Source organism: Mytilus edulis, chromosome 6, assembly GCF_963676685.1.
Source record: "Mytilus edulis chromosome 6, xbMytEdul2.2, whole genome shotgun sequence".
Classification (NCBI taxonomy): domain Eukaryota; kingdom Metazoa; phylum Mollusca; class Bivalvia; order Mytilida; family Mytilidae; genus Mytilus; species Mytilus edulis.
Genome location: NC_092349.1, coordinates 27,655,245 through 27,727,333, shown reverse-complemented (window position 1 = coordinate 27,727,333; position 72,089 = coordinate 27,655,245).

Sequence of the window (72,089 nt, the reverse complement as noted above, 5' to 3'; positions counted from 1 at the left end):
AGGTACGCTATTCAATAAATTACTTCTCTATTGACGGACAAAATGAAGGTACGCTATTGAGTAAGCTACTTCTCTTTTGACGGACAAAATGAAGGTACGCTATTCAATAAGTTACTTCTCTTATGACGGACAAAATGAATGTACGCTATTCAATAAGTTACTTCTCTTTTGACGGACAAAATGAAGGTACACTATTCAATAAGTTACTTCTCTTATGACGGACACAATGAAGGTACACTATTCAATAAGTTACTTCTCTTTTGACGGACAAAATGAAGGTACACTATTCAATAAGTTACTTCTCTTATGACGGACAAAATGAAGGTACGCTATTCAATAAGTTACTTCTCTTTTGACGGACAAAATGAAGGTACACTATTCAATAAGTTACTTCTCTTATGACGGACAAAATGAAGGTACGCTATTCAATAAGTTACTTCTCTTTTGATGGACACAATGAAGGTACGCTATTTAATAAGTTACTTCTCTTATGACGGACAAAATGAAGGTACGCTTGTCAATAAGTTACTTCTCTTATGACGGACAAAATGAAGGTACGCTATTCAATAAGTTACTTCTCTTATGATGGACACAATGAAGGTACGCTATTCAGTAAGTTACTTCTCTTTTGACGGACAAAATGAAGGTACACTATTCAGTAAGTAACTTCTCTTATGACGGACAAAATGAAGGTACGCTATTCAGTAAGTTACTTCTCTTTTGACAGACAAAATGAAGGTACGCTATTTAATAAACTACTTCTCTTATGACGGACACAATGAAGGTAGATTGTTTAATAAGTTGTTTTTCTTTCGACGGACAAAATGAAGGTACACTATCTAATAAATTACTTCTCTTTTGACGGACACAATGAAGGTAGATTATTTAATAAGTTGCTTTTCTTTTGACGGACAAAATGAAGGTACGCTATTCAGTAATAATATTAACGGTACCAATTTTCCTGCACCAGATGCGCATTTCGACAATACATGTCTCTTCAGTGATGCTCGTGGCCAAAATATTTGAAATCCAAAGCTTATATAGATGAAGAGCTATAATCCAAAAGGTCCAAAAAGTATAGCCAAATCCGTGAAAGGAATCAGAGCTTTGCATGAGGGAGATACATTCCTTAATTTATAATAATTTCTAACATTTTGTAACAGCAAACTTTAATAACACAAAAAAAACGTATTTTCATGCCAGTACCGAGGTAAATTGCTTCTCTTATGACGGACACAATGAAGGTAGATTATTTAATAAGTTGCTTCTCTTTTGACGGACAAACTGAAGGTACACTATTTGATAATAAACTCATCATCATCTTTGACACATTCCTCATTTCCATTCTCAATTTTATCATCATAGATACCAGGATTAAATTTTGTATTTACGCCAGACGAGTATTTCGTCTACAAAAAACTCATCAGTGACACTCGAATCCAAAAAAGTTAAAAAGGCGTAATAAAGTACGAAGTTGAAGAGCATTGAAGACCACAATTCCTAAAAGTTTTGCCAAATACAGCTAAGGTAATCTATTACAGACGTGCTGACTATTGTATGGTGATGCCTTCGGGGAACTAAAAATCCACCAGCAGTGGCATCGACCCAGTGGTTGTAAATCAACTATAAATTACTTCTCTTTTGACGGTCACAATGAAGGTACACTATTTGATAAGTTGCTTCTCTTTTGACGGTCACAATGAAGGTACACTATTTGATAAGTTGCTTCTCTTTTGACGGTCACAATGAAGGTACACTATTTGATAAGTTGCTTCTCTTTTGACGGTCACAATGAAGGTACACTATTTGATAAGTTGCTTCTCCTTTGATTGAAAAAATGAAGGTACACTTAGGAGATAACTGTATTAATATTTAAAGCTCCGATGGCATCAATTGGTGATTTGATATCGTCGGAGCTTAAAATATAATATTGCTATCTCCATTTTAATGAAACTGACAGAAAAACAACGTTAATTCATACATTTAAAATCTGTCATACGTTGTCTGCGCTTGCATGCACATTTTTATAATATGACAATTTTCTACTTTATCCAATCAAAATGAACTTATAAAAATTAGGTCGTAAGTTTTCTCGTTTTAATTTTTTTTACATTAAATTTGTCATTTCGGGGCCTTTTATAGCTGACTATGTGGTATGAGCTTTGCTCATTGCTGAAGGCCGTACGGTTACCTATAGTTGTTAATTTTTGTGTCCTTTTGGTCTCTTGTTGAGAGTTGTCTCATTGGCAATCATACCACATCTTCTTTTTTTATAGTTACAACCGATGTTGTTTTAGAATATTAAATAAGTTTCTTCTCTTTTGACGGACATAATGCAGGTACACTTAGGAGATAACTGTATTGTATTTTAAGCTCCGACGGCATCAATTAGTGATTTGTTGCCTTCGGAGGTTGAAATACAATATTGTTATAACCATTCGAATGAAACGGACAGAAAACAACGTTAAATCATACATTCAAAATCTGTCATACGTCGTCTGCGCTTGCGCGCATAATTTTATAACATCAATTGTGAATAAATGCCATGAGAATAGTGACGTTATCCTATCATAAAGGAACTTTACAAACAATGTTGCATTAGAATATTTAATAAATTGCTTCTTTTTTAGGGGTATATTGAAGGTACACAATAAAAAAAAAAGTTGCTTCTCTTTTGACGGACATCACGAAAGTACGTCATTTAATAAGTTCTTTCTCTTTTGACGGACATCACGAAGGTACGTCATTTAATAAGTTCTTTCTCTTTTGACGGACATCACGAAGGTACGTCATTTAATAAGTTCTTTCTCTTTTGACGGACATCACGAAGGTACGTCATTTAATAAGTTCTTTCTCTTTTCACGGACATGAATTTTCATTGTCAATGAAGAACAATACAAACTATGATTTTCTTTTCATGCTGTTATTATTATAGTAATGTTCCACATCTATTAGCTACAGGTGTTGTTTTGTTATGCTTCAATCTTTTGATAGAGCTAGTTATTTTTTCAATAAATATATTTATTACTTTTATCAATTAACGTGTTTTTTATTAGATATGTGTAATTTATTAGTGTTCACAATCTATTAGTTACAACTCGTGTAAAAAATCCAATTACAGTGTCAAACGGTATTTGGCAACAAACCAAAAATAACTACCTGTACTGCGGTTTTTTTAAATGAGAGATGATGCATGAAATTAAGCATTTGCAGCCTATACACCAGTGAAGTAGCTTCTTTGTTCAATCTTTACCTAGCAAAGTACTGAATTTTAATTTCTAAAGACAAATATAAAAACACAACTAAACGCGTTAAACAAAACTTTCGATGGGTGTATTCATATACACATTTCACAAAACACAAACCATACAAGTATGACTCAATACAAACCATACAAGTATGACTCAATGCAAACCATACAAGTATGACTCAATACCAACCATACAAGTATGACTCAATGCAAACCATACAAGTATGACTCAATACAAACCATACAAGTATGACTCAATACAAACCACACAAGTATGACTCAATACAAACCATACAAGTATGACTCAATACAAATCATACAAGTATGACTCAATGCAAACCATACAAGTATGACTCAATACCAACCATACAAGTATGACTCAATACAAACCATACAAGTATGACTCAATACAAACCATACAAGTATGACTCAATACAAACCATACAAGTATGACTCAATACCAACCATACAAGTATGACTCAATACCAACCATACAAGTATGACTCAATACAAACCATACAAGCAATACAAACCATACAAGTATGACTCAATACAAACCATACAAGTATGACTCAATACAAACCACACAAGTATGTCTCAATACAAACCATACAAGTATGACTCAATACAAATCATACAAGTATGACTCAATGCAAACCATACAAGTATGACTCAATACAAACCACACAAGTATGACTCAATACAAACCATACAAGTATGACTCAATACAAACCACACAAGTATGACTCAATACAAACCACACAAGTATGTCTCAATACAAACCATACAAGTATGACTCAATACAAACCATACAAGTATGACTCAATACAAATCATACAAGTATGACTCAATGCAAACCATACAAGTATGACTCAATACAAACCACACAAGTATGACTCAATACCAACCATACAAGTATGACTCAATACAAACCCCACAAGTATGACTCAATACAAACCATACAAGTATGACTCAATACAAACCACACAAGTATGACTCAATACAAACCATACAAGTATGACTCAATACAAACCATAAAAATATGACTCAATACAAACCACACAAGTATGACTCAATACAAACCATACAAGTATGACTCAATACAAACCATACAAGTATGACTCAATGCCAACCATACAAGTATGACTCAATGCAAACCATACAAGTATAACTCAATACAAACCATACAAGTATGACTCAATACAAACCACACAAGTATGACTCAATACAAACCATACAAGTATGACTCAATACAAACCATACAAGTATGACTCAATACCAACCATACAAGTATGACTCAATACAAACCATACAAGCAATACAAACCATACAAGTATGACTCAATACAAACCATACAAGTATGACTCAATGCAAACCATACAAGTATGACTCAATGCAAACCATACAAGTATGACTGAATACAAACCATACAAGTATGACTCAATACCAACCATACAAGTATGACTCAATACAAACCACACAAGTATGACTCAATACAAACCACACAAGTATGACTCAATACAAACCATACGAGTATGACTCAATACCAACCATACAAGTATGACTCAATACCAACCATACAAGTATGACTCAATACAAACCACACAATTATGACTCAATACAAATCATACAAGTATGACTCAATGCAAACCATACAAGTATGACTCAATACCAACCATACAAGTATGACTCAATACCAACCATACAAGTATGACTCAATACAAACCATACAAGTATGACTCAATACAAACCATACAAGTATGACTCAATACAAACCATACAAGTATGACTCAATACAAACCATACAAGTATGACTCAATACAAACCCCACAAGTATGACTCAATACAAACCATACGAGTATGACTCAATACAAACCACACGAGTATGACTCAATACAAACCACACAAGTATGACTCAATACAAACCATACAAGTATGACTCAATACCAACCATACAAGTATGACTCAATACAAACCATACAAGTATGACTCAATACAAATCATACAAGTATGACTCAATGCAAACCATACAAGTATGACTCAATACAAACCATACAAGTATGACTCAATACAAACCACACGAGTATGACTCAATACAAACCACACAAGTATGACTCAATACAAACCATACAAGTATGACTCAATACAAACCATACAAGTATGACTCAATACAAATCATACAAGTATGACTCAATGCAAACCATACAAGTATGACTCAATACCAACCATACAAGTATGACTCAATACAAACCATACAAGTATGACTCAATACAAACCACACGAGTATGACTCAATACAAACCATACAAGTATGTCTCAATACAAACCATACAAGTATGACTCAATATAAACCATACGAGTATGACTCAATACAAACCATACAAGTATGACTCAATACAAACCACACAAGTATGACTCAATACAAACCACACAAGTATGACTCAATGCAAACCATACAAGTATGATTCAATACAAACCATACAAGTATGACTCAATACAAACCATACAAGTATGACTCAATACAAACCATACCAGTATGACTCTATACAAACCATACAAGTATGACTCAAGACTAAATACAAACAATACAAGTTTGACTCAGTACAAACCATAAAAGCATGATTGAATACAAATCATACAAGTTTGATTATGTTGTACGACATTAAAAAATAAAATGCACAACAACTAAACAAGTGTTAAGCTTGTCTAATATTACTGTTTAATTATTGTATTATCTTTTTTCAGAAACAATTTACACTATATTAAGGAACATTGAAGTTAATCAAAAACCTGAAGATTGACAATTCAAGAAGGGCAATTGAAGATGGACAATTTTAATGCCAACTTCAATGAAATTCAAGGCAGAGTTATGAACACTTCGGTATGATATTTAAAAAAAATATGTCCTTTAACAAAAATTATGTTACCATAGATTATTTTGAAAAAAATTATAGATATGAAAATTGTAAATTGGATTGTTCTTCCATAAATTTGATGAATAATATAAATGGCACAAATATGCACTTGTATGTTTGATAGACATAAATAAATAAGAATGGATATTTTCAAAGTGTATAATCTTGATTTCGATAAGACTTTTAATCAGAACAGACAGAGTTATACTTCTTCAAAATAAGACTTCAGTGGGGAGCATCGCACGGAATTTTAGCTGGCTGGCCATGGGTCTTATGATGTACAGGGAAAAAATATCATCGGTGAGAATGTCTCACAGGCGGGCCGCGGGACGTGCAATCTCTCGACGAAAGTGTAATTGTAAACCTCTTAACACAACTTAATGATACATGCACACAGAATTTCAATACGCTTATTTTTGTGTTTCCTATTTTATCATGGTGTCTGTCATTGATGGAATATATTGTTGTTCTGCAGTTTGCTTGTTGTGTCGACTATTATATTATTTGTTTGTGCGTTTCTCTGTGATGAATGTTCTTACGTGTGTTTGTGCTGTATTTCTGTCACGTGGTATTGTCATTTTATCGATTTTTTTAACATTGTCATAAAGCGGGAGGTTGGCTAGCTATTAACCCAGGTTCAACCCACCAATGTGTTCTTAAAATGTCCTGTACCAAGTCAGGAATATGGCAGTTGTTATCAAATAGTTCGTTTCTATGCTTGTTGGCGTTTGTTCAGTGTTCCTGTTGTTCATTGGTTTTCATCCTATAGTTGATGTGTTTCCCTCGGTTTTAGTTTGTAACCCGGATTAGTTTTCTCTCAATCGATTTTTGACTTTAGAACACCGGTAAACTACTGTTGCCTTTATTTATTGACTACATGATAGAGTCTTATTTTCAGCATTGATCAAACAAATCATAAATCTACAAACGGGTTTATTTATGGATATGATTATGGTATTATTGTGAAAAAAAGATAGATCTTAAACCATTTAGGTTTCCTCATTTATATTGTTTGATAAGTATTTTAAACCACTGAATCGATGCCTCTGCTGTTGGACGTTTATTTGAGCAGCCAAGTAGTCTACACTTCTGTGCTGACATGGAATATTAATGATATTGGTTTATTTTGTAAATGGATTTTTTTTTAAATTATGAATTATTCGAAATACTAAGGATTTTCTACTTCAAGACACAGATAACCTTACCCGTATTTGGCATAACTTTTAGGAATTTAGGGTCCTCAAAGCTTTTCAACTTTCTTCTTTATTTTGCATTTCAGTTTTTTAAATTGTAGCTTCACTGATGAGTCTTGTATTTTTTACTGTATTTTAACCTCAACTATTGTATATCTGTATTTATATTGTATGTTTCTCTATAAACTTGTATTTAGTTGTTTAGAGAATTAAGTATCTATCTATATATATAAAAATTATAAGTCTGGTACCTTTGAAAAGTATTAAAGACAAAAATATCAACACTTAATGCAAGGTAGTATACAGATTTGTTTTAGGATCAGCAAACTGATAATTTTTATAAAAAAAAAAACAAAAATAAAACAAGAAAGTGTGTGTCAAAAAACGTATACCTTAACACATTATCATTTTAAAAATTTACAACTTGTACACAACATATACAATACATTATTATATGACATAAACAACCAAAACCAAGAAAGGAAACAAACAGCACTCGTCACGTTATTGTTTTTTTATCGGTAATTTGTACATTTGTCCTTTGATGTGTACTCGCTGATAATGTCAGTATCAGTGGACTGGCTGTGATATAAAAATTATTGGGTTAGTACGCAATTGACATGCGCGAATGCAACGCGTAAGGATCTACTTTCTCCTTTCATTCACAAAATTGCGCGTAATTTTTTTCGCAGAAACGCACGAGATTTTTGGCGAATAAAACACTTGTAGAATTGTTTGAAACTTTCACAAAGTTTAGAGTTTAGCCTTTTTGAACGATTGTTGTGAAAATGTGAACAAAAAATGCAAGAAAAAGCCGATAGACTTAAAAAAAAAATGCGTTATTGATATGAAGTACATGACACATATCGTCCATGATGTTCCAATCCGAGTTTTTATTCATACAATACCAATACCGTGCTGTTCCAAGTAGTTTTCTATTTCTGTTTCTTGAGAAGTATTGTTTTACCTGTTCAGTCACTATAAAGTGTTACAATTCATATTTAAACGCAACACATAAATAGTGACCAAAAAGGTACCGCTATCGCATGAGAGAAGCTAGAAAAAAATTGTTAATTTAAAGACAGATATTCATAGAACAAAGAACAAAAACTTGTTCTTTTGAGGATCTAGGATAAATTTTAAAAAGGGGGATAACCGGGGGCACCAAACTATACATGAATATTTATAGACCGTTGGTTTTCCCTTTTGAATGGTTTTACACTAGTAATTTTGGGGCCCTTTATAGCTTGTTGTTCGGTGTGAGCCAAAGCTCCGTGTTGAAGGCCGTACATTGACCTATAATGATTTACTTTTATAAATTGTTATTTAGATGAAGAGTTGATTGTCTCATTGGCACTCACACCACATCTTCCTTTATATCTATGTATAAAGGTCTGCTTTGACCAGAATTGTAGTCTTTATCAGGGGTGACTAACCCGGGTCGCCTTCCCCTAAATTCACATCAGAAATTAAAGGTAACCACAGGACCTTTTAACTCCAAGTTTCATATTTCTGGTCCGTGTTGAAAATAGATAAACAAGACTTTGAAAAAGGGGGGGGGGGTCATGGATATGGCCTTTATCGGGACTCCGGGATAATGTGTTTTTAAGCTCGTTGTTTCGGGATGTCGAGATTTACTTTATTTCATTTCGGGACCTCGTGATTTCGTGTTTTTAAACCCGGATTTCGGGACCAGGACCCCGCATATCCCCCTCTATGTTGATGCTTTGTGAAAAATAAAGAAATTTGACTTACCGGTTTGCTACCATTATATTTGCCATTGTTAGAGTCATGTCCGAAGCAGAATATTAAAGAAACACATGCAATAATTCCTTTTGAATACTTTGTGCAAGAGAACGCCATGTTTACTGCACTGTAACAAAATTTCAAATGACGTAATGCAGCTTGTGACGTCAAGTGTGATTCGCCGTGATCCGACGTTGTGATTTTTATTTTTTTTTAAATTACCGATAAACAGAATAAAGGACTTTTTGTTTTTGATACTGACTTTATCACAGAAAATATCAGGCTCGCCCTTCGGGCTCACCTGATATTTTACTGTGATAAAGTCAGTATCAAAAACAAAAAGTCCTTTATTCTATATGTCCAGTCCGGCAATGATGGACTTTTTTCTGAAACGTATACGGCAACCGAAATATTGAACATGCATTCTTAACTCTCATAAAGATGCCATTAACCAGTTGTTCTTCGAAAGATATGTAAAACCAAATTATGTAAGCAACCTTCTAAGTAAACATAAATATGAGCATTGTTATAAACTTATAATTATGACATAAATATGAAGAACGCGTTTGCACAAAACATTACATATCAACTAGGTCAACCCAGTAATATTTAGCAAGGATTTCAGTTTAAATAGTGAAATATCAATAAAACCAATCTCCAAGAAAAATTCTAAATTGAACGTTATTAATCAATCGGCAAAATATAAAGGTCAAACACATCAAATGAATGGAAAGCAAGTGTCATATTCCTGACTTGGTACAGGCATTTTCTTGTGTAGAAAATGGAAAATAAACCTGGTTTTAACGCTAGTTAATCCTCTCACTACTAGTATTATAACAGTTGCGTTGTATTCTGTTATATTGACAACAATGCGTGATCAAATTAAACAGATATAACAGGTGAAAATGTCAAAAATGGGGTACAGCAGTCAACATTGTGATATAATTTTAAAAACCATCAAGACAAATGTCTCAAAAGAGAAGAAAATAATGAAACAAAGACACACAATTGACAAGATATTTAACAAAATTCAAAGACAAGAATTCAAAAATTACCATAACACAATAAAACACTGGCGGGATGTATTAATACCGAGCCACACCAAAACGATATCACCATACTTAGTTATACCATAACACAATAAAACACTGGCGGGATGTATTAATACCGAGCCACACCAAAACGATATCACCATACTTAGTTATACCATAACACAATAAAATACAGGCGGGATGTATTAATACCGAGCCACACCAAAACGATATCACCATACTTAGTTATACCATAACACAATAAAACACTGGCGGGATGTATTAATACCGAGCCACACCAAAACGATATCACCATACTTAGTTATACCATAACACAATAAAACACTGGCGGGATGTATTAATACCGAGCCACACCAAAACGATATCACCATACTTAGTTATACCATAACACAATAAAACACTGGCGGGATGTATTAATACCGAGCCACACCAAAACGATATCACCATACTTAGTTATACCATAACACATTAAAACACTGGCGGGATGTATTAATACCGAGCCACACCAAAATGATATCACCATACTTAGTTATACCATAACACAATAAAACACTGGCGGGATGTATTAATACCGAGCCACACCAAAACGATATCACCATACTTAGTTATACCATAACACAATAAAACACTGGCGGGATGTTTTAATACCGAGCCACACCAAAACGATATCACCATACTTAGTTATACCATAACACAATAAAACATTGGCGGGATGTATTAATACCGAGCCACACTAAAACGATTTTACCATACTTAGTTATACCATAACACAATAAAACACTGGCGGGATGTATTAATACCGAGCCACACCAAAACGATATCACCATACTTAGTTATACCATAACACAATAAAACACTGGCGGGATGTATTAATACCGAGCCACACCAAAACGATATCACCATACTTAGTTATACCATAACACAATAAAACACTGGCGGGATGTATTAATACCGAGCCACACCAAAACGATATCACCATACTTAGTTATACCATAACACAATAAAACACTGGCGGGATGTATTAATACCGAGCCACACCAAAATGATATCACCATACTTAGTTATACCATAACACAATAAAACACTGGCGGGATGTATTAATACCGAGCCACACCAAAACGATATCACCATACTTAGTTATACCATAACACAATAAAACACTGGCGGGATGTTTTAATACCGAGATACACCAAAACGATATCACCATACTTAGTTATACCATAACACAATAAAACATTGGCGGGATGTATTAATACCGAGCCACACTAAAACGATTTTACCATACTTAGTTATACCATAACACAATAAAACACTGGCGGGATGTATTAATACCGAGCCACACTAAAACGATTTTACCATACTTAGTTATACCATAACACAATAAAACACTGGCGGGATGTATTAATACCGAGCCACACCAAAACGATATCACCATACTTAGTTATACCATAACACAATAAAACACTGGCGGGATGTATTAATACCGACCCACACCAAAACGATATCACCATACTTAGTTATACCATAACACAATAAAACACTTGCGGGATGTATTAATACCGAGCCACACCAAAACGATATCACCATACTTATTTATACCATAACACAATGAAACACTGGCGGGATGTATTAATACCGAGCCACACCAAAACGATATTACCATACTTAGTTATACCATAACACAATAAAACACTGGCGGGATGTATTGATACCGAGCCACACCAAAACGATATTACCATACTTAGTTATACCATAACACAATAAAACACTGGCGGAGTGTATTAATACCGAGCCACACCAAAACGATATCACCATACTTAGTTATACAATAACACAATAAAACAATGGCGGGATGTATTAATACCGAGCCACACCAAAACGATATTACCATACTTAGTTATACCATAACACAATAAAACATTGGCGGGATGTATTAATACCGAGCCACACTAAAACGATATCACCATACTTAGTTATACCATAACACAATAAAACACTGGCGGGATGTATTAATACCGAGCCACACCAAAACGATATCAGCATACTTAGTTATACCATAACACAATAAAACATTGGCGGGATGTATTAATACCGAGCCACACCAAAACGATATCACCATACTTAGTTATACCATAACACAATAAAACACTGGCGGGATGTATTAATACCGAGCCACACCAAAACGATATCACCATACTTAGTTATACCATAACACAATAAAACACTGGCGGGATGTATTAATACCGAGCCACACCAAAACGATATCACCATACTTAGTTATACCATAACACAATAAAACATTGGCGGGATGTATTAATACCGAGCCACACCAAAACGATATCACCATACTTAGTTATACCATAACACAATAAAACATTGGCGGGATGTATTAATACCGAGCCACACTAAAACGATTTTACCATACTTAGTTATACCATAACACAATAAAACACTGGCGGGATGTATTAATACCGAGCCACACTAAAACGATTTTACCATACTTAGTTATACCATAACACAATAAAACACTGGCGGGATGTATTAATACCGAGCCACACCAAAACGATATCACCATACTTAGTTATACCATAACACAATAAAACACTGGCGGGATGTATTAATACCGAGCCACACCAAAACGATATCACCATACTTAGTTATACCATAACACAATAAAACACTGGCGGGATGTATTAATACCGAGCCACACCAAAACGATATCACCATACTTAGTTATACCATAACACAATAAAACACTGGCGGGATGTATTGATACCGAGCCACACCAAAATGATATCACCATACTTAGTTATACCATAACACAATAAAACACTGGCGGGATGTATTAATACCGAGCCACACCAAAACGATATCACCATACTTAGTTATACCATAACACAATAAAACACTGGCGGGATGTTTTAATACCGAGCCACACCAAAACGATATCACCATACTTAGTTATACCATAACACAATAAAACATTGGCGGGATGTATTAATACCGAGCCACACTAAAACGATTTTACCATACTTAGTTATACCATAACACAATAAAACACTGGCGGGATGTATTAATACCGAGCCACACTAAAACGATTTTACCATACTTAGTTATACCATAACACAATAAAACACTGGCGGGATGTATTAATACCGAGCCACACCAAAACGATATCACCATACTTAGTTATACCATAACACAATAAAACACTGGCGGGATGTATTAATACCGACCCACACCAAAACGATATCACCATACTTAGTTATACCATAACACAATAAAACACTTGCGGGATGTATTAATACCGAGCCACACCAAAACGATATCACCATACTTATTTATACCATAACACAATGAAACACTGGCGGGATGTATTAATACCGAGCCACACCAAAACGATATTACCATACTTAGTTATACCATAACACAATAAAACACTGGCGGGATGTATTGATACCGAGCCACACCAAAACGATATTACCATACTTAGTTATACCATAACACAATAAAACACTGGCGGAGTGTATTAATACCGAGCCACACCAAAACGATATCACCATACTTAGTTATACAATAACACAATAAAACAATGGCGGGATGTATTAATACCGAGCCACACCAAAACGATATTACCATACTTAGTTATGCCATAACACAATAAAACATTGGCGGGATGTATTAATACCGAGCCACACTAAAACGATATCACCATACTTAGTTATACCATAACACAATAAAACACTGGCGGGATGTATTAATACCGAGCCACACCAAAACGATATCAGCATACTTAGTTATACCATAACACAATAAAACATTGGCGGGATGTATTAATACCGAGCCACACCAAAACGATATCACCATACTTAGTTATACCATAACACAATAAAACACTGGCGGGATGTATTAATACCGAGCCACACCAAAACGATATCACCATACTTAGTTATACCATAACACAATAAAACATTGGCGGGATGTATTAATACCGAGCCACACTAAAACGATTTTACCATACTTAGTTATACCATAACACAATAAAACACTGGCGGGATGTATTAATACCGAGCCACACTAAAACGATTTTACCATACTTAGTTATACCATAACACAATAAAACACTGGCGGGATGTATTAATACCGAGCCACACCAAAACGATATAACCATACTTAGTTATACCATAACACAATAAAACACTGGCGGGATGTATTAATACCGACCCACACCAAAACGATATCACCATACTTAGTTATACCATAACACAATAAAACACTTGCGGGATGTATTAATACCGAGCCACACCAAAACGATATCACCATACTTATTTATACCATAACACAATGAAACACTGGCGGGATGTATTAATACCGAGCCACACCAAAACGATATTACCATACTTAGTTATACCATAACACAATAAAACACTGGCGGGATGTATTGATACCGAGCCACACCAAAACGATATTACCATACTTAGTTATACCATAACACAATAAAACACTGGCGGAGTGTATTAATACCGAGCCACACCAAAACGATATCACCATACTTAGTTATACAATAACACAATAAAACAATGGCGGGATGTATTAATACCGAGCCACACAAAAACGATATTACCATACTTAGTTATACCATAACACAATAAAACATTGGCGGGATGTATTAATACCGAGCCACACTAAAACGATATCACCATACTTAGTTATACCATAACACAATAAAACACTGGCGGGATGTATTAATACCGAGCCACACCAAAACGATATCAGCATACTTAGTTATACCATAACACAATAAAACATTGGCGGGATGTATTAATACCGAGCCACACCAAAACGATATCACCATACTTAGTTATACCATAGCACAATAAAACACTGGCGGGATGTATTAATACCGAGCCACACCAAAACGATATCACCATACTTAGTTATACCATAACACAATAAAACACTGGCGGGATGTATTAATACCGAGCCACACCAAAACGATATCACCATACTTAGTTATACCATAACACAATAAAACATTGGCGGGATGTATTAATACCGAGCCACACCAAAACGATATCACCATACTTAGTTATACCATAACACAATAAAACATTGGCGGGATGTATTAATACCGAGCCACACTAAAACGATTTTACCATACTTAGTTATACCATAACACAATAAAACACTGGCGGGATGTATTGATACCGAGCCACACCAAAACGATATTACCATACTTAGTTATACCATAACACTATAAAACACTGGCGGGATGTATTAATACCGAGCCACACCAAAACGATATAACCATACTTAGTTATACCATAACACAATAAAACACTGGCGGGATGTATTAATACCGAGCCACACCAAAACGATATTACCATACTTAGTTATACTAAAATCATGATTGTTATGTAGAGCTACACCAAAACGATATTACCATCCTTAGTTATACTAAAATCATGATTGTTATGTTTAATTATTATCCTGACATCAGCTATGATATTTGTTTATTGCAGGTTATCGATAAGACGAAGATAGGCGAGACGTGTCCACTGCTATATAGTTTTATATCTATGCTAATGCATTTAGATGACCTTCAAGGCTTTAATGCGTCCATAGATGAAACTGTAATATTTGACTATGATAACATGGATAATAACGGCGAGTTCCTAGAATTAATTGAAAATATCTCGTCAATGCCCAATGTGACGAATATGACGTATCTAGAAGGAGATATTCTTGTTATCTGTCCTTTTACTAATATATTTTCCACTACGTTAAGTAAGGTTATCTATATTAGTGTAATAGGCGCAGGTGTTGCCTCTATACTGATTGGAAATTGTCTAGTTATAATCCTTCCTTTTATGAACCAGCACTTTCAGGTACCAGTTTTTATAACCATTCGTTCGTTTGCATTCGTATCTTTGTTTAGAGGATTGATCTTATTTATTGAAAGTATGTCAAATTGTCCTCAGATCATTAACATTAATGTCCCAAACTTCCGATGTGTTATACACAAATTTAGTGCATTTATTGAAAATGTTATTTCACTTCATTTATGCCTTTTGGCTTGTCAACGTCTTCTATTCACGGTGTGTCCCCTTAAAGCTCGACTGTACAATACAAAGAGAAATATACGTATTGCGTTGTTAATCGTATATTTTGTTTGTGTTTTATTAGAAGTCGTATCGAGTTTCTTAGACCTTCGATCTTGTGGACAAAAGGAGGAATTTAAAACACTTCAGGAGTTTGTTTTATCACACATTGATTTGATATTTTTCAATATTTTATTCAGTGTTTTTCTTATGTCTGCAATGGTCGCATCAGTCGTAAGAAGAGCAATATCTAAAAATCTTCTACAGGCTGCAGGGCAGCAAGCACAGTCCCGAATTGCCTCTGTCTTTGTCATCACTTATATATTACTTTTTATTCCAATTCAATATGCACCAATTGGTCTAATGAATGTGTGTACTGGTGATCAGTACAGAGTGATGATTGATACATTTAAAACGTTTTTACAAGTCATTGTTTATTCTTTGAATCCATATATTTTTTGTTTAAGAATAAGGCCTGCAAGAAGTACATTGTCAAAATTGTTTTGTAAATGTTGATGCATAGTTACACAGTGAAGAAAGGGATCAATTATTTATATAGTATACCAAATACTTATATATCTGTGTTTGTATATGTTTTTATGTGTGCATGTTTGTTTCTGTGGTAACAGAATACGCGTCACTGTTTTAAATATCCTGTGGTGTTTGTCGTTGATGGAATATGTTCTTTGTTATTCTGCTGTTTGCATGGTTGTTGTCATTATATATATTATTTGTTTGTGTGTTTCTTTGTGATGAATGTTCCTGCGTGTGTTTGTGCCATATTTCTTTCACGTAGTGTTGTCATTTTAGCGATATAATTGTTTTTAACATGGTCAATTCAGGCCATAATCTAGCCGGCGAAATGACGATTTAAGTCGGCAAAGAATTTTGAAAATCGCTAAAACTCGCCGGCTGACTGACTTCATGGCGAAGTCAAATCGCTATCAAAATCGGTAAAAGGGAGACAACTTGAATTCTACAAGTCTCACAGGTAAACAAAAATGGCGGATGACAAGGAAAATCGAAATTTTCGACACGACCCAGGACTAATACTGTCGACGTTTAAATGAAATAAATACAACGGCGACTTTGAACATCCTTGGATTTAACATTCAAAACTATTTAAACGAGAAATAGAGCGTCTGTTTGAGTTATCATTTTTTGATGATTTTCATCTGAGGATGTTGCGTAATCACTCAGCTGATTTTTTTCTTTTTATTTATCACGAGGCGATCAATTTTACTATTCGATAGGTTAAGGGTGGGAATGAACGGAAGATGTTTTATATTCTTTGATTAAAAATTGAAATATAAAAGCTAGAAAGACATCTAATGGATGAATTTATTGCAAACGTACAACACATGGCCAGCTTGTGATCAGCAGTGGGTTTTTCACGACCAATTTGTTAATATGAAGGAAAAATCTTTATAAAAAAAATGATAAAAATTAGCTCTTTTTAGATTAATTAAAAAGTGATTGATAAACATTTTCATTTATATATAGGCTTACAATCTTTCACATGACTCTCAACTTACAGCTGCCATGATGTCCTGGACAGTCAATATTTTACAAAATTATGACATGTGATGATAAACATTAAATTGACCAGTCATTAGAAAGTCATCACATAAACTTGGATTCATATTTTTCTGGACTTTATAACAAAAAATTGAAGCAGATGCACATGGGATTAATGCATGATTTATATATCACTAGGCAAGCAACACTCTTAATTTCAAGTTGACAGCACAAAAGGTTGAATGAATAAATAACAACTACATTGTCTAAACCTTTTTATTAAGAGTTTTCAAATCATACATTTTATACAATATCATAATAATATAAAACACTGCAAGTATAATTTTTATTGCACAAATAAAACAATTTTCCCTTCAAGATGTACACGAAAACAGTATTCAAACGGAACGGTAATGGAATTTCACTTCTCAAAGAAATTGACCACTTCTCCCAACTCTCTCATGGAATCGAAGGAGAAGTCACTTCTCCCTTTCAAAAATCCTAGATTAGGCCCTGGACTCATAAAGCGGGAGGATTGGCACGCCAATATACCAGGTTCAACCCACCATTTTTTTTTCTTAAAATGTCCTGTACCAAGTCAGGTACATATGGCTGTGGTTATCAAATAGTTCATTTCTATGTATGTCGGTGTTTGTTTTTGTTGCACTTCAGTGTTGCTGTTATTCCTTTGTTTTCCTCTTATAGTTGATGTGTTCCCTCGGTTTTAATTTGTAAGTAGAATTTATTTTCTCTCCACCGATTTATGACTATTGAACACCGGTATACTACTGTTGCCTTTATTTTTACAAAGTTCTTCAAAGTTATGAAGCTTGCAATTTGTGCATCCGGTGTTTTTCATAGCAATTTTTAGCACTCGTCACAACTTTACCGATTCTGTTCCTTCATCTAAGATAGCGGACATGATTTGAAAAATAATTTATATATATATATCAGTTTGACTGATGCAAGGATACAATGCATTATGAACATAACACAGTTTCGTGCCTTTTCGCCTTTGGATTGTGATCGGTACTTTAAGTTTACATAAGTGATACAACCATTATGCGTTTGGCTTTACTTAATATACATGACTTTGTGTTATTCAATTGTGAATATGATGCTGTACAAGTTGTTTCTTATCTTGTTATTAGTATTTATTATAATTCTGTTCTATAAAGGCATACTAAAATTTGAATAAATTAGTCTTATATATAAACAAGAAGTTGTGGTATGAAACAATGCAACAACTCTCAACAAGAGACCAAATGACACAGAAATTAACAATTAATTGTTCATTATACACACGGGGCGTTATCGATATTTAAAACTGACAACCTTACTAGACAGCTATTATAAATCCAGAAGTTAACACCTTACAAATACTGTAACTATATATATATATATATACAACGCAACTATAGTTAAAGAGTACAACAGTTCAGGTACATGTGTCATTACAACTTTAAACAAGTTATAAGTTAAAAGCATATACGTTGCCCTAATGGGAAACTTCACACAAGCATGAATACTGATTCTCCATTTCTGATTGAACAAACAAATAAATGTTCCGTTTAATTATTAAACTCGAATATACCCAGTTGTGTAAACAGCACTAAATTTATATATATAGTTATCAAAGGTACTAAGATTATAATTTAATAAGCCAGATGCGTCTACATGAGACTCATCAGTGACGCTCATATAAATAAAGTAAAAAAACCAAACAAGTACAAAGTTAAAGAGTATTGCTAACCAAAAATTTCAAATAAGTTGTGCCAAATACGGCTAAGGTAATCTATTCCTGTGATAAGAAAATCCTTAGTTTTTCGAAAAATTCAAAATTTTGTAACAAGAAATTTATAATAATGACCATATAATTGATGTTTATGTCAAAACCGAAGTGCTGACTACTGGCCAGGGGTGGTGATACCCTCGGGGGAGAAACGTCCACCAGCAGTGGCATTGACCCAATGGTGTAAATAGTTATCAAAGGTACCAGGATTATAATTGAATACGCCAGACGCGCGTTTGGTCTACATAAGAATCATCAGTGACGCTCAGATCAAAAAAGTTATAAAGCCATACAAGTACAAAGTTGAAGAGCATTGAGGACCAAAAATTCCAAATAAGTTGTGCCAAATACGGCTAAGGTAATCTATTCCTGGGATAAGAAAATCCTTACTTTTTTCGAAAAATTCTAAATTTTGTTACAGGAAATTTATAATAATGACCATATAATTGATATAAATGTTACATGCATTTTCTAAATTTTGGCATTTTGTAAAATGACTGAATTTTCAGGCAGTTTATAAAATGCCTTACATTGACAGGCATTATACAAAATGACTAAAAATACCTAATTTGTGAAATTGAAACAACAGTTATCAAGTTGTTTGTCAAGTTTCAGGCAATTTGTAGAAAAAAGATATCATTGAAATGCATATCACAAACAGTTGACAAAGAAACAACATCTTTGAAATATGATAACCATGATAAGTAATGATTCCAGAATTAATTTAATCTTCAAAAACCAGCTTGGAAGGTTTGTATGTCATAAGATATGTCATTTTAGTGAAACTAAATTAATTATGTACTCACTCTGTATTCGGTTACTAGCAGTACGTGTATTATCATTTTGTCAAAACGGCAGAAAGACAAATAATTTGTTCAATAGAACCAAATATTCAAACGAATATTTAGAAAATCTAGATTTAAAACAGTGAATAAACTCATTATAGATACCAGGATTAAATGTTGTATTAACGCCATATGCACGTTTCGTCTACAAAAGACTCATCAGTGACGCTCGAATCCAAAAACGTTGAAGAGGCCAAATAAACTACGAATTTGAAGAGCATTGAGGATCAAAAATCCTAAAAGTTTTGCCAAATACAGCTAAGATAATCTATTCCAAAAAAAGAAAAGCCTAAGTATTTAAAAAAAGAATCAAAAGTTTTGATAAGTTAATTTATAAATATGACTATGTCAATGATAATTCATGCTGACTACTGGGCGTGTGATAACCTCGGGGAAAATTAAAACTCCAACAGTAGTGGCATCGATCCATTGGATGTAAATAAACTCATCAAGTGAAACATATGAAGCAGAGAAATGATTTGTCTGATTGATGTTTAAAATTGAGAAGGGAAATGGGGATTGTGTCAAAGCGACAACAACCGAACAAAATATCTAAGGCCTTTTAGAGATTTGAGAACAATTAAAGTTATAATTTATATTTGTTATTTCTGCAATGGATTGATCTTAGTAAAGAACAGGAATTTCAACAGCCGCTTGCAATTAAAATGAATGTATTTTAGACAGGGACAGAACATTCAAACTGTAGAACGGTCATTGTGTTCTTAACTTAAGGGTGTTGCACTTTACAAACATGTGGCAATATATGCAATATCCAAATTCAGACATAATGATACTTTATACACCCACATCCAAAATATCTCCCTCTATAGCAACGGCTTCGACATACACAGTCTGTTTTTGGTTGTGATACAAATATATAGGTATATGAGTTTCATTAAAAAGAACATATTATGCGACATACTGCCGCAAGGAAATTCCTGGGTTTTTGCAATCTTCTAAATAAACGAGACAGCAGTTAACTGTAGTTTAAATCTCAAAAAGCGACGAAGAGGAGACAAATAACGATGCATTGACGTGGTTAAAAATGACAAATAAAGTACGAAGTTGACGAGCATTGTGTCAATATCATTGCCTTCCCCTGGACAATAGGATAATGTGATACCACATGTTTCATAAGGTGCCTCACCTGCCACTATTAATGTTATTGCCCTCCTCTAGAAAAATGCAGAATGTAAGACCATATGTTCCACAAGTTCCCGGAGATTGTATACCACATGCTATATAAGGTCTTTCACCTGCCACTATCAAGATTATGTATCCACCTAGACAAACGAAGAGTTGATACCTTATGATTTTAGGTTCGTCACCTGACTTTATCAAGTTTATGTCTTCCCCTAGACAAACGAGATGTATACCACATGTTCTATAAGGTCCTTCACCTGTCACTATCAAGATCCCCTTAGACAAACGGAGAGTTGATATCTTATTTTTCTTAAGTCCCTAACCTGCCACTATCAAGATTATACCTTCCCCAATACTAACGGAGATTTAATACCACATGTTCCATAAGGTCCCTCAACTGCGACTTCCAAGAATAGGTATCCCCTGGACAAACGGTGATTTGATACCAAATGTTTCATGAGGTCCCTCATCTGCCACTATCAAGATTATGGCCTACCCCTAGACAAATGGAGATTTGATACCACATGTTTTATAAGGTCTCTCACCCGCCACGCCACTATCGAGATTATTTCCTCCACCTAGACAGATGCAGAATTTGATACCACATGTTTTATAAAATTCCTCAGCAGCCACTATCGAGATATTTTCCTTCCCCTGAACAAATGGATATTTCATATCACATGTTTGATAAGGTCCCCCTGTTTGATTTACACGGATTTGTATTTTTTCTGTTAAATTTCTATTTACAGAATATTGACTTTTTCATGAAAATACTTCTAGAGCACATAGTTTTATTGCAGTGAAGAACATATCATAGATAGACTTACAAGAAATATTGACTTTATAAATACGCTAAAAAGATGATAAAATAATTGGACATGTTTTAATAATTAGCAGCATTCCTTAAATATATAGTATTTTATGTTTTAAGACGTGTATAATAAACATAGACGACATTAGTTGTGCAAAACATTCAGCAAAATCAAAATCTTCAATGGGAAGTAATTATATAACTTTTTTTGATATTTCCCATAGGTCATCATACTACATCTCCCTACTTTTATACAAACATTGACAATATTATGAAATCAAAAAGATAATAATTACTTGTGTAGTATGGAGACAGAATGATATTTTATCTACTGAGAGAAAATACTATTAAACTCACTTTATTAAGTGGTTTATAGAAAACAACATTTGTGCATAGATGAACAAGACAGGACCATTCATAAAAACAACAGACTAAAGACAATCAACCAAGGTCAAACATAGCGACACCTATAACTAATATCAGGTGATTTAAATGAATGCATTTATTGAATTCTGGATGCAGAAAGAATACATTTACTCATATAGTTTGAGTTTACATGTAGTCTAAAATTGCTACCTGATACATCTTTTCGCTCGTTCACTGTTACTCCTCACTTCTTTTTTCTGCAAATAAAATTGAAAAAGAACGTGTCCACTTTTCTATGTTCCGTGGACCTTGAATTAGGATAACAACTTTTATTTGGCATAACGACTGCAAAGATCACATCATAGAGAACATGTGTTTTAAGTGTCAAATTGTTTGGACTTTAACTTCATCAAAATATACCTTGACAAACAAATTTAACCTGAATTGGAACAGACGGAAAAACAAACAGATAGATGAACGAACGGAAAGACGCACGAACAAACGGACGCACAAAGCAGAAAACACAACCACCTCCTTCTAAAAAAGAATCGTTTTTGCTGAGTTATCTCCCCTTCTAATGATAATTACCATAGAAAATAAAAAATGCTGATTTTGAGCTTTCGTTAAGTTAGATTTTATGAGACACTTTTTTTTTCTATGTATATTTAAGGCTTAGTGCTATAAATTGGAACTTAAACGTTTTCTGTTGCAATTATATTGAGGTTAAAACTTAGTTTGACTGGACTATAACCAGTCCAACATGCTACAATTTCCTTTATTTTTATTTATTTTTAATGGTATGAATGTTCAAACAATTTATTATTTTTCGTGTCTGTAAATAGTCTTGATCGGGGAAGATATATTTGTTTTATCTGATGGTCAATGATGGTTGCTAAGCTATCTTAAACAAATCAATTTACGCCACACTTTCTCTTTGCATGCACTGCATACAAAGGAAGGAGATTGTTTTAATATATATATTAATACATGTCGTACTCTGTGTTTCAGTCGGATTTATCTCAATTTTAAATCGGGAAGATTTATCGTTTACATTATTATTTTCCGTGCTTACAAAAAAATGATTTTTAGACTTATGTGTGCAAGCAAAATGTCCGAAGCTGATGGTGTAATTGTTTTCCAACTTTTACGTTTGCACCAGGGCGACGTTAAATGCGAAAACGTTCACTTTTTAGAGTGACATTCGTTACTTCAAACAAAAATCGCTTTTATCTTTTAAAGTTGTAATGCAGTGAAAAACCGGATTCTAAAAGAAAACTATCATACAATAAAACAAAGGACAAGGTATGATAAGAGGCGTTTTTGGCCCCCTTCCCAAATAAGTTTATATATACATCATTGATAGCCTTAGTATAGAAACTATTCAAAACTATGATTTTTTTATGTTCCGGTGAAAGGAAGGTTGCCTAGCAACGGTTTAAATAAATAACAAAATTATCACATATGCATTGCTTTCTCATTACACATTATCATAATTCAAAATAATATTGTTTGTTTAACACTAACTTGAGTTTGCAAATGAAAAGTCACTTCAATTTCAGTTTTAAAAAATGCTTAGCAACAACCTAGCAACAAAAATTTTGCCTAGCAACGGTTCAAAAATTTGTAATTTCGGCCATATGAGGTATAAATATAGCAATTTTTAATGATTTAGCTACTGTAAATGATTTTTCTTTCATATATATGATGGCCGAGTCATCATTATTTTTTTCCCAAGAAAATGAAATTGACCATAGCAACCTTAAAATTTAGATAGATAGAGATTAAATTGAACTACAAAAAAAAACCTTTTTAATTGTACAAATTAGAGTAAAATTAGGTTAGATTGGTTAATACATGCAAGAATAACTAGCAGTAAGATATGAAAGCAAGTCAATTGTATATCATGCTGATAAAAAGATTAGCAACCAAAATAGTGCTTAGCAACGGTTAAATAATGTTGGTTTTTTTTTCTGTAAACCGAAGTAGGTTTTGACATTATTATTATATCTTGTTGATGTAAACATTAAATCATATATGCTGTTACCAAAAACAGGGTTCAGATCTAAAAAAAAATGTTTAACCCCGCCGCATTTTTGCGCATGTCCCAAGTCAGGAGCCTCTGGCCTTTGTTAGTGTTGTATGATTTTTAATTTTAGTTTCTTGTGTATAATTCGGAGTTTAGTATGACGTCAATTATTACTGAACTAATATATATATTTGTTTGGGGGCCAGCTGAAAGATGCCTCAGGGTGCGGAAGTTTCTCGCAGCATTGAAGACCCATTGGTGGCATTCAGTTGTTATCTGCTCTATGGTCGGGTTGTTGTCTCTTTGACACATTCCCCATTTTATTCTAAATTTTAGTATTAAATAAAAGGTAGCCATCAAGGAAATGGTCGGTTTATTAAAAAAAAAGGATAAATACAAATCATATTGTCACATAATAATTAGTAAGTATAAACACTAACAAGTTAATATATAAAATAAACAAGAATGTGTCCCCAGTATAGTATACCGTGAAAATGGGGCAACATTGCTAATGTTGCATTAAAACTAGAAATATCATATCATGATATCATAGGGAACATGTGTACTAAATTTCAAGTTGAATGGACTTCAACTTCATCAAAAACTACCTCGCCAACATGAAGCGGAACAGATGGACGAACGGACGGACGGGCGGACGGATTAACAGACGAACGAACAGACGGACGCACAGACCAGAAAACATAATGCCCATAACTGGGGCATAAAAAACCTTGAAATTATAAAAGAAGTGGCACACTTATAATTCATAAATAATAGTTGAAGTTATGAATATAGCATTTTACATTTACATGTTGTTTACCGGTACATTAAAAAACGCAAATGGATTAAAACTACTATTGAAGATTCAGTATCAGATTTATACAGTATGTATAGCAAATATGCATACAATGTCATTGTTTGTCACTTAAAGAATTGTACACTGTGAGCTTTTTAACACTAAACACAATATTTTAAAGACTGAAATGCTGAAAAAAAGTTCAAAGTTTTCAATGAGGTCAGGGTTTAAGACGTTAAAAACTCATTCAGATATGTAGACGAAAGAGGCATGACCATCTTCAAGCTTCTCTGAAAATTCATTATTTCTACGATATATATATCCTGAAACTAGCACATTGATCGCCGGTATATAGTATCATGTGCAATCATACCACATCTCCTTATCTTATCCAAAATGAAATGCTTTTTTTAATGAAACAGTTGTTGGTAAGTAGTATTTCATGAAACCCCAAAACATTCGAATTTGATTAGAAACGTAGACATACTTCATTAAAAGGTCTCGGTGGCCGAGTGGTCTAAGAAGTTACTTCTGTAATCACTAGCCAGTCAACACTGAGGTTGTGAGTTCGATCCCCGCTCGTGCGGGTGCACTCGTTTTCAACCTTAATTTCTCCTTTTAATGTTGATCTATTTATTATTTTCATTCTGAATGTCTTCACTTGCAGGACTGAATGTCCAGCTAAAAGGTTTCAACTTTCAAGATTTACAGCCGATTTCATTGAGTGTGAAGCCAAAGGTAAAAAGCTTTGGTAAGCTTGCTTGTTAGCTGAACCGTGAAGTCATTATTATGTCAGGTTAACTACCCTCCTTTCGAAGTAGCATAGTCCATCAGACAGATAGATTGGTAATCTGCTGGACTAGTATATTCTAAAAGGAGGGTATAACCAGACCTATCAATGACTTTATGGTTCATCTAACAAGCAAGCTAACTAAAAATATTACCTTTGACTTCAAACTCAATGAAATCGGCTGTAGTATTCACCAAGTTCAACCTTTCCGGTATTGAATAAATATTTGAAGTTACTAAAAAATCTTATTTATTGCATTAGGGACATTAAACTGTAGTACTAGTAGTGCAAGTTGTGCCTTCAATAGCAAGTGAAAGGGAAAACAAGTTCAACTACCGTTTTTGGTGAATATTCAACAACTACCCTAATTGTTTTTTAAGTAGCAAGAAAAATTGACTAAGTCCAAAAATCTGATATTTTTAGAATATTTGAAGAATAATAAAAATCCGATGGCAATACATGCATCAATCATGTGTACAATAAACCTATTAGGTATTAAAGCTGTATCTCAAAAACTGTAGGAGGATAACCGACTCTTTATATATATAGCTTGTACCAAAAATACCGGACATTTAAAGAAAATTTTATAAAAAAATCAAAACCCTGTAGACATATTCACCTCTATTAGAAATAAAAAGCTTTTAAGGTCAAAAACTGAAGGAGATAGCTAGACGTGTATGTCCGGACAAAAACATACGGTACGGCGGATGGGTGGACGGACAGATCTAAATTAACGAACATGCTCGACATTTTGTCCCGTGAGGGGAGGGGGAATGTGAAATAGAATTAAGAGGACAAAGTGTACATGTACATTAAACAGCTAGGTAAGAAGTACCAGTGTACTCCAGGAATCGGTATAGGTTTGGCATGAAATTTTGTCACTTACATAGAACTCCAGACAAAACAAAATACACATTCGAAATGGCAAACAAATACGCATGTTTTATTCGCGCATACTTCATAAGTTTGTTTGCAATGGGTCTTATCCAATTTGTATTTATGCAAGTAAAATATGTTAAAAGTAATTTCGCTATAGCATGTTTTATTTGATAATCCATATAGGATCTGAGTCAATTGAATGCTACATGTGTACTTTTATTTTATGATTACATCTTGTCAAAAGAGTGCTCTGACCTATATAAGAAAACTCATTAGTGTACCGAAAGATATATGAATAGGCTGTAAATACATAAACATAATTTACAGTATAGTATAAGTGTAGTTAACTTAATTTCAGTATCATCTGCTCTTTACCGATCTTTACCTGGAATTATGTTTATAATTACATTGAATACTTTGGATTTAATACTGACTGCACATGCATAACGTAATTAGTTTAGGACTGTACGCAGGTTTTTGTCTATTAAAGTGATTTGAATGTTTTTAATTCTCTGTTCAATCTGAGACTACGATAACACACGTGTTATAGTAGTCTCAGGTTCAATAAACTACTAAATGATGGACAAGAGCTTATGTGAAGTCCTAAAACTTGTGTTAACAAACTTGTGCACGAAATGGATATGATGTATCATAAATCTATTTTTCTGTAGAAGGTTAAATAGAAAACTTCACAGTGCAAAATATATACGTTTTGATGAAATGATTTTCTTCAGAACTACAAAAAGAGTTTGAATATATTGAGAATTTATTATGAAATTCATTTGTAATATTTCGTTGAATATTTGAAAATTATAATGAATAAAAATTAATTCACCATATTTCAAGGGACACAACTCTGTATTTGGCTGCACAGTGTTAGACTATTTTGATCATTATGGGTCTAATTTCACGTACAACATATTTCTTTAAGAGAGTGACATGTCTTGATGACTGGATACGACATAAAACAATCCGTATGGATCCCGGAATAATTTCGTACCCGTGCCGTTCACTTTGACGTATTATAATGACTTGTCAAAATATGTAAACAATCGGATTATTTTTCAATTTTTTAGACATGAGCGCCAACGTAGACCACCATGGTATTTTATTATGTGAAAGATACATAAGAGTACAGTTGATGGTTGGAAATTTCAAGATGGTCTACGTTGGCGCTGATGTCAAATTTTGTCTCCGAACATGACGAAATTGTAGATTTTTTACACTTTTCGTCGTTTGGGGCTTTTCAAGGTCTCAGTTTGAACATATTTGAGTACATAACACCTAAAAATAAGGTTCTACATGGACGATCAGATACTGCAGTTCATTACACAGGCGTGATAGGTTTCAAATTCATGGTTTAAAAATTCTGGAAAAAGGGGGGCCAGAAACGGCCCTTATCATACCTTGTCCTTTGTCCTATGTGAATATACGATACCAATAAAGAGTCATGAGTGCACTTTTTAAGTTATGAGTGCACTCATGAGGTCCTGGTCAGTGTTTAGACTTACCCCTTCAATCGAAATCCTTGACAACCTTTTAAAAAAGAAAAATGAGTTCCAAAGTTGCATTTAAATAATGTTTGTCAAAGTTAAAGACATAGCATATCAGAAACACTTTATCCGGTTTAATTACCTCAGTACATGTGTGTTTAATAGATGAAAAAGCCCTATTTTTCTTAATATATATTTCTCGTGTATTACTTATCTAATGAATTCAAAAGACCTGTTAAACTAAGTGCAACAGGAAGTTGCAATTATTAATTTTATTTAGAATTTAATACTCTCTTACCAGAATGGGTATAGTAATAGTTCAGACTATTTTCAATGGCAAATAAATGGTTAAGTACACACCAGTAACAGTCGAGTATGGCTAAGACTTGGGTCGAGTAAGGTAGAGTAAAAAATTCAGACAAATTCAGACTGATCGATTAAAAATTAATTCAGAAAATGCTGCTGTGTTGCAACACATGTGTATATTATCTCATATTATGTCTGTTCAGTGATTCCAGAGGCCAGAACACAACACACAATTTGAAAATCTGAAAAAATTGAGGACCGAATGTTAATGTTAGTACCTTATTAGTGACAACTGTGCAAGTGATATTCCCGAGGACTTATATTCAAATAACACTAAGGTTCCGAACTGACGGCCCGGCGGTAATGAAAAAATTGACGGTATCAATTGTTCAGCTCCAGATGTGCATTCGTTCCTAAATGCTGAACGTGAAAAAAGGAATGACTTTGATGACAGCAATTATAAGATTTAATGCGATTGTTGGTATTGAAAAGTACAGCGGAAACTATTTCATGCCTTCTCGAAATGAGAAAGAATAATAAATAAATATGTCCTGTAAAAGTGGCTATCCTGGCTGAAGTCTAAATTTAGAACTACATCTGGAAAATGAGGATCAGTTGGAAAAGGACTATTTTTCCTTTAAAAAAACAAATATTCTTACAGGCATAAGAAATTCAGTTTTATGCTACAAAAACTTCGTCAGTCTCTACTGGCATTATGTCTGTATGCTTAAGTGAAAGCAAAAAAGACACAATATTAAATGTAGTGAAGTTGATAAGGACATAAACTGTTCAATATGGGACGATTATCCGTGGGATGCATTGACATGGACATAGTGTTATATAAGTAATGGTGGTCTCCCCCTCCCCAAGACTAGAAAACAAAAGTTATACGATGTTTTGAAAGTCTGTCACTATATTAGTACTCTATATTTGTCTTAATGTAGGTTATCTGCAATTATTACATTGTAATAGGATAAATGATCAAATCTATACTATTGCAGTTTGTATTTGAAAACCTGTGACATGCAGTTAAAAACAGGCTATCAAGTAAAGCTGAGCCCTATAACCTAACATCTTCATTAATTCAAACAATTTATTCTATTTAATTTTTCACTTGCCTTTCACAACTTTATCTAAATGATTTAAAGAATCGTTCAAAAAAAGTCTCCTCGATGGAAATATTTTTTAAAAGGGATTTATTCGAGAAATTTCATATAGATTTCATGTAAGAATGTTAGTTTTCAATCTTTAAGCTTTCGATGTTTTAGTCTTTTAAAGTAAATATAATTCTTGAAGTTCATGATAAGTGGAGTCAAATGTGTCCGTTTGTTTTAGATTCTCCTACATCATTCTCATAACCAAATGAAAAAAAAACTGTAACGATTGAATACTTTTACAATATATGATTAAAACGCACAAGTAACATCCAATACAGTTGTAAAAGTTGTTTCCTATACCTGTATAACCAAGTTCTATCCTAATAGTGTTTTTTTTTTTTATCTATTTGAGTACGTCTGTGTAGTTTTTCAATTAATATTGTCATCAAATATCTTCAAGTTGTTATTTACAAAACGACAGTAGTAATGGCCATTTTTTAAGCTGTTCTGAAAGATAGATTGACCAAAGACAAGATACATGAGAAAATAAATAAGCGTTGGTTCGCTGCATTCTGATAATTGATACACTCTGAACGAATGCATTTCTTTACAAAGACCGATATGGCCTGATACACAACAGATTTAAAATCATAAAACAATTCACATACGAACACAACACGACTAAGACTTAATATTGTTGTCTTTGTTTTAACAAAGAACTGTACTTAACGAATCGTCAATTTGTATTTAAATTCTTCCGTCTTCCTATCACATTTCATTTGTTTTCATTGTTATGTTAGCGGTTTAAACACAAATATGTCCCAAATTTTCAAGGTGTACTTTACTTTAAAACAAAATTTTATATAAATTTGTCTGTTATATTTAATCTGACAAAGAAATGGTGAGCTTAAAACAAAGTTTTTCAAGATGAGTTAGCGCACATAAGTTCTAAGGTAAGTTTAAATTTTTATTATAGTTTAGATAATAATGAAACATTTCTTAATGATGGAATACTCACTGTAAATTACACTTATAAGCAGGCTTTAGAGATTTTCTATAGTGTCTTGTTTCTTAATGTGTTAAATTAGCAATGCAGTGAATATAACACTTATTATGTTATTCAAATAATTTGTAATCGGTATTTATTTTTAATATTTGGAAATAACTTGTGCTGCCAAGAAAATCGTAATAGCTGCCAGACGTAAAGTTGTGTACAAAAGACTCGCGCTTCGTGTACAAAATACTTATAGAAACATCAATTCAAGTATGAAATCAATAGCTTATATAAACCAACACTTCGAAAGGTTATGTTAAATAAAGCTGAGGTAATAATTTAGTGGATGTTAGCAAGGAAAAATGAAGTAAAAGGTTTTACGTGACTTCTAATTCAGTTTATACAATATTTGAAAGACACTATTTCTTATCAAAACCTATCATTCATATAACATGAACAATGATTGATCATGGTAATATTCTTGTTCAGGTGGATGTAAAGACAACCTTACATCGTTGCGTTGACAAAGTTGTTTGTTACAGACCAAGCTTTAATGCATTTCATATTATACCTCTATCTATGGATAAAAATCACCTTTATTCAATCAGAACCAATGTACTCGGATGGTTGTTTGTTGATATATTTTCCTTTTCCATTCTCAATTTCATAATTTACAAACATCGACTTTTTTGAAAAATCAATAAAAGCGAAATCATATAACAAAAGAATTATAATGTTTAATGACGAGTAATAGATAATTTGAAACAGCATAAAAGTGAGAAAAAAAAACCTTTTGAAAAGAATAAAACTTTCAAAAGAAAAAGTCGTTATTTATGTTTTTTATTCAATTTAATCTAACTAGATATTAATAATGATGTAATAGATATTATTAAAAGCTACTATGATAACCAATTATAACATAATTCAGATATTACTATGTTTCTTATTCCTTCAAGGACAATCGCCAATTTTTCCCGCGGCAGATTGCACGTTGGCAAAATAACTATTCGAGAAAAAGCGCGATAGCAAAAATGTTATCAGAAATGTTTTAAATATGGTGCATATTTGTACGACAAAATATAAGTTGTTCGTGACGACATATCCTTTTTGACGTTGTATTATATAAGATAAACCTTGAGATGACCCACTTATCACTTATCATGGATAAATTTTTGATGTATTCATGTCATGCATTATTTCGAGCAAAGTTGTACGGTTTCCATATGATCCGAGACCACAATTGCCGTCCCTAGATTTTCGTTGCTCACAAATATAGTCCCTAGTGTTGACAATGGGTTACTTGCCATTAATTTTTATACCCCTTTCAAATTTATTTCTCCATGTTTAATGCCTTCGGAAGCTGTTAAAAGATTTCAAGACGCCCTAAACATAAAATTTTCCATATTTTGAGTTAGAACCGATGAAGTTTTCTCTAATTTTGATATGATTTGTCCCAAAAGTAGTACAACACACTTTAAAAATTTCATTGAGAAAGCGCAGGTGTTTTTCTTTTTAATTTTCTTTTATGTTCTAAAAGAAATGTAGTACGAAATAATTGTGGTCTCGGACCTAAGAGGTGAAATCTGTAAATATAGAATCTGTACTTTGGCAACTTTCCTATATGATTTGGTGGTGTCAATTTGCCAAAAAGCATGAAACTAGAGGATTTAAACTTTTATTTTATAGAATTTCTGCAAAAATGGCCAATGTTGGCATTTTATGGTCAAAATAGGCATTTTATAGCTTTTTCAATATTGATGCATACATGGCATCCTGACTTTCTCTCTGACAGGTTTTCATGTGTCAATATTTGTGTTTCTATGCCTTTATCTAGGTCTTTTACTTATTTATGAACTCTGAATCTACAGAAAAGAAGATTATCTCAGACTATATGTGCAAATGTGTTGTATAAATGACCCTTGTCTAACGCCCTGTTTGGATGAAGTCAAAAGTGGGGAGCTTGGTACATAAAATTCGAAGTCCGTAGTGCAGGCCTCACTAAATGTGTAACAAAAGCACTTTACAATGTCTATTGTACCTGTTCCATTTTGCATAATATCTTTCTTTTCTTCTGTAAGATAGCAAGTGGTTTAAATATAAGCCTGTTGAGTCTAAAATTGCATTTAAGTTTTTTTTACTAAAAAGGCAAAAAATCTTTGTAGCAGACCATACTGTCTGCAAGAAAAGTTAATCGCAAGAGCCTTTTTTGTGCTCAGATTTGTTGTATCATGTCACATGAGTATAGTAATGATAAAAAAGACAATTTTTTTTTTTATTTATGTAGCCTCAATATGCATTTTTAAATGTAAATATGTAAAGCCCCAAATGTTGTTAGTTGAAATTTTTCAATTGACCCTAATTTTTGTCCAGTCTTACTTGGCTTAAGACCCTTTTAAACTAATATGATATGCTATTTGTAACTTTTCTTTTTATTTAAAGTACATTCAATACATATGTAAGGATTATTTATAACCAAAAAGCTTCACAAATTTAATATTGCTGGAATATATTACATCTTCATGTAACGCCCCCCTTTCATTGAAAAACTCAATTTTTAGGCCCAGGCTCATATAAATTTGACTTTTAAATAATTATGCTAAGTCTGATAAATCAAATGAGTACTCTATTGCTTTAAGTACATAATAAATTATATATTAAGGCATTTGAAAAATGTTTATTTTGCAATATTTTAATTTGTAAAGCCCCAAATCTTGATAGTTGAAACTTTGCAATTTTAACGTCAAAATTTAACGCGCAAAGATGAGTATAGAATTCAACATATTGTCTATAATATATATCCTATTGTTATGAAACTTTGTAGGCAGTGTTATAATTGATTAAACTTGGTCATACCAAGTTTTTTTAAGATTTGTCAACTCTTTCTATCCTATTAGGTCCGAGACCACAATTGTCGTCCCTTGATTTTCGTTGTTCACGAATATTGTCCCTAGTGTTGACAGTGGGTTACTTGCCATTAATTTTTATACCCTTTTCAAATTTATTTCTCCATGTTTAATGCCTCAAATTGCCAGAAGGGGGATAAAATTACACTGTCAAAAAAATTAGGTCCCGATTTTTAAGGAAAGTAGTGATTTGATCTAGTTGAAAAAAGGTTAAAAATTAGCACTTCGGAAGCTGTCAAAAGATTTCAAGACGCCCTAAACATAAAATTGTCCATATTTTGAGTTAGAGCCGATGACGTTTTCTACAAATTTGATATAATTTGTCCCAAAATTAGTACCACACACTTTAACAAGAGGCTCTCAAGAGCCTGAATCGCTCACCTTAATTCTTTTGGTTAAATCTCTCATCAATGATTATTTTGGCTTTTCAATTTATTTAAATGTTTTTTGGATCGTCCTATTTTCTTCAGTTTGGCTGAAATTGATACAGCAGTTTCAAAGGAGAAGATTTTTTAAAGTAAGTCAACATGATGAACAAATTTTTTTGGATCGTCGTATTTTCTTCAAAAGCCAAAAAAAATAATCATTTTCTCCTATGTTCTATTTTAGCCATAGGAGCTATGTTTCTTGACATACAAGGAAATAAAATATAAAATTTATACTTGATACTCTGAAACTCATTTAGCCTAAGTTTGGCTGAAATTGATACAGCAGTTTCAAAGGAGAAGATTTTTTAAAGTAAGTCAACATGATGAACAAATTGTGAAAAAAGTTTTTAAAGGGCAATAACTCCTTAAGGGGTCAATTGACACTTTTGGTCAAATTGACTTAATTGATGATCTTACTTTGCTGAACATTATTGCTGTTTACAGTTTATTTCTATCTATAATAATATTCAAGATAATAACCAAAAACAGCAAAATTTCCTTAAAATTACCAATTCAGGGGCAGCAAACCAACAACAGGTTGTCTGATTCATCTGAAAATTTCAGGGCAGATAGATCTTGACCTGATAAACAATATTATCCCATGTCAGATTTGCTCTAAATGCTTTGATTTTTGAGTTATAAGCCAAAAACTGCATTTGACCCCTATGTTCTATTTTTAGCAATGGCGACCATGTTTGTTGATAGATCACAACTTCGGATACAATTTACAAACTAGATACCCTAAGGAACATTCAGTTAAAGTTTGGAAGTATTTGGCCCAGTAGTTTCAGAGGAGAAGATTTTTGTAAAAGATAACTAAGATTTACGAAAAATGGTTAAAAATTGACTATAAAGGGCAATAACTCCTAAAGGGGTCAACTGGCCATTTCCGTCATGTTGACTTATTTGTAAATCTTACTTTGCTGAACATTATTCCTGTTTACAGTTTATCTCTATCTATAATAATATTCAAGATAATAACCAAAAACAGCAAAATTTCCTTAAAATTACCAATTCAGGGGCAGCAACCCAACAACAGGTTGTCTGATTCATCTGAAAATTTCAGGGCAGATAGATCTTGACCTGATAAACAATATTACTCACGTCAGATTTGCTCTAAATGCTTTGGTTTTTGAGTTATAAGCCAAAAACTGCATTTGACCCCTATGTTCTATTTTTAGCAATGGCGACCATGTTTGTTGATAGATCATAACTTCGGATACAATTTACAAACTAGATACCCTAAGGAACATTCAATTAAAGTTTGGAAGTATTTGGCCCAGTAGTTTCAGAGGAGAAGATTTTTGTAAAAGATTACTAAGATTTACGAAAAATGGTTAAAAATTGACTATAAAGGGCAATAACTCCTAAAGGGGTCAACTGACCATTTCCGTCATGTTGACTTATTTGTAAATTTTACTTTGCTGAACATTATTCCTGTTTACAGTTTATCTCTATCTATAATAATATTCAAGATAATAACCAAAAAAAGCAAAATTTCCTTAAAATTACCAATTCAGGGGCAGCAACCAAATAACGGGTTGTCTGATTCATCTGAAAATTTCAGGGCAGATAGATCTTGACCTGATAAACAATATTACCCACGTCAGATTTGCTCTAAATGCTTTGGTTTTTGAGTTATAAGCCAAAAACTGCATTTGACCCCTATGTTCTATTTTTAGCAATGGCGACCATGTTTGTTGATAGATCATAACTTCGGATACAATTTACAAACTAGATACCCTAAGGAACATTCAATTAAAGTTTGGAAGTATTTGGCCCAGTAGTTTCAGAGGAGAAGATTTTTGTAAAAGATTACTAAGATTTACGAAAAATGGTTAAAAATTGACTATAAAGGGCAATAACTCCTAAAGGGGTCAACTGACCATTTCCGTCATGTTGACTTATTTGTAAATCTTACTTTGCTGAACATTATTCCTGTTTACAGTTTATCTCTATCTATAATAATATTCAAGATATTAACCAAAAACAGCAAAATTTCCTTAAAATTACCAATTCAGGGGCAGCAACCCAACAACAGGTTGTCTGATTCATCTGAAAATTTCAGGGCAGATAGATCTTGACCTGATAAACAATATTACTCACGTCAGATTTGCTCTAAATGCTTTGGTTTTTGAGTTATAAGCCAAAAACTGCATTTGACCCCTATGTTCTATTTTTAGCAATGGCGACCATGTTTTTTAATAGATCAAAACTTCGGATACAATTTATAAATTAGATACCCTAAGGAACATTCAGTTAAAGTTTGAAAGTATTTGGCCCAGTAGTTTCAGAGGAGAAGATTCTTGAAATAGTTTACGACGACAGACGACGACAGACGACGGACGACAGACGACAGACGACGGACGACGACGGACGCCAAGTGATGGCATAAGCTCACTTGTCCCTTCGGGACAGGTGAGCTAAAAATTTCATTGAGAAAGCGCAGGTGGGTTTGTTTTAATTTTCAATTATGTTCTAAAAGAAATGTAGTACGAAATAATTGTGGTCTCGGACCTAAGAGCTGAAATCTGTAAATATAGAATATGTACTTTGGCAACTTCCCTAAATGATTTGGTGGTGTCAATTTGCCGAATAGCATGAAACTAAAGGATTTAAACTTTTATTTTATAGAATTTCTGCAAAAATGGCCAATGTTGGCATTTTACAGCTTTTTCAATATTGATGCATACATGGCACCCTGTCTTTTTATCTTACAGGTTTTCATGTGTCAATATTTGTGTTTCTATGCCTTTATCTAGTTCTTCTACTTATTTATAAACTCTGAATCTATTGAAAAGAAGATTATCTCAGACAATATGTGCAAAATGTGTTGTCTAACGCCCTGTTTGGGTGAAGTCAAAAGTGGGGAGCTTGGTACATAAAAGTGGAAGTCCATAGTAAAGACCTCACTAAATTTGTATCAAAAGCTCTTTACAATGTCTATTGTACCTTTTCCATTTTGCATGATATTTTTCTTTTCTTCTGTAGGATAGCAAGTGGTTTAAATATGAGCCTGTTGAGTTAAAATTGCATTCAAGTTTTTTTTACTAAAAAGGCAAAAAATCTTTGTAGCAGACCATACTGTCTGCAAGAAAAGTTAATTGCAAGAGCCTTTTTTGTGCTCAGATTTGTTGTATCATGTCACATGAGTATAGAAATGATAAAAAAGACACAATTTTTTTCATTTATGTAGCCTCAATATGCATTTTTTAATGTAAATATGTGGCACGGCCTAAATTGACCCTAATTTTTTGTCCAGTCTTACTTGGCTTAAGATCCTTTTAAACAAATATGATATGCTATTTGTAACTTTTCTTTCCATTTAAAGTACATTCAATACATATGTAAGGACTATTTATAACCAAAAAGCTTCACAAATTTAAAATTGTTGGAAAATATTACATCTTCATGTAAGGCCCCCCTTTCATGGAAAAAACTCAATTTTTAGGCCCAGTCTCATATAAATTTGACTTTTAAATTATTATGCTTAGTCTGTTAAATCAAATGAGTACTCTATGCTTTACGTACATAATAAATTATATATTAAGGCATTTGAAAAATATTTTTTTGCAATATTTTAATTTGTAAAGCCCCAAATGTTTATAGTTGAAATTTTTCAATTTTAACGTCAAAATTTAACACGCAAAGATGTGTATTGAATTTAAAGACCAAACAGCCTATTCATTTCTATCAGTGATTTTTCCTTCAAATTTGGTGTGAAGGTGTTGCATGATTTGAGGAACAAAATAAGATAAAAAAATTTTTTATATCAAACCTACAAGCATAATTCTTGTTTCACGTTAAACAGTAGATTTGTATCTTTCAAATACAGGTTCAAGAGTTTGAGGCTCATATTGATTTGATCTTTAAAAATATGATTTATTTCATTCTCGCCAAAAATTAAACGTAAAACTGAAAAACGTTTCCCGTATTAAAAAATATCTACCAGTGATTTCTTCAGAAAAATTTAAAAAAGAATAGTGCCATATGAACTCTTCAAAATAAAGCAAAAAAAAGTGTATGTCACCGACCTTTCAAAAAAGTTATGAGTAATTTTCATGTTTTTTTCTCGTTTGTTTTGAAGAAAAGAGTTGTCTTTCTTCAGAACATTGCATCTGACGTCATAGTACAAACTTTCCTTGCTGGCGCACTATTTAAAAAAAAAATCGCAAATTGGACGTTTGAAACCCACATTTAAATTACCAAGAATAACAACTATATTCACCTACTTTTTTATCCGGTAATACTAGAGATTAAGCATGTATCAGTTTCAGATCTTTATGATGTTGTTGCCGCACAATATAAACCTTCAGAAACACCATACGCCGGAATGAAAATTGTTTGAAATAACTTTTCACTCCGCTTTTGTATTAAAAGTCTGTTTTTGTCCTCTTTCCCACATAAGCAAAATTATTGAAAATAAAAATAGAAATGAAAGATGGCACTGCTTAACTTACAGAGCATTTTAATATACCATACTAGATGTACTTGTTTCTTTTTCGCGTCAATTTCAGAAATTTGACGTAACGAACTCATTCGGTACTGTTGAAATTCGGACATACAAAAGCATGGACGGAGTTCTTTATACCATTATTTTTCCCGACTAAGACGAACGTTTAGAAATTATTGCATCGAGTTTGTGAATTCGTTATTTTAGAATATTTAAGATATAAGGAAATTAAAATTATAGGTAGAATATATGAATGAAAGTTTTGATTCTAAAACGTTATACACCTATCTTAAAATACAATCCTTGTATTACTATATCATGTGTTTTCAATAAACGAGACAGTAAATATAAAATACAAAAAGTTTTTGATTCAAAAATTAATTTAGAAATAATTTTCCGTTGAAAACTACAAAGTAAGATTTCTCCAACAGGATGAAATATAATCAATCTAAATTGCTCATTTTGAAAATTAAAACAAAGAAAAGATTGCTGCCGGCATTGAAAATCGAAATTTGTTTTCAATCTTTCCGGTCACAGTTGTAGCTAAATGAAAGGGAGCGATTTTATGTAAGATATTATTCTTGGAGCAATTGTTTTTGTCATAAGTTAAATTAACAACAATTCAGTTTTAAACACCGAAAATTTGATTTTAATTCATATTCGCTGAGTATTAGTTTTATTAATATTGTTTGCCTTACAGCTAATTTCCTAATGCATGTAGGGGAACACTTTGGTTGGCTTCTTTGCTTTGTTTGTATAAATGTTTACTCAAGCTCTGTAATTAAGATTGACATCTTTATATATAGGTATGTAAACCTGTATATATGCTATTTAATTGAAATGGACGTTATCAAAATATAATTATACAAAATATACAAACAAAGCAAGCAGGCAAACCAAAGTGTTGATCTACATACAGTAAGAAATTAGCCGTAAGCTTCAGTGAGATTATACAATATGTTTATCATTTCTCCTTAAGACAATTTGAAATGAAACAAATGACAAACAAAAATGACCCTTTGTCATCATGTTATTTTACTATAAGATTTTGTCAAATAAGCAGTATAAATAAATTTTAATTCATTGCAAGATCGGACATTATTTTACGAGAATCATCTAGACATCAGTTACATGCACATGTTGCCAGTATGTCAAAACTTTTAGGAATAATTGATTATCGGCCTAACCTTGTGAATACTTTATTTTTTTATTTTTTTCAAAATTGACACTAAAATTAGTAGGATCATTGCATACGGAACATGTTTACTAAGTTTTAAGTTGACAGGACTTCAACTTCGTCAAAAACTACCTTGACCAAAAACTGTAACCAAAAACTTTAACCTAAAGCGGGACAGACGGACGAACAAACGGACGCACAGACCAGAAAACATAATGCCAATAAATCGGACATAAAAAAAACTTTCACCTAACCTGTAGACAGTCGGCGCAAACGAAAGACAAAATCTACGCAAGCGAAGAAGAATAAAAATGAAATGCAGATCGACGCAAAAATAAGATAAAATCTACGCATGTGAAAGAAATTTATACTTGTCGTCTCTCCATGTTTAATGAATCAAATTGCAAGAAAGGGGATGAAATTACACTGTCAAAAAATTTGGGTCCCGATTTTTAAGGAAAGTGGTGATTTGGTCTAGTTGAAAAAGGTTAAAAATTAGCATTTCGGAATTTGTCAAAAGATTTCAAGACGCCCTAAACATAAAAGTGTCCATATTTTAAGTTAGAGCCGATGAAGTTTTCTACAAATTTGATTTAATTTGTCCCAAAAGTAATACAACACACTTTAAAAATTTCATTAAGAAGGCTCAAGTGGGTTTTTTTAAATTTTCATTTATGTTCTAAAAGAAATGTAGTACGAAATAATTGTGGTATCGGACCTAAGAGGTGAAATCTGTAAATATAGAATCTGTACTTTGGCAACTTCCCTAAAAATTTGGTGGTGTCAATTTGCCAAATAGCATGAAACTAAAGGATTTAAACTTTTATTTTATAGAATTTCTGCAAAAATGGCCAATAGCTTTTTCAATATTGACGCATACATGGCACCCTGACTATCTATCTGACAGGTTTTCATGTGTCAATATTTGTATTTCTATGCCTTTATCTAGTTCTTTTACTTATTTATGAACTCTGAATCTACAGAAAAGAAGATTATCTCAGACAATATGTACAAAATGTGTTGTATAAATGACCCTTGTCTAACGCCCTGTTTGGATAAAGTCAAAAGTGGGGAGCTTGGTACATAAAATTTGAAGTCCATAGTAAAGACCTCACTAAATTTGTATCAAAAGCACTTTACAATGTCTATTGTACCTGTTCCATTTTGCATAATATCTTTCTTTTCTTTAGGATAGCAAGTGGTTAAAATATAAGCCTGTTGAGTCTAAAATTGCATTCAAGTTTTTTTTACTAAAAAGGCAAAAAAATTTTGTAGCAGACCATACTGTCTGCAAGAAAAATTAATTTCAAGAGCCTTTTTGTGTTGAGATTTGTTGTATCATGTCACATGAGTATAAAAATGATTAAAAAGACATATTTTTTTTTTTATTTCTTATAGCCTCAATATGCATTTTTTAATGTTAATATGTTGCACGACCTAAATTGACCCTAATTTTTGTCCAGTCTTACTTGGCTTAAGATCCTTTTAAACTAATATGATATGCTATTTATAACTTTTCTTTCCATTTAAAGTACATTCAATACATATTTCAGGATTATTTATAACCAAAAAGCTTCACCAATTTAAAATTGCCGGAAAGTATGACATCTTCATGTAAGGCCCCCCTTTCATTGAAAAAACTCAATTTTTAGGCCCAGGCTCATATAAATTTGACTTTTAAATAATTATGCTTAGTCTGATAAATCAAATGAGTACTCTATTGCTTTAAGTACATAATGAATTATATATTAAGGGATTTGATTTAATTTTAATTTGTAAAGCCCCAAATGTTGATAGTTGAAATTTTTTTTTTTAACGTCAAAATTTAACACGCAAAGTTGAGTATAGAATTTAACATATTGTCTATAATATATACAGGTATCCTATTGTTATGAAACTTTGTCAGCAGTGTTATATTTGATTAAACTTGGTCATTCCAAGTTTTTTTTTAAGATTTGTCAACTCTTTGTATCTTTTTAGGTCCGAGCCCACAATTGTCGTCCCTTGATTTTCGTTGTTCACGAATATTGTCCCTAGTGTTGACAGTGGGTTACTTGCCATTAATTTTTATACCCCTTTCAAATTGATTTCTCCATGTTTAATGCCTCAAATTGCAAGAAGGGGGATGAAATTACACTGTCAAAATATATGGGTCCCGATTTTTAAGGAAAGTAGTGATTTGGTCTAGTTGAAAAAGGTCAAAAATTAGCACTTCGGAAGCTGTCAAAAGATTACAAGACGTCCTAAACATAAAATGTACATATTTTGAGTTAGAGCCGATGAAATTTTCTATAATTTTGATATGATTTGTCCCAAAAGTAGTACAGCACACTTTAAAAATTTCATTGAGAAAGCGCAGGTGGTTTTTCTTTTAATTTTTATTGATGTTCTAAAAGAAATGCACTACGAAATAATTGTGGTCTCGGACCATATATTGGGTTTGTTTTGATAAATTTTTAACATAATCACTGCACTACAAAAGTCAAAAAGTCTGAAAAGACCAGTTTTTGTCTAAATTTGCATGAATTTTTACTTGACATTCTTAATTTGTCTAAACAATATTTAAAAATTCTTGACATATTATTAATTTGTCTTATAAGGTTTTTGATTTTTCTTGACAAGTGTCTTGACAGTATGAACTGTGTCTTAACATTTCTTGACACTTCCTGTATCATCTGATACTAGTCTGTATTAGTCTCGACCAGTTCTTGACTGTCTTAAATTTGTCTCGATCTGTCTTGACATATTTTTGACATTCTTAATAATGTCTTAATATGTCTTGACATATTCTTGACATTCTAAATAATGTCTTAATATGTCTCGACACATTCTTGACAGTCTTAAATATGTCTTGACACTTTCTCAACAGTATAAATTTCGCCTGAAATGTGTACAGACTTATTCTGCACTGTTTATGACATTCTTTTGCTTTTATATACTCCTTTTTATTATGGCTAAACTAAACATTGAAGAATCAAGGATTAATTTGGTATAGTAAAATACCCTTTTAGTTCACCTAAGTTGGAATCGCTGAATAATCCCCCATGTAGTTTAATTTTGATTGTTTTCACTTCGAATATAAGTAAAAAAAACTGACAAAAAGCATTTAGTTTTTTGCAATTCGGAAAACTGCCAGTCAAATATGCTTTACTAAAATAGGTGTCTTGTAGGCAGTTTATAATGTGACCATGTGTCTCTTTTGGACTCCACAATTCATCTTTTAGGTTTGTGTGGCTAAAAAAAAGAAGGGGGGGGGGGGTTACGTGTAGGTCAAAAAATTTGTTCTCATCTTGATTAAAAAAACTTATTCATTTTTTAGAACAATCTAAAACATTTTTTATTCAAATTTGAGTGTTGAATTTTATAATTTTTCATCAAAATGATGATTTTCATCATTTTCATCTATTAAATAAATTTTGAAATCGTAATGGCATGGTTGGTCAACTGATAAGCTGTATGGCTGATTACAGGTAAATCAGTAATTTCTATTTAACAGTTGTGTGTATTCTGGGGTATGAATACCTTAATTTTATGGGGAACATCCTGTCAATGTGTAATACTTAATATATATTCCAACAGATGACATTACACAAATTTTTCATCTGTTAATGAATGATTTGTATATCATCATAATTTGCTATTTATATAAACCACATTTTTGTACAATAATTATTTACCATATTAACATTGAATATTATGAATGTAGAATAAAATATGTCTACTGTATGATTGGTTTAAAAATCATTTAATTATAATTAGGAATCAAAATTTGTAATTTTTAAAAAACCCATATTTAAATTGTTGTATATCAACACCCACATTTAAATTATTTTATACATCAGATTTTATAGCCACATTTGCATTTGTAAAAATATGTTGATACCCAAATTTTCAATTATTTTACATGGCCAACTTTCATTTTTTGTTGTAAGAAGTGCAACTTGAAACAACAGTATATTATGTAAAGAGAAATAAAGATTAAAGTTATATCATGAATATTGGTCATGATTTGTAAAACTCAGAACTGTCAAGTAAATTTAAGACACAATTCAAAATGTACAGAATATGTCAAGCCATACTGAGAAAAAATAAGAATGTCAAGAATATATCGAGAAATTTTAAGACAGTTTTCAAATGTCAAGAATTTGGCAAGAAATTTTAAGACCATATTCAGAATGTCAAGAATATGTCAAGTAAATTTCATACAAATTTGATATAAATGAGAATTTGTCAAGAAAAAGTAAGACACAAGTCATACTTTTGGAGAATGTCGAGTAAAAGTTCATGCAAATCAAGACAAAAACTGGTCTTTTCAGACTTTTAGACTTTCGTAGTGCTGGTTCTCCGTTAAAGCGCCCATTTTATGACTTTATTTTGTCCCTCCGTAAGAAAGCAAACCCAACGACTTCCAGTTATATACCCGTAGCTTGTTATACTTATATTTGAGAATTTTAGAATTCTTTATTATCTATACTTTTAATTTTTATAAAGTTTAGTACATATTGCACAACGATCGTGATCGTATTGGCCGTCCATAATGATTTCTTCGAAAAGCTGAAATTTCCATTGATGGATAAAAGACCAAGCAGGACAAAATATTTAGTACAGTATAGAGTGTAATATGAGTTAAATTTGATCATAAGGTTACCATAAATAATGTTGTTTATAACAATGGTCATTTATTCCAAGTTACATCAGTCTGAAAAACGAAGCAAAGTTGAAAACTGCAAAGATTTGTTAAGCGTGTAATCTCCGTGGAATGGCCAATTCTTAAAAAAACATCAATTATGAAAACAAATTTCACATTCAACAGATCCATATGGATGTCAACATTAAATTTTAGTTAAACTCCGATCTTTAGATATACATATTATGGTTCATAAATGACGAAATCGTCGAAATGTAACCTCCGTGGAATGTAATATCCGTTGACATTTTGGTAAAGAGTGCTTTCTATCACGTCCGCACTTTTATCGAGTATGGCGTGCCAAATAAACATATTAGATAGTTATAATGGATGGCGGATATATCACTTACAGATCAATAATATCTTGTAATCCAGACGACATAAGAAGACAACATGTAACATTTTTTATAAATCTATTGTTTGGTCCATAATTGTTTGAGTGTAACAAAGTTGCTTCTTTCTCAAATGTAGACGAAGAAAAAAAAACCGAACCGGATGTTTTTAAATCAATCGTAACGCATGTAAATAATTTATACCTGTTCTCAATATTCAAGATATGAAGCTTTATGATTAATATAAATTTGATACCGAATTCAATACGATTTAACAAGTATGCAATTGCAAGAAGCCATTAAAATTGCTCTTTCTTTTTTCGTGTTGCACAAGCAGAGAAGCTGTTAGCTTTCATCGAAATTATGACGTCGATTGAAAGGGCCCGATATAAATTCCGTTACATTAAGAATTAAAAGGAGTAAGATATAGATTAAACAAAACTATCCGTCACAATGCTATATATATATTACGGTCTGTATTAGGGGAGGAGATCTACATTTCTGCATTCTGTATTTCTTTTGGCCATTTTTCTCTATTCAGTTAGAAATATATGCCCTTCTCGGTAAAATTCTTGGGTTCAATTCCTGCATTTCAAAAATTCCGTATATAAAATTTTGACAATATATATTGTCTTGTCTGTATCAACAACATAAGTATGACGACTCTTCTCCGTATAGCCCCTCTTTTTTATTTTGTCATTGGACTGCATAAATGATAGGCCTACCACGTTTGAAATAAGTATAAAACTTGGAGAAAAAAAAGTATTTCAAATTCTTCGAAATAAGTTGGATAGCTTGGATCATAAACAAAAGTAAAGATGATATGAGGTATATTTTATCATATTTTCCTTGTGATTCGAGGTACTGGTAATGAGGAGCTGAACGTTCAGTTTGATAACAGTGACAGTACCGGTAGCTAACCGACATTAAGAGAAATATGAAATCGGATAAAATAAAAAATTGATCACCAAAACGATTTTATCATTGATTACTCATCTGTCCAACAAAATATAGAAAGAAACATTGCTTATCAATCAATTTTTTGGTGAATAATGAAATATAATTAATATGTGTTGGTACTAAAAAAATGTCTTCCGTCCTCGAGCATCAGTATGAAAATTTAAGACGTACGAATTATGACAATGTTTTGGTTCTATAAATCCTTACAATTCCAATCAATGGTCAATTTATATATTTTGGAATTAGAAAGATACCTATGGTTTTATACTCTATCAATCAATGTTACATTCGACTGATTTGAATATTTTTTGTGTGTCATTTTCGGCATATAGCTCATCAACTCTATCTATTCTTTCATATCTTTGGATTTCAAATACTTGTCGCTGGGCGTAAAAGATGAAGATAAATCAAAAAAAGCGCACGCTTCGGACGCAGGGAATTTATAACTTGTTTTTTTTTCGGCCACTATTGCAGATAATTTTGTTGCTTATCGGATTATCGTGGTCTGACATCTGTCACGAACTATTTTTTTTTCCAGGTGAATAAAATTAAATAATTGCTGACGCAATGCACGTGAATGATGTAAGGTTAAATTTGCCTACAATAGGAAATGAAATGAAAGTTAACTCATGAAAGATCGTGATTTTGGCGAAAAACAATGATGCTTATATGAATGTATAAAATTTGCATCGCTTATTTCATTTGACCAGTAGCGTTTACAACCAATTTGAAAGATCAACGTTTCTTTCGAAATGATCTACTAGAATATTGTCAATAATGAATTTAATATGCAGAAAACGTAAAGTTTCATTAATCTTTAAATCATTTATTTCTGTTATTTTCAATTCACCATATTCTTAAGTTTCAAAATTATTTTTTAATCTATAAACCACCTCCTATATCTTGAATTGTTTCAAATAACGAACGAAAAAGTATATGATATTCAAACGGAATACGATGCACAGTTCTATTAGTATAAGAGGATCTACAAAAAGAAACTGTGGTCGTTACTGGTTGTCTACAAATCAAAGTTGCGAGATTAATAGGCTACAACTAACCACCAAAGAGGATGAATAAAATATATATGAATAATGATTTAATATTCTATATTTTGCTGGATAATTTTTTTGTCGTGTCTCTCTCATCATTGTTTTTTTTATATATATTTTTATTGAACCTTTTTAAATTCTTTATCAACGACAACGCTTGTAACATCTTATTTATTTTTTGAATATTCTTCTCCCGGTCATAAATCTGCATGAAATATTTGTCACTATACGTTCAGAAAACATCAATCAAAAAATCATATCTCCTCTAATAAACCTTTTCAAATAAGTGATTCGTTTAAATTCTAGTCAGATAGTATCAGTTACACAGTGTGTTAGTGACCTTATACAATAAATACGGGGTCAGTAAATTCCATAAGGGATTTGAGCGAAAATAGAACCTCATATGGAATTTACTGACCCTGTATATATCGTATTAGGTCACTAAACACTGTGTCACGAATTTATCTTGCCGACTATCTTTATTAGTAGAATTAATAGACACTTCTCGTCTCTCTTATTTTTTTCAAATTTGCAATACACAGAACAAAAAGGTATTAAGGAATATCAAAGGAAGTAACCTATCAAAGATACAAGATCATACAAGGGTTGTGCTTCGGCTTCAAATTTTTTTTTTCAAAACAGTTCAAAGCAAGAAATTCATGCGTTATACGCCATACTTGTGCATTTTGAAAATAAAACAGTTGATTTATATATATGTTTTCGATATCAATATGACCACATCAATTATAATTCATGGTAACACAGATTGGTAAATAGTATGATGACGAAAAGGAGGTGGATTCAGTGGCAAATTATATGCGTATTCGTGTTGAAAGCATGTTTATACGATTTTATTATTTGTCTTGGTTTGTAAAGATTGATATGCTGAGTCGATTGTTTATCGTACAAGTTTGCACAGAAAAGAAGATTTATCACCTTAATTTGTGTTAATGAGATAAAAAAAACTTATATATATATATGTATAATAATAATGCAGACATGACTGAATATCATACCTAAATTTCAGCTAACAAGAAAAAAGAAATAAAAGTTTACGTGAATAAATATTTTTTTTTTAGCATTTTGGCATTGAAAATCACGACGTCAAAGGAAATAAAATGACGTTAAATGTTTTTTTTTATTGTTTTTTCATCTAAACTGTCTCGATCATTACAAATTAACGGTAAAACATTACATGCTAAAATTTATAGGGTGGATAGAATACACTATGAAGATGTTCTATGTTCTGTATAAACAAGTTTTGCTGCAATTTATATTTTATCATTTTTTACTCTGACGTTGGGCGCTTTAACGGAGAACTAGTGTTTATGCATAGTCTTTATATAAGCAATAACAGCCACATGTACCGGTAACTGTGCAATCGAAATGCATATTATTACTGGCACACGTAACTTTTCACACCTAGACCTTGTTGGTAATATTATATTCAACAAGTTAACACCCTTAAATAATACTGTTGTACATACATGTTCGAAATTGTAACACCACCTGAGAAATGTTATACAATTATATGTTGTATTAAAACGTAATTGTATTATCCCTCACTGGCAGAAGGTTTTGTTTTGTTACATACAACCTTCCGCCAGTGAGGGATAATACAACTGCGTTTTAAATGAGAATTATTTCGTTCACAAGACCATTCCAAACATTAATTTAAAATAGGCTGAACTGATAATTTTGATTGCCAATCTAATTTGGGGCTCAACATTTATCTGAAACAGAGAAAACTAAAGAAATAAACTTATAAAGGTAAATATTTTGTTATGAAAATGCATTTAGTGTCGTGTGTATTATACTGTAAATTATCATGTCAGTGGAGATGTATGCTAAAAGTGTCCCGGGTTGAGAAATTGGGAAACAATAAATGCTGGGAATTGAAAAGCCTCAATTAAGATTGAACATTAAACGAAAAATAAAAATCAATTGTGATAGATAACAGCCACTGAAATACAAGTTTCAGTTTTTCGGCAAAAACATTTTTGCTTCTGACAGGATTAACATATTAATATTAGTGCGAAACCCTACCCCTGAATTTAGACAGTGTTAAAAAGAATACAATAAAGTGTTGAATTTACGCATTTCTTCCAATCATTGAATAATGTTTTAACGTACAATCTGGCATGATATTTATACTGCTTTCAATTAATATGCATATTCAAAACAAATTATTGCTTCATACAGTCATTATGAATGGTGTAATGGTGAATGGCATATGGTGCAATGATATAAGGTGTAAAGTGTTATGGTGTATGGTGTAATGGGAATGGTTTAATGGTGTAATGTACTATTTGAAAAGATGTGAATGAATAGTGTACGACATTTAAAACTATGCAAAATATTGATAAGAACTGATGTGTAATTTCATACATTAGTTTACATTATTGTGATCAAAATTCATTTTTTTTAAATAAATAAATAATTGTGTAGTTGCATGCTTTGTTTGAAAGGTAAGGTGTGTGGTGCAGAGGTGTAATGTGTATGATGTAATGGCATAGGGTTTATGGTGTAGTTGTTTATGGAGAATGATGTAATGGTGTATGGTCTAATTGTGAAATGTACACCATCCAAGGACTGTATTACTAAAGCAATACAATTAAACTTTGTAATTTTCTATGACTGATGAGCTATAATAATAATAATAATAATGAAAATTTATAAAGCGCCCTATATACAAAAATAAAAATTACTCTAAGGCGCTGTACATTCACACAGTAATTAAAACAAATCAATGACAAAAACATAAAACATGCATTCAAATGCTGAAATGAAAAATGCCTACCATAAAATAAAAGGTCAATACGAAAATACCTGTTTAAACAAAGAATTAAAAATTAACAATACAGGCTAAAAGTATGCAAACAAGCAAAGACTCTAAAACGAAATACAAATAGTAAAACGCCAATAAAAGAGAAAAGAATTCAATCTAATTAAAAGGCAATGCGATATAAATTAGTTTTTAGCTGAGATTTAAAACACTCTAGGGACTTGCATTGTCTTAAACTGTTCGGGAAATTGTTCTATAGAAATACCGCTGTCCAATCAAATTGTCTTTCACCGTACGTCTTCGTCCTCACTTTTTGAACGGTGAGTAGTTTTGTGGAGCTTGAACGCAAAGATCGGTTTGGCACGTGTAGATTGACTAGTTCCAGAATTTACACAGGGCCAATGTCATTCAAAGCGCAGTACACATAAGTCAGTATTTTGTATTGTGGTCTATATTGGACGGGTAACCAATGTAAATCAGCAAGTATCGGTGTAATATGTTCATGTTTTCTTGTCCTGGTGATAAGACAAGCTGCTGCATTTTGTACTTTTTGTAATCTGTCCAATGTAGTCTTGTTGATACCGTTCAGCAGAATATTCCCATAATCATGTCTGGATGTTACTAGACTGTTCACTAGTGTCTTGCAAGCAGTTGTTGTTATGAAGCTGCGAATGCGTCCAATATTACTGATGTGAAAATGACAGGAATTTTCTATGGCAGAAACTTGCCTTTCCATCGTAAGATATTGATAAAAAAAATACACATAAGTTTTCACGCAGGATACACTACTTATAACAGTATTGCCGGCTTTGAGTTGGAGATTTGGTACACTAGCTTTCAGATGTTTCGGTGTGAATATGATAAGTTCGGTTTTATCTTGATTCAGTTTTAACATATTTGTTGACATCCATGAACTAATGTCGGAAAGACATAGTTCAAGTTTGAAAAATAGTTCTCCCAGTTGTCTAGCGGTTTGATAACAATTTACACTTGTGAATCATCCGCATAGCAGTGATATGTCATGCCATGGCGACTGCATATTTCACCTATTGGCTTTCGAGACAGTCCAATTTCGGGCCAAACACGGAAGGCTCTGATAGAAAGGTATGCGTCTGGGTCGCTGAGATTATCTAGGTGGAAATTGAAATCTCCGGTGAAAAGAACGTTATGCGCAGGTACTTGAATAATATTTTGATGAAAGTATAATTCCAAATCCTAAAAGAAAACAGTATTGCAAAAAACCATTTGAATGGTTGGGGTCTGTATATAACACACTGACGAATATTAAAATTTCCAGAATGTACAGAGAACTTCATATGCTCAAAGTGAGTAAAATGTTTTTCATGGATGTTCAATCGTTTTATGCAAATACCCCCTTTGAACAGAAGTGCTATTCCACCGCCTCAACGATCACTACGACTGTGATGTATTATGCTGTATCCAGATGGTACCGGGGATTGAATAACACCTTCATCAACGTTAGAACCATACCATGATTCCGTGATAGCCAGCATATCTAAATCATGAGAAGTCACAAAATCACAAATGGCTAGAGCCTTGTTTTTAACAGATCTGCAGTTTAGAGTGACAACCAGCATGTTACTTTTGGAATATGTTCTGATATTGGAAATCGTATTCAATGATGCAAGAGTTATTGGGCGATCAGAGTTTCTTCCCGTGTATATCCCAACAGGTCTGTGACCTACACATGTCATGATAATACTTGTTGACTTTATATCAGTAGGTGTGCTTACTATTATACGATGAGAGTCACAGTTGTTCAGATTTACGATGTTATTAAAGTTTATGCCAATTTTGCTATTTTTATTCACCTTGAAATATATATTACCGGTCAGAGCTGTAATTTGTCGTATCACACGCGTTTCTGCCCGTGTACCTCGTCTGGTCCGACGTGACGATGTGGTTAATAACGATCGTCCTTGACAGCTAAATGGCTGAGTAATCACCGATGCTATTGTATTCAACAATGAAATAATTAATTATCAAACTGAATCACTATGATAAATGTTTATCAAAATCCACAGTTTGTGTTATTAATGCACATAAATTTCATTAATACATTCACTGTAATGGGAGCATCCACTAATCGCTAACCACAGTTGAATAATTGAATTGCATTGCCAAGAAATCAAATTATAACTCAATTATTGTCAACTTACCAATTGTGAACTTATCATTTCTGAGTTCCAAGTGATTTAGATGAAATCATAACTTCGTAAATTTCACGCATGTCTTCTTGAAATTGTTGGCCATTATGGAAATCTGTATTTTTATAAGCAACACGACGAGGTCCAAGGTTTGCTGTTCCGATATGGAACACTGGAACTGTCTTATAGTGTAAATATTTAATGTGTTTTGTCGCTTTGCCTTTACGTCGTGTCATTTCTTCTTTATGTTATGTGCAGATGCCTTTATTTCCTGACACGGCATCTCTGTGTTATGTCAAATTAGTAATTTGTTTGGTCAAACAATTGTATGATATGTCATTGCTAAACTTTGTTGTGTAAAATATGCATTACATTATGCTGTAACTACTATATATTCGGTGTATACTTCGAAACTTTATGATCAACCACCTTTACATTCTCTCATATTTTATCTATGTTGTGTCTATTTTTCCTTTACGTAAGTCAGTTAATAATTGCGTCCTGTCTCAAGTGTGTCAACTGTTCTAAACGTTTTGTTTTCATACACCTTTGTTCTATGTAAATATCATGATATTATAGTATTTTGGCGTTATGTTGTGTTTATACATATGTATCTCCAGTGAAAAACATAATACATCATGGTATAATTCATATGTGTTTTGCCGTACAGTTGATACTCTCTGTGATAATTTATTCCGTCATGTGCAAATGCCTTTACATTATGTGCAAACAACATTAAACACAAAATTAAAAGTTTGACCTTGCTAACAAACTGTGGATTTTTATATATTGATTGGTGTAAAAATGCTATATACATATAATGTATTATGGGGAAATATTTTGCTCTACTTTAAGAGTGTGCGTTGTGCATAAAATTAAGAAAGGAAATGGGGATTGTGTCAAAGCGACAACAACCCTTCTATAGAGCAGACAACAGCCGAAGGCAATCAATGGGTCTTCAATGTTGCGAGAAACTCCCGCACCCGTGTCCTTCAGCTGACCCCTTAAGAAATATGTATAAATTGCGGCGGGGTTAAACATGTTGATGAGATCTCAACCCTTGCCCTATACCTTTAGCCAATATAGAAAAGTAAACGCATAACAAGACGCACATTAAAATTCAGGTCAACAGAAGTCCGAATCCGATGTCAAAGAAAATAAATAACATGACAATAGTTCATAAATAACAACAGACTATACTAGTAGTTAACTGACATGCCAGCTCCAGACCTCAATTAAACTTATAGAAAGATTATGTCTTCATCATATGAATATCAAGCGCAATCCCTCCCATTAGGGGTTTAGTATCATACTATCATAGAATATATGAAAAGAACATAACCCGTGTCATGCCAACAACTGTTTTTTTTTTAAATAATTATGTGTTAAGTTCCGATGCAAAGACCCTATAAGTGAATCCATGCTATGAAATATTTTTCACTTTACTTGTTGAACATTTTAACAAATATACAGACACGACTTTAGTTTCCTAGAGATGCAACAGAAAGGAACAATACGATATAAAAAGGAAGATGTGGTACGAATGTCAATGTGGCAAATCTTCAAAATAGACCAGGATGATTTGTTATTACCCTCCCAGTATCGTTTTCATGTATCGAGAAACGTGTACTAGATTAATGCTACAAATGTAATGACGTCTCCCACGATTCAGGTAGCAGCTAAGGAATCTTACAAAATGTTAAAGATTTTTTTTTTTTCATTTCCTTCAACAGTTGCGAATATTATTCTGAATAACCTTCCTAAGACTCAATATTTCCTCCGTCCCTGACAAGGCATGTTGAGACGGGTGGGTGTCCTGAAAAGGGGTGGTCAGGTGACCCGCCCCTCTTATCTATCAACTTTTTTAAAAACCATCAGGGATTTTGGAAAAATTTGATCTGATTTTGGATCAGACAGGTAGAAGGGTGTAACAAAATGCTGCATTTTCTCTAAAAAAAAAATATTTTTTTACATTAAAAACTGCCTTATCCTGTAATCCACAAAAATGATGCATACACATATTTCTTCTGAATGAAAGGGTTATCAGCCTTGTTTCACCTTCACTGGCCATACTCGAAATTAAATCCCGCAACTTGAAACTCCAGATAATGACTTTCATATATCCGTATTTGGTCCGGTAACTTTTCGAACCGTGTCATCAAGAACGATACAAAAAAAATTGTTATTGTTTTCTTCTATTACTTTTTTTTATAAGTGATGTGCATATCGTTTATTTTGTTGTCTATAAGAATAAATAAATAATTTCGTTGCTAAAATGGTCATCATAACATAATTTTTCCTTTGAATTTCTTAAAAAAACTGACTATCTGTAAAAAGATGTGGTATGAATGCCAATGAGACAATTCTCCACGAGAGACCACATGACAAAGAAATAATAAAAATAGATCCCTTTATAACCTTTAACAAAAAGCCCATATCGCATAGTCAGCTAATCTATTTATGTTTTTACCCAATTTAATTTGTTCGCCAGTTTTAAAAATATGGTTACAGTTAAGTAATTCGCTTTTATCCTTCAATTAGCGAGTTATTGTATACAAATGACAGGTAAACAACATTTTTGGGGTTTGTTCGTACATGTACAAATAAATTTTCCTGCTACCCGCTTTCATGTTGATCAATCGGTAAAATGGATATTTCTTTCTGGGTAATAGTTCATTTTGGGGTTTTCGTCGAGTCCGCGTTTCAATAATTGTAAAAATCAGAGACAATGGTTAAGATTTCAAAAACGTATGCTCAAATACCAGGTGTAAATTGTAAACAATATATGTACATTGTCAGAAATATAAAATGTATTAGTTCTCTCTGCGAAACAGGAGAAAATTCGGCAAGCTTCGCTTTTCGTCCTGTTTTTAAAGCTCGTACAAATAAATTTCACGTTTACCGAAAAAGTACATTGATAATCAATACATTATTCCACATTGTTGATATGAATTTATCTTTTTGTTCAATTTTCAACGATATTCGTAGAAATTAGAAACATCAACTTATTTTCGGAACGGAGAGTCATAAATTCAATGAATATTATTGCGGGATATACGGTATAAATGGTAAGCTTCGATGCTTCGATTCTAAATGCACAATAAATGTCCATAAAAGGGATTTGCTGCACATCAATTTTCTAAAAAATATAAAATTTCATACAAATATATTCTATTAGATCTAAATGTTATCATTCTAAAATTTATGTTTTGACAGTTTCCGTTAAATATTGCCATTTTTAGATACATCAGTCCCCCTTTTCTCGGCTACTGTTAAAGCGAGACGTTTTTTTTTTATTAATAGCTAGCCAGGCATGAAGTTCATATGATTTAATCCAAAGTATCCTCAAAGTGCGGAAACAATCTTGAAGTGATGCAATCTTCTTCGCATTGAAATCGACGTAACATACATATTTAGTAAAAATTCTATAAAAAAATCACCTATATAACGAAAAGAAAACTGTGACAGACTTTAACACGAAAGGGACGGCTTAAATTCTTCTGTAATTTGCCTGCTACTGATTATAAATTAAGAAGTTCACCTGTCATGTTTTGTATTGTTGGAATTTCGGAACCCTCTTGTTCTTCCGTTTAAAGCACCATGAAACAATTGCCAGCTAATTCCCAGTTTTCAAAAATCTTTAAATGTGCAGTATGTCATTGATACGATTTGAGTTGTCAAAATGAATCAAGATAAAATAAGGATAATTAGAAATTTGTACAAAATATAAAACCCTTTTTATGTTTTATTTCTGTTTGAGAACATCTTTATGTTAAAGATATGAATCAAAGTACTGAAGTACTGAACATAGGATGACCGCAAGTTCTTGTGGACTGTCACAAGCACTTGTCTCAGGAAACCACATCACATCTCTTTACTTGAAAGTGACGTTAAAGTACAGATATATAATTTTTCTGAGACTAGTCCGTGCGTGGATGATAAATTGAACCTCATCGTAGTAGTAATACAAATCAGTAAACTCTGTTTTTTGTTATACATTATTTTAATATTTGTAAATTACAGTTACATGTTTATATAATTTCTATCAATTTGTATATCATTCTATTGCACTATATTAATTATAGTGCTGTGCAAGTGCATGGTGGACACTCTTCTGTAATAATTCGATTTTTCTAATAGATTGAATTTGAGTGGGTATTCACATTTTCCAGCAAAACATTCAATGTCCCACGCAAAGAGAGGGATTAAAGCGAATAACTCTGCATGGGAGATTACAAACGTTCTTGAAATATTCTTCCGCATGCGGTAACACACTTTTTCTGTACATGTGTATAAATATTAAAGATTTTTTACTTTATTTATGTTTCTAACGAGTTTAACGACATTTCATATTATTAATTTATGTTCAAAAAAATATATTTTTAGAAGTATCAATTTAAAATGTATTAAGAACAAGTGATAGAATGTAATGTTGCACTCGATAATGTCCGCGTATTTATTATTATCATGTTTATAGATCTGTTACACTCTCAAAACGAAGGTTACGTAATGGAAATTTAGGCGACATCAATACACACGAATGCCCTCCCGGTCATCCAAAATAAAATGAATAGAGAAGTTGTTCATTAAGATATCATTAGATAAACAAACACACGGACCTATCTGTTTTTCTCTTTTTGATTTCTCATTCAATGACCAGTGGTGGAACCAGAATTTTTGAAAATGATGGAGCTGCGTTTGTTGGATCTATCAGCAGTTTGATTAAGAGGGGGCTCGGGACTCAGTTTTGCCAAAACTCCCTGCTTATTCAAAAACAAATACAAGATAAGAGGTGGCGAGCAAATATCTTCGTCCTCGGTCAATATTATCTGAACAGACGCATATATAATGTGCTGACCTTGTCAAAAGTCTATAATTCATAAATGTAATTCGGCGCCTTCCAAACCATATGTTATGATTATGTATGCAAGATATGGCGACCAATGAAATGATCCGCGAGGCGCTGATGAATGAGAACATTACATAAATAAGGCCGTTAGTGCTCTCGTTTGAATTGTTTTACATAATCTTTTCAGGGCCTTTATTGTTGACTATGCGGTATGGGCTTTGCTCATTGTTGAAGGCCGTACGGTGACCTAAAATTGTTAATTTCTGTGTCATTTTGGTCTCTTGTGGAGAGTTGTCTCATTGTCAATCATGCCACGTCTTCTTTTTTTATATCAACTTATTTTCTGTAAAGAAATGAGGTTGCATTTTGTTTTTTACATGTAGCTTTTTTTTGCTTCGACTAACAGGGCAGAGCTTTTAGTTTCAGTCAAAATACACGCCATCTTGAAGTTACTACGTGTCACATATAAATTCTGTTTGTTTGCTTCATGATGTGGCTGATATTCAGCAACAACTATTGGCTTTAAATGAGATAAAGAATTACAGACTGTTCTCTTCTGAGGATATATATCAAGCCATCAAATGCCGGAAAATTAACTATGTGTATTACATTTCAGATCAATTTTATGAATTCATGGTCGTTTTATTATGCATATATTACACACTGAAATTGAAAATTAAAATATCTATCATTAATACGTCTTTATTTGAATTGCTAATCTGCAATATGCACGATTTGTTTGCTAAAAAATGTTTCTGTACAATGTTTTCAAAAATGCATTAAATGTATTTGATGACTTTTGTCTATCTAGGCACACCTCCAGAGAGAAACACCTCGAACATCGTGTCTATATATTTGTAAATATTTTAATTTTCAACAAGTAAAGTGAACAAAATATAAAAAAGAATGGATGTAGTAGAACAACATAATTTCCCCTAAAAACTAAATATTTATATAACATTTTTATATCAATCAATATATAAAAATACCACATTTCCAATACCAAATCAACAACCCGATGCACACATATTACCTTTAGTTCACATTCAGCATCCAATGGATATTACCTTGAAAAAGAATACAGCGAAGTAGTTCAGAGCTTTTTAGAAAGCTAAAACTTATAATTTTCTTAATTTTCAAAGTGTTTATCACTGATGCGTTTTGTTTTAATTTGTGTCAAAAAAGCGTTTACCAGAACGTAATAGGTCTTTGCACATAACGTAATTGGTGTTTGGACATAACGTGATAGGTGTTTGCACATAACGTAATAGATGTTTGGACATAATGTAATAGGCATTTGCACATAGCGTAATTGGTGTTTGCACATAATGTAAGCGGTATTTGAACATAATATAATAGTGTTTGCACATAACGATGTAGTTTTTATACATAACTTAATAGGTATTTGCACATAATGCAATAGGTGTTTACACATAAGCTAAACTATGTTTGCACATAGGGTAAACGATGTTTTCACATAGAGGGAACGATGTTTGCACATAAGGTAAACGAGGTTTGCACAAAACGTATAAGTTGTTTGCTCATAATGTAAAAGGCATTTGCACATGACGTAATGAATGCTCACAGAGGGTATCAAATGTTCGGCAAAACGCATATGAATTATATCATGATGTGTTGTATTTTTCACTGGAGATACATATGTATAAACACAACATAACGCCAAAAGACTATAATATCATGAGGTTTCCATAGAACAAAGGTGTATCAAAACAAAACCTTTAGAACATTCGGCATAACAATCACATTTGAGACAGGAAGCAATTTTTAACTGACTTACGTAAAAGAAGAATAGACACAACATAGATAAAATATGAGAGAATGTAAAGGTGGTTGATAATAAAGTTTCGAAGTATTCACAGAATATATAGTAGTTAAAGCATGATGTAATGCCTATTGTACACAAACTTTAGCAATGACATATGATACTACTGTTTGATCAAACAAATAACTAATTTGACATAACACAGAAATGCCGTGTCATGAAATACAGACATTTGCACATAACATAAAGAAGAAACGACAGGACGTAAAGACAAAGCGACAGAACACATTAAATATTTACACTATAAGACAGTTCCGGCGTTCCATTTTCCGATGCAGATGCAATCCTCCCTCCCATTTTTGGCGGTTTCATGTTGCTCAGTATTTAGTTTTCTATGTTGTGTTGTTGGAACTGCTGTTTGTCCTTTTCTTTTTTAGTGATGGCGTTCGCAATTTATTTTCGATTGATTAGTTTGAGTGTTCCTGTGGGCAATACAGTAAAAAGGCCGGCCGGATTTCATGACTCTTTTGCATTCGGAATAATGATAGTAATTATGTGGTAACGGGCAAATATTGTGCGAACCTAAAGTCAACTTTGGTTCAGCTAGAGAACTCCTTACATGGAGCAATGTAAAAGTACATGTATTCTTTAACCGAACAGCCTTGTTTAAATTAAGCTAAAATATTATACAATGTTCTCTGATATTAGGCTACAGTTTGATTTTCTAAGCTTAACTATACATTTGTTATGACTTTTTAATCCCGAACATTGAATAATTTTCAAATATACGTTAACCGTCCATCTATCATTATCATTGACATATTTTCCATAATACTCATCACTTGACGTGTTGAATTGACTGTTCCATGACTGTTACGTAACGTTGTCGTTACATTTGGAGTGCATTTTATGTCCATTATTCTGTTTCTTTGGAGGACGGGAAAGACAACTCTTGGTATCATGGAATTGTTTGTTTTATGAATGGATTATAAATACATGGTATAAGTATTGTATTTTTTAAAGTTCATTTATATGTCTTGGAGATTAGTATGACGTCCATTTTTCACAAAACTAGTCCACATTTTTGTTTAATGACCAGCTTAAGCCCGCTAAAGGCTATGGCATTGTTTTTGCTGTGATAACAACCAATTGGTGGACTTCGTTTTTTTTCCTGCTCCTTGGTGGGATTGGTGTCTCTTTTTACTGTTCAACATTTCCATCCTCAATTGTTTACTTCAGTATGGTGTTCAAGTCAAATATACTTAACCTGTATTGATCAGTTCTGTCTTACTTATGTTTATTATAATAACAATCACACATTTTATAAAACATGATGTCCATCCTTTCAAATATTAAGACAATGCTAGAACAAACTAAAACAATTATGAAGTCTGGAAGCTGTTATTTAATGTTTTTTCTTGGCTATCATATCAATTTTCTATATTGTTTTAAGACTAAAAGAATCTCTTTTGAATTCTAGTGCAGTTTGTCATCTTTATACTAACTTGTATGTATTGTATAGTGCATATGGTATATGTTTTGCTAGATATTGAAGGTACTACCTCATAGTTGGACCTGTAATTGTGTACACTCTTGTCCCTTTGGTCTATAGTATATATAGTAGATACAAATGTAGTTGTTTTAATTGCAATCATACAACATCACCTTATGTTTAACTAAGTGCTGTTATTAGAGCAAACATGTCAGAGTGGGATGATGTGGACAACATTTGATTTAAACACCTAGCTACAACTAAGAATATCTAAAATTGGTCAAACTTGACCCTTGTCTGTTGGGTTAGGAATGGAAGGTTGAAAAAATCTCTTTTTTTAATGGAGAAAATATAAAACAAATATATAAGTAGCTAAAAATGCTAGAACGAGGTGTCTTGCATATAAAAGATGTCCTTGTATCTGAATAAGCATTAGTGTACCTTTGCAAAATGACATAATTTTCATTTGTAAGAATTAAAAATGAATTAGCATATAAATATATTGTAATAAAAATTCACAATATCTAATACAATTTGTAGATTTAGTTAACAAAGTCCTTATATTTGTATAAAGTAACATTCGTTTATAGTGGAAAATAGTTTTAACGTTAAAAAAGCTACAATGAAAAATTGCTTGTTAGTCCCTCTCAATATAAGATAAATCTGGTTAATTTCCCAATCAATCTGTCATGAAGGGGAGATAAATAATTCGACTTTCATTGATATTTTTTTTTCAAAAATGATGAACGGTTCTTTGTATTGGTATGTAATCATTTTAAACGTTTCAAACTTACGAAATTATATTCCTACATCAATGTTTTTGATACTCCAATAGCAAAACCTGAACTATATTGAGTTGATACATTTTGTAATTATTCAAAATCATATTAGAAACATATAGTACTTAATTATATAATAATTAACCTGATAAAGGGAGACAATACTCGCATAACTTTTTTTCGAATCGACACATGGTACAAAGGAATGTCACTCTTGCATACATATGGCACATCAATATAATAAATTAATTGTGCATTCGTGCTCCACCTTCAATGAAGATTGTAAATTATAAATATAACCAAAAATTATTAATCTATAGTATATCGAAGACTAATGAAAGCTTACCCACTGTAACCATGGTAACAAATATTTCTTTGAAGTTTTTTTAAACTTTTCTCAGAAAAATGCTCGAGCCACTTGACTTTCATAGCTCATAATTAACGCTTTTACAAAACATTTTAATAAAGTAGTTAAAGATTATTTGCTTCTCAAAGTGTAAGACGCAATAACAATCGTATGCTTGCATCATCTTACCCAAATACAGATTTAATTAAGTCCTAAACATCTCGACATGTGTTTGTTTATTTTTAAACAAATCACAAGTACATAATAAGATTCGACTAAATGCCTATATCCCGATATAGTCAAATAAATATGCTACTAGAATACAAAAAAGTTGTAATATGAAGCAGGCATTACCTTTGAATGGGGACGAAGTCTGTATGAATTATTTTTTTTTGTAACTTAAATATTTGTTAAAAAAAAAGAAACGGAAATACCGTAACGTTTCCGAATTTGGTTCTGTTGTTTGGGATTTTACTTGAGACGGTATATAAATTAGGACGTCATGTTCAATGTAAACAAAGAAATGCAATGCATCAGGTAACGTTTATTCATATCAAAGACAAAGAATGATTAAAAATGAAATATTGGTATTGCGTTCCTTGAGTTCCTATATTTTACTAGACTAATCAAAGTCTCACAAAAAAAATATTCGAACGAATAATATAATAAAAAAATCGAGAAAATTTTTCATATTTTTTTTTAATTTTTTTTTATTGATTTTTCTAGGGAGTTTGTCCCCATATTAAATATACTAAAACATAAATAACAGTTTATCAACTAAACTAGAATTAATAATATGTGGTATGATTGCCAAAGAGACAACTCTCCAAAAAAAAAGATAATCCAGTTTCATTCTACAATAACAAACACAGTATTAATCCTATAGAAAAAGCAACAGTATCTGATATATATAAGCATATAAAACATTACAAGGATATTGATTTAAACAGAAAATATCTTAAATAGCATCTTATGGCGAACACGGCATCAGTACACACTATTTGGAAAACAAACTATATGAATTGATAGACAACACACTATCAGCCAATCAGAAGACGTGTTACATCAATTAAACTATTTGTTTTAAGACTCCACCACCTATAATTTCAATTGAAAAAAAAACCTCATCGTGTTTGTTTCGAGGAGAATAAGGAAAGGTGGTCTCCAAACTCTCCAAATACATGTTAATTCATTTTAATGTAGTTTTAAATCAAAATGAAGAAAGTGAATCAAAAACAAATCGTCCAATTAAAACATCAAATGTCTTTATTAATCTTATACATGTACTCCTGTGCCAAACACAAATAACTGTTCTGCAGAAAAGCGAAAAAGTGCCATTCACTCTTCGATTCACCTATTCTTTCACTAAGAAAATGGGTACTTCAAATCAAATAAAGGGTAACTATAGCTCAAGTTTAGTTTTTAGAATAGTGTATTTCGATATTAGTTGCTAAAGTTTATATTTCTTCCCCTAATGGGTTGCCAAAATCTCGAAACTTTGAAAGATACCCAGCATATGGCAAGGGTTACTGCCTTTGACACTCTTCCTAATCGCAGTGTAAGAGGAACCACTTTATACGAGAAGTTACTTCTATCTGGTATTCAGTTTTATCGGGAATAAGTACAGTTTCCTTTTGATTTCACAGCCATAAATGTTTTAATTTCAATATACAATTACTTCTGTATATTTGTAAATAATTCGACAAAATCTAGAATAAAGGATAATTGGAAAACTGTGTTTGTTAACATTTCAAAAATATGCATGTTCGAAGTACAATAACTTCCGAATGTGTGTAAATCAACCAGCAAAATCAAGAAATAATGGTTATTGAAGATCTTTTTCACAGATCTTTTTATATACAAATGAGTAGCATGGCTGTTGCTCCATTTGAAGCAGAATCTGCTTATCATTCCAGAGCTCCTGAAATCATTCCAGATGTAAGGTGAAGGTTTTGTATCTTAGTCTTTATATTTCTTCTTTTATTATTGTATTATGCTGTTTGTCTTTTGTCTTTCCGTTTTTGAAATATCGTTGTAAATATAAAAATAAGAAGATGTGGTATTCCTGACAAGTAAACAACTCTTAACCAGAGATCAAGTGACATAGAAGTTTACAAATACATGTTACTACATGTTCTTCAAGATTGAGAAAACCCCAGTTGATTTTCGACTGATGACTTTGAATGTCCTTTTGCTTTATTAATCCTTTCTTTTATTGATAGATGTTTATTAAACTAAAACAAAAGTGTGAATGTTATTTTAAATGGATGATTTTAGGGAGTTCAATGAATTTTCATTGTTTATTTGTGTGATTAGTGAACATGCAATAACACATTTTATTCATTTGAGGACTTTAATATTGATGATATTTACAATTTGAAATGCAAACTTATCACCGATGAAATTGCATAGGTACTGTATGTATATATAAATAGTTGAAATGCAACGCGTTGACTTTTGTTCGCAATTTAAGAGAAATATATGACAATAAGTACATCTTCTGCATCGGAACATGTTACAGTATGTTATTTTATTTACGCGTAGTGTCTTAACAGGTTCGAGGTGTAGTAAATATGTTTGGGTCTTACCTAGATAGTCGCCTGTCTCGCCATTTATATTGAATGTAAAACTGCATTTTACAGGACAATTAAGGGTTGCTGATGCAGAGAATTGTATTACTAATTGATAGGGATGACAAGTTTTGGATACAAACCTAGTTCTAACGAATTGCTCTTGAACGTACTTGATTTTTTTCAATGTGTTGATCGAGGTACACAAAAAAAACTGTTATGTTTAGCTCCAACGTACAGGAGCTAACATGTTGCTCTAGCGAGCGTGTTAAGCCTAACTATATGATCTGAAATTCTTCATTGAAATAAAACTTCTTACTCGAGCGTGAATTAAATAATAGTTGTTTGAAACGCTCTTCGTAATCATAAACTCATCCATTAATGACGTTTCATTGGTATGTAATGAAGGACCGAAAACATAAATGTAAACAGTTTTCGGTAGCGTAGATGTAAATAATTGTCCAAGATGTATATGTGAGAGGCGGCAATAAATGAAATTATGCATTAAATTTATCCTAGGCAATAAGCACATAATAACACATAAGTATTAAGTTACTGCCTTTAATGTGTTATCATTAAGCGTAATTCCTTCAATTTAATCATGAGTAATCAACATCGCCAAGCATCATATCAGGCGTAATGTGAGTTTTGAAATTTTTGTTTTATCTTCCAAGCATATATACATTCGATGAAATATTTTTGATGTAAAGAATAGTGTTTAAATTATATTTCTATTATTAATAAATGTACATTAATATAACAGATCTTCAAATTTGAATGTTCCCATAATTAACTTGCATTTCTTTCTGGGTATTGAAAAAATAAAATGTTTCAAACAAGTGCATCTTATTAAGGAAGGTTGCATTGGCGAGTGACAATTATTTGAAGAAATGTATTTACAGGGCGAGATGGTGTCGGTCTTGTCAAAAGTAGACACATGTAGATATGCATGTTTACTTAAACCATATGTCCATTGATATTATTGACAATTAAATAGAAATAGAGTTAAACATTTGGTTACTTCCCCAGGCCATCTGACTTTTTTCACTTCTTTTAAAAACTGGATTATCATTATTTGATGGACATTTTATGAAGAAACCTTTTTGAATCTATGCGATCAACATTTTAATTAGAGAAAACAAGGAGCAATCATTAACGACAGTTAAATGAAACTATGGCACATGATAGAGTTTTAATCTAAATAATCCTAAGAAACGGTAACTATAGACTACTACAATTCAAACAGTTTTGCCAATTTTACCTCTGGAGGCATCGGAAGGTTTCAATTTTAAATTCTATTTTTAGAAATTTATCTGTGACGTAACTTTTTGTGGCCTTGAAACATTCGTGTGACGAATAGTGCATAATTATATTGTACTGTCGTAAATCAATTTGAGGGAATCGTTGTTATTCTGTGGTTTACGTCTTGTAATGTACTATAAGTTGATTAATTTATTTATTTCGCTGTCCTGAATGTTAACATTGAAGTGGTATTTTAACTTTGTTACATAAGCGGGAGATTTGGCTAGCCAAAGAACCAGGTTCAACCAACCATTGTTTTCTTTATATGTCACGTAACACGTCAGAAATATGACGGTTGTTATATATCAACTAGTCCGTTTCTAAGTATTTTGGCGTTTATTTTTGTTTTGTGTTTCTGTTATTCTTTTAGTCGATGTGTTGCCTTACTATTTATCTTAGTTAAATTGATTAATATTGAACAGCAGTTTACTCATATTGCCTTTTTTGACAAGTAAGGAGGAACCTTTTCATAATCCCATTTTTTCTAAAGGATCTGTATGGTACATGGTGACAGATACTGTGTGATTTAGACAATTTGATAATAACTATGCAAATATTACTCATGCTTCAATAGAACTAATCATTTTACCTTGGGACATTTTCGGCACTACGATTAATGTCAGAACACATTTTGCAATATATAAGAATAACGACTAACATACTTCCTGTCTAGGCGGAAGCTTATTGTCTTTGAATTAAACTTGATATTTTAAAAAAATTACACGCATGACGTCCCATCAAAAGTGACGTTTGGAATAATTCGAACGCTTTAACGTTGAACCAAGAAGCAAAGCTCTTAAAATTGTATCGAATGACGTTCAACACCGATACACATGATTTTAAATGAGCACATTCTCGAAGTCACAACATCTCTGTTTTACCGTTAACTCCGACATTACTTGAAATTATTAATTGGTCATTGACATGATTGAGAAAAAGTAAAATCACAAAAATACTGAACTCCTAAGGAAATTTAAAACGAAAAGTCCCTTATCAATTGACAAAATCAAATGATAAAACACATAAACGAACGGACAACAACTATCATATTCCTGACTTGGTATGGTCATTTCCAAATGTAGAAAATGGTGAATTGAACCTGGTTGTTTTAGCGTTCATACATTGATCCGTTTCCAATCATTCACTAATCCTATCAGTAACATGCATATAGGGGGAGGGTTGAGATCTCACAAACATGTTTAACCCCGCCGCATTTTTGCGCCTGTCCCAAGTCAGGAGCCTCTGGCCTTTGTTAGTCTTGTGTTATTTTAATTTTAGTTTCTTGTGTACAATTTGGAAATTAGTATGGCGTTCATTATCACTGGACTAGTATATATATGTTTAGGGGCCAGCTGAAGGACGCCTCCGGGTGCGGGAATTTCTCGCTACATTGAAGACCTGTTGGTGACCCTCTGCTGTTGTTTTTTATTTGGTCGGGTTGTTGTCTCTTTGACACATTCCCCATTTCCATTCTCAATTTTATTTGAGATCAACCCCAGTTTTTGATGGAGTTCGTGATGCTCAGTCTCCAGATTTGTGTCTTGTTATTTTTAGTCATAACCTTGTCAGTTTCATTTCGTCGTATGAATTCGAATGGCCCCTGGTATCTTTCGCCTCTCTTTTACGCGTTAAGTTGTAGATACTTCAAATATTTTAAAAACACTTTTGACTATTCATCGGGTGAGGTTTATATGTACAAGTTCTTAGTATCAAGCGTTTAAACATTAAGCATTTTATTTATGGTGAGTCTTTTGTATTAGAAAATCCTGTCTGGCGTAAATTTAAAGTTGCAGTCCTGGTATTCATGATAAGTTTATCTACAACCTCTGAGTCGATGGCACTGCCGTTGAAATTTTTAGTCCTCGAGAGTATCACCAGCTCAGTAGTCAGCTCTTCTGTTTAAACATGAAGTATCGTTGATATGGTCATAACTATAAATTAACTGTTTACAAATGTTGCATTCTTGAAATATTAAGGCTTCTCTATTATTTAAGGAATCACTGGATCGGGTACCTTCTGTAAGCATCTATGGCCGTCAGTGACCTCTGTCTACCTCAGGACTACGTATACCTTCGCTGTATTTGGCAAAAATTTTAGGGAATGTTAGTCTTCAATGGTATTTTTTAGCATTTTTTGTTATTCGTGTGATGAGTCTTTTGTAGACGAAACGCGCGTCTGGCGTAGATATAAAAAAAAAAGTGCAATCCTTGTATTTATGATGATTTTATTTTCCCAGTATTAATAATCGTCGATTGCCTTTTCTTCTGACACCACGTTAGTTGGTATTTTACAAATAGTGATGTATCAAAGGTGTTGTAAAATGTTTATTAAAATATGTGAAGCATAGTTCGGAATACCTTTATTTTTTTACTTCAAGTTATAATTTGCCATGTTTTAAATTATTTAAAGCTAGAGAATTTCACTGCTCCTCAAATTTCTAGTTGACTTTAACTTTTAACTGTTCTGATGTAACCACCACTAATGAGTATGTACTAACATTTATCTGGTATCTTTTATGACTTATTTGTTAATGATAAAGTACGTCTTCATATTGAAGCCAATTTTATTTTCTGTGTTATAAATTTAGGGACAATTCTCTCACAATAAGTTACAATCAAAAGGGAATAAGTGTTTTTCCAATCAGATTTTGTTAATCAAAAATAATTAACTTGTTATTTTTTTAAATATTCCCTACAGGCACCTAGAAGATCAAATAACGGAACACTGATGGGCAAAACACTCTTGAGGTTATTCTTAATAAGTCTTTTATTTTGGGCCAGACCATCAGAAATATATACATAACTTCCTCATTAAAGAGGCATCTGAATAGTTAAACAAATGTAGCGACAACTGATTGAGTAACACTTAACATTATTTGAAAATTTTAATTAAACACCGGAATTTTGTTAAATCATAAATTGTACATAAAGTCAATTAAAGGGAAACTTCGCAAAAAAATCAAACATTGATATTATGTTCATTTTGTATAAAAATGCTCAAATTCATAGATATTAAAGTTTTATTCTGCTAGATAAGAGATCACCATCGATTTTAAATTTAGAGAATCAATTCTCTGCGGTCGGCATTTTGTCACCTTCTCCGATTTGACCCACGATATGTCTAAGGACCAAAACAACAGTAACCCGATGTAGTCGTAATTGGGTGTCAATATCTTGTCAATCCTACGGTTGTTTTATCCGACTAGTTAACTTACTTGTTACGGAAAATTTTCTCTCTTTTTTTAAATAACCATGATCTGTTATTTTTAGACTGATAATATTGGAATTAGTTAAAAAGTCAAAATTTCAAATCATAAATTAGTGTTCCGTGAAACTTGAATTGTTTTCGGAAATCTAATTAGAACATAATTCTTTTATGTAATAAACTTTATTAAAATAAATTAGAATCTTCGCTCCACTGATCACCCGCATAGCTAAAGGTATTACTCCCAAAGGTAGTGTAGGGGGTGTGAGGTGACACGTCCAGGTATTCACGCGATTTCCTGTCGAGCTTGCAAGTTCATGCATCGTTTCACTTCTAAGGGTATTGATCAGTGTACACGGCTGATAACTTATCACTTTCAAGTTTGACCTATTAGGTGTATAATATACATCTCTGTCTTGCGTGTCCGAAAGTGATATACTACTACTAGTCGATCATTACTAAACTCAAACGTTTGTTTATAAATAACCTTTCTGGTGTAAAGAATATTATTTATAAAAATATAAATAATACAAATAAAACAACAGATTTGATGAATAAAAAATCTATATATATACTTTTTCAAAGGATAAATTTGGTAAAATGTACATAAATATATACTCGTAGTCAATATTGTCAGATTGGCACATACCAGAAATATTGATTTAAACAAATGTACGCACTTGTCGATCATTCGTTTATACGCCTGGATAATAAGTTAGTGAACAATAGCTTAAATTGAAATATATACATGTATACATTGAACCTGGGAACAGTATATATGTTCCTGATTGAACATAAGAAAGAAACATACATTTTGTGTAAATTGGGGTAAACGTTTTGTAAATAGACTAGTCCACGTATGCCAACAGAAAGTAAAAGACTATTGAATACCAAAAGAAGAAGAAGAAGAAGAGAGCCAAATAGATTTAAATCAGGTCGATATATAACTTGATTTGGTTCATCGAATGTGTGGACATAGTAAGATCACAGATTTATATATCAATTAGATTGATCTCGAATAAAGGAAGAAATTTGTCATCATCACAATTGTTCCGACATGCATACAACTGGGCGTACACTAATAATCCCTAAGGGATGTGTATATTTTCCAGGAAAACTATAGAGTATCAAAGTAACAAATCAATGTCGGGATTTATATTCTTTCTTGATATTCAATGACAGCAATTTAAAGAATAAACTGCTTGTCCGCTTTACGCAATCACCTATTTTTCGTTGGTTAATAGCTACACCAAAAGTCATCGATGCGCTTTAAATCAAGTTATTAGACGGTTAACGAACAAGAATTAAATTTCACTCCCGGCATGCAAAAGACTTAAACTACGTCACATAAGTCAGGGAGTTTCAAGAAATAAAATCAATAATTCCTAATTTTCTTCTTCATTAGTTTCCATATCAACATAAAACTTGGTGAATATGTTTTTATGGTATTATGAACATAATAAGATGAAAAGTGAGAAATCGCGAATTACCCCTTTAACAGAAAAAGACTCAGAATTAAATATGATGCATTTTTTTTATATAAATTAAAATAATTACAAATCTGGCATTGTTCCATGGAGTTAATCAAGAACGTATACATGCTATACAGTGTTTAAAATGATCTTATTCTTGAAAAATATTTTCTATGAAAAAATTTGTCAAAACATAAATGATTTAACCAACATTTAGAATCAGTGCTCATGAATTTGAAATAGTACTGGATGTCCGTCGCATCAAACTAAAACGGTCCAGTTTCATTTGAGTTGAACCATCATAATTTGCTGATCAATCAAAAATTTATATTTTTGATGTCAAATGAAATTTCAATAGGTAATGCTATTATGATACAAATTATAGATAGTGTCAATAAGATTAGAACTGCAAACTTAAGTTATAAGTCATGAGTGACCTGCCACATCATTCTTGAGTAGAACAACGGTACTGATTGTTTTCACTCAATCATTATCTTTGGGAATACACTGTTTGCAGTGTCTCCCTTTTAATATATAGTAATACATTTAGGTTTGTAGTAATTTTAAATGAAGAAACCATCTCAATTATTTGTATACCATATATACTTTAATTTAACTGTAGTTATTTTGGGCTTCAAGGAGAGTTGATTGACAAACACAAATTGTTTATGTTGTTGCCATTAAAACAGTTTTCTGAAAAGATTTAGCATTTATGTGTATGTTTATTTTACAGATAAGAGATGGCGAATGAGCAGCTAAATAAGGTAATTTTACTCAAATGAGAGAAGTCTTATTATTCGTATTTGTTAAAACGCGTTAACAATAATTTATCACGTCATCCAAATACAGTTATTGATGTAACAACAGTTTAAGTTCCATTTACTTGAGTAAATAAATCTCTTTTTTAGCTACAAGATTAGCTTCAATTTCTGTTTTATTTAAAAAGTCATTTTCATTCCATTACATATTCTCTGCTTCCTGTTATCGTTATTATTATTTTACATGATATTAAACAGAGTATCATGGTCAATTATAATTAATTTCATAAACGTCTTTTATCATGTTGTCGGGTGCTATTCAAATGATTACTCTGCTTTGTGTACGTTGTACACATTGGAAATGCATGATTGCCTTATTCAAAACATTTTTTGTTGAAAGCTAAGTTAACGAAAGTTTGTGAAGTCACAGGTTTATACGTTTATGTTACAAAGATATGGACTGGAATTAATAGCATTTCAATCTGTAAATTTAAGTTAATTTCCGATTTGTATAGGAAGAAAGAGATAATATTTTATTATCCTCCAGAAATAAATTATAGAAAAATTTACAAGATTTTGGTTCTTTTTTTAACTTAATCTACTAATTTATTCTCAATATTATCAAGTTTAGAACTACCTTCTATCCTACTTTTCCATATATTTGGAATAGCACTTAGAATACCATAAATCTCTACAAAATTAGTATTGATATTATACTTTTTCTCAAATTCTTCATATGAGAATAATGTATTATTATCTGACACCAGATCATTGATAAGAAATATGCAATTTTCAATATAATTTCCCTTCAAAATCATCTTGCCATCCATTTTGATGTTTGGATTTAGCCATATGGACTGGGCCAGAATATCGGTATTGTTTTCAACTTTCAACTTATTTTCAATTTTGAAAAATTAACCAGGATATCATGCCAAAAGGAATTGACTTTCTTTGCTAAAAAAAGCAATCCTTCCTTACTTTGTTACCCCCCAAATTGTTTGTTTATAACTAAGCAGCAAAACTTTCCAAGGAGAGTAATTTTGGGGGTCTAGTAATTTATACAGCCAAGACATTGTTACGCTATAACAAAAATAGTAAATATTAGGCATCTTAAGACCGCCATCACAGTGTTCGGACATAACCACTGTTCTCTTCACTTTATCTGGTTTTACTTTCCATAAAAAATTGAAAAATATATTTTGAATCTCCTTCAAAACCCCATCTGGGGGGTTAGGGAGGACAGTCAGAACTTGCACCAAAATGGGAAGTGCAGAGTTTTAATCACAACCACCTCCCAATATATGTTAGTTCTCTATAAGCCCTAGTATTAAAAAGTGACTTGATACTTTTTATCTTGGCTGTAGAATTACATAGAGTCTTATCCCTTTTAGCAAGCTCAAACCATATACCTAATAATTTGAACCTCCCAGAAAGGTTCCAAACAAGATTTTTTCTGGTAAAAGTTTTTCCAAAGAAAGTA